The 63,139-nt window shown below is 43.1% G+C and overlaps 2 protein-coding genes across 2 annotated transcripts; one reads left to right on the top strand and one right to left on the bottom strand.

The window, feature by feature from the left end:
- Positions 1-2,543: 2,543 nt before the first annotated feature.
- Positions 2,544-38,585, bottom strand: LOC308300821 (uncharacterized protein; the record flags this gene model as incomplete). Its single annotated transcript, XM_080744720.1, has 5 exons — positions 38,141-38,585; positions 34,794-34,886; positions 23,550-23,693; positions 8,670-8,762; positions 2,544-4,369 (listed from the first exon to the last, which is right to left on the bottom strand). Exons 1-5 carry the CDS (start codon positions 38,259-38,261, stop codon positions 2,544-2,546), a joined length of 2,277 nt encoding a protein of 758 aa, XP_080600846.1. The 5' UTR covers positions 38,262-38,585.
- A 5,559-nt stretch (positions 38,586-44,144) lies between these two features.
- On the top strand, positions 44,145-45,671 carry LOC308300820 (nuclear factor 7, ovary-like; the record flags this gene model as incomplete). Its single annotated transcript, XM_080744719.1, has 1 exon — positions 44,145-45,671. The coding sequence occupies one exon, from the start codon at positions 44,145-44,147 to the stop codon at positions 45,669-45,671; it is 1,527 nt and encodes a 508-aa protein (XP_080600845.1).
- Between the last annotated feature and the right edge of the window lie 17,468 nt (positions 45,672-63,139).

Here is a 63,139-nt window from a genome sequence, read left to right as displayed (position 1 = left end):
AACTGTTATAATACTATATATGTTTTTCCCCCATGAAATCACTAGTCCACACCGTTTGTAAAAAACGTAAAGCATAAAATAAAACAATTAAAACAAGAGGGATGAGGGATGGCGTTTCATAGTCATAGAGAAGGGGTCTTCTTCTATATTTATGGACGGTTTAAGTGTTTAAATAATTATCTGGAAACACAAATTGACATGAACCCAAAATACACTGATTGTGCTGTCAAACAATGAAACTATATGGTATATGGGTTGTGGGGGCCCCTGCTTCATCTCTCTCTCGACATAAGGGGTCCTTGGCCTGAAAACGTTGAAGACCCCTGTCGTAGAGGGAATTAGGAAGGGAGACCATCCAAGATGATTCTCGGAGGGAGGGAGGGAGTAAAGAAACAGACATTTCAGACACTTATTAAAAGTCAAAAGTCAGAAAGTAATCTAGCAGTATAACGCTCCAAGATATTAGTTGTAGAAGGTTCTGTGCTCTCTGCGGGGGTCTTTGGGTTTTAAGTCTTTGGATCGGTGCGTCCTGTCGGCGAGGTGTCCTTCGGAGAGCTAAAGAATTGTCCAGAGATATTGGGTATGTAGCCTATATATCCCTGTGATCTGTCACAAAAAGGGGAAGTTTCGAATCCAACACCCCCTTGTGCAACGATTGTCCATTGTAAATGGTAAATGGTGCATTTATAAAGCGCTTTTATCCAAGCCGCTTAACACAGATTGTGCATTACATTCACCCATTCACACACACGCACACATTCATACACCGGTGGCAGAGGTCAAAACCATGCAAGGCACCAACCTGCTCACCGGGAACAACTACATACGGGTTCAGAGTCTTGCTCAAGGACTCTTCGACACTAACTCTGGGGGAGCCGGGGATCGAACTGGTTCTAATGACGGGTTATCTACCCCTGAGCCACTGCCGCCCATAGAAAGCCACAAGTGTATTTTCACAGGCCTCCCCCTTGTTATGAAAACAGGCTGTCAGCATGGGGTCGTTGATTAACTCCGGTGAGGGGGCCATGAAGATGCTTTCTGCCAGGGGTGTTGCACCAAATGCTGGGACCTGGGTACACTGCGGGCCCACCATGAATGTTCTTCATAGGGGAGGGGGGTTTAACCTATTTAGACTGGGAATGCATTATTACTAAGGCTGGGACTTTAACTGATTAATTGCGATTAATTAATTACAGAAAATTTACGTGATTAAAAAAATTAACGCATTTTAATCGTAGTTTTTGCACCACAGAACCTTCAGTTTCGGGCATACCGATGCACCAACCAAGAAGAGACAACAAACGCAAAGGGAGAAATAGCCGATCAGAGCGCTTTGCTTGGCCCAGTGGATGCGAAATTTAGATTTAAAAAACTCACTCGTTGATTCACTCGTACAACAAAATGAGTTTTATTTGAAAATAAATACTTCTCAGGTGAAATATCGATGTGCGATTAAAATGTGATTAATTGCGATTAATTAATCATAGAGCCTGTAATTAATTAGATTAAAATGTTTAATCGCATCCCAGCCCTAATTATTACGCATTATTTTGTACTTTAACTATTGAAAAATAGCAGATATAGATCAGCTCTTTTTGAAAAATCGTGAAAAAGCTTTGAATATTTAAAATCCTTCTAAGGTGCTTAAAAAAAACTTTTTTCACATGAAGGAACCCCAAAATGATATGTAGTTGGCCACGGATCCCCATCGCAAAACATTTAATTCCAGGGACCCCCCAGAAGCAAAATTTGAGAAATGTTTGCTTAAAAAATACATAATTAAAAGATTTGCACACATTCTCACGACTTTTCAAAAATAGCAGATCTACAAGCTTGCAGTGTGAGCTTGTATATCTGCTATTTGTAATAGCTAAAGTATAAAATAATTAAGTCCCCTCCACCGTGGGCCCTAGTAACTGGGTATCCCTCACGTATAGTTCACCCAGGGTGCTCAGTGCCTCCGCTGGCTGTGCTTTGATGTTGATTTAAAGCTTTTGAAGATAGTTTTTGGGGGCTTTTATTTATGCCTTTATTGATAGGACAGTAGACCGACAGGAAACGGGGGAGAGACGGGGAGTGACACGCGGCAAAGATCATCTGGATCGGGAATCGTAGCTGCGACCCCGACAGGCATCCATGCCTACGTGGCAATGCCTAAGTGGTATGCGCCTGGACCAGTAGGCCAGCAGGTTCCCCTTGATGTTGTTTTTAATCATATAATTACAATCAATGAAAAGCTGTCCAGTAACATTCTAAATTCTGATAAAAAAAAAAAAAAAAAAAAAGAAATGTCCAGGCCACACTATGCAATTTTGTTCCTATATTAAACAATAGTGCGATAAACAATTGAAGGGTTTCTGTTGTTAATTTTCTGTCTGTTCTTAGAGGTCTTTTGATGATGGAAGATTCACACGCAATGTTGACACGTTAAATCATCGTATCGGTTTGAACACTTCTTACGCTATTCAGAAATTAAAGCAAAAAGGCAAACATTTTTTAACGTGTCTATTTAAGACACTTTGATGTGTGAATCCTTTCCCATATTAGACGGAGTGGTGGGAATTCTCTCCTGTATGAGTTTTCTTGTGATGTGTTAGAGCACAGCTCTGCTTGAACCGTTTCCCACATCGCTCACAGTGGTAGGGTTTCTCTCCCGTATGGGTTCTTTGGTGAAGTTTCAGATAACCATGATCACTGAACCCTTTCCCACACTCTTCACAGTGGTATGGCTTCTCTCCCGTATGAGTTCTCTGGTGACGTTTGAGATGGCCGCTGTTGTTGAACCCTTTCCCACAGCGGTCACATCGGTGAGGCTTCTCCCCTGTATGTATCATTTGGTGACCTTTGAGAGCACTGCTTTGGCTGAACTGTTTCCCACACACGCCACAGCGGTAGGGCTTTTCTCCCGTATGAGTTCTTCGGTGACCTTTGAGATGACTGTTGAGGGCGAACCCTTTCCCACACTGGTCACAGTGGTATGGTTTCTCTCCCGTATGGATTCTCTTGTGACATTTGAGACTGCCGCTGTTGTTGAACCCTTTCCCACACTGATCACAATGGTAGGGTTTTTCTTCTGAATGAATATTCCGGTGAGAAGTGAAAGCACTGCATGAGCTGAATGTTGCCCCACACTGATCACAGTGGTAGGGTTTCTCTCCTGTATGAATTCTTCGATGGATTTTAAGAACATTACTCGAGCTGAACCCTTTCCCACATTTTTCACAGTTGTAGGGTTTTTCCCCTGTATGACTTCTCTGGTGAATTCTCTGGTGGGATGTGAGATAACTCTTTTGGCTGAACTTTTCCCCACACTGGTCACAATGGTATGGCTTCTCTTCTGTATGAATTATCTGGTGACGTTTGAGATTGCTGCTGTTGTTGAACCATTTCCCACACTGGTCACAGTGGTAGGGTTTCTCTCGCCTATGCGTTTTCTGGTGACTTTTGAGACTACTGCCATCGCTGAACCCTTTCCCACACTGTTCACAGCGGTACGGTCTCTCTCCTGTATGACTTCTCTGGTGAATTATGAGGTGGCTGCTCATGAGAAACCTTTTCCCACACTGGTCACAGTGGTAGGGCTTCTCTCCCGTGTGACTTCTCTTGTGAAGCGTGAGATGACTGTTCAGGGTGAACCGTTTCCCACACTGGTCACAGCCGTACGGTTTCTCTCCCGTATGAATTCTCTGGTGACATTTGAGATCACTGCTCCCCCGGAACCCTTTCCCACACTGGTCACAGCGGTAGGGTTTTTCCCCTGTATGACTTTTCCAATGCATTTGAAGAGCACCTCTGGTGCTGCACATTTTCCCACACAGGTGACAACCGTAGGGTTTTTCTCCCGTGTGAATTCTCCGGTGAGCTTTGAGAGTCTGACTCACAGTGAAACTTTTCCCACATTCTTCACAGTGGTACGGCCTCTCTCCCGTATGAGTTCTCTGGTGAATTTTCAGATCACCGTTGGCTCGGAAGCGCTTCCCACAATGATCACAGCCGTAACGCTTTTCTCCGGTATGAATTCTCTGGTGACGTTTGAGATTACCTTCCGTGCTGAAACTTTTACCACACTGGTCACAGCCGTAGGGTTTTTCTCCTGTATGACTTCTCTGGTGACATTTGAGAGTACCTTTTAGGGTGAACCTTTTCCCACACTGGTGACAGCCGTAGGGCTTTTCTCCCGTATGACTTCTCTGGTGATATTTGAGATCTGTGGGATCGCTGAACCTTTTCCCACACTGGTGACAGCCGTAGGGTTTTTCTCCTGTATGAGTTCTCTGGTGACGTATGAGATGACTGCGACTGCTGAACCTTTTCCCACACTGGTCACAGCTCCTACTGGTTTCTTTCTTCAGCTGGCCAGGAAAGACATCTGGATGGAGAATGAGTGGAGATAAAGAAGTGTTTAAATGACAAGCAAGCACATTTTTCAATCTTGTCACATTATTCTTTCTTCACATAGATCTAGGACTAGGGTATAATTCGTATAATCGGTCGAGCTATAAGATATTGAAAGATGAAACCCTAACCCAATGTTAGAGAGAGTGTAGAGAGTGTACAAATGGAACCGTTAGGGTCCATTGGGTTCCATATTTACATACCCATAAGGGTCCATTTGGTTCTCCTGACTATCTATAATTTAACTGGGGACCCCTTGGAACTCCCTGAAGGACCCCTGGGGGTCCCCGAAACCCCACTTTGAGAAACAATGCACTATATGACCACTATGGAAATACGTGTTTATTTCATTATTATGATTACTTGCATTAGTTCTCTGTGTCACGTCCGCGCCGTGGAACTTGGACATAGCTGTCCATATTCTGTTTGGACTTATTAAGATGTTTCTGTCTGTATTGTGCTTTGGACACATTATGTTCCAGCCATTTCAGTATGTTCAAACTTCAGTCTTTGACTATACTTACTTAGGTTTTGGACTTACTAATGTTCCTGCAATTCAGTATCTGACTTGTACTCATATCTGTATTTGTCTAGGTTTACACCTATGTTTGGTTTTGGTTTCTGTTACTGTTTTGCCTTAGTGCTCTGTATCTTATGTTGTAGTAATATGCTGTCTTCCTGTCAGCCCCTGTTGTTGTTTATGTCACTATTCTTCAAATTTGTTTTTCTTAGGCTATATTTCCGTTTCCTTGATCATAAACAGAGATGGGAAAAGTACTCAAATGTTGTACTTGTAAAAGTATTAATACTGCACCATACTTGTACTTGGTACACTGAACCCTTGGTTACAAGTAAAAGTAAAAGTCCAGAATTAAAAATGTACTTAACGTACTGTACAAAAGGGTCATGCTAGACAGACACAAACCTCCCCCTCCTGTCATGACAGCTCCACCCTTCACCTGCTCAACTCACTCACCTGCTCCCACTCACAAGTAATCTGTGACTGCCTATATAAACTGCCTTGTGCATCAGTCTTGAGGAGCAGGAGAAGTGCAAACACCTTACTAGAAGAGCCCAGGCCTGGAGTTTGATGCATGTTGTGCGTTACTGACGTGAGTCCACTATTTGTGATCTGCTAAATGATAATACTTACCAGTGATGTACTTAATAGTTATTGTGCTTAATGATCCTTATTTGTATGCTTACTTAAAGTATGACTTAGTTTGCGGTATTCACCAGTGTTAAATGTTCGTATTGTAGCCTAATTTCCTTGATCATAATGTTGTGATAATGTTGTGAGTATATTGCCTGTTATGCCTGTTAACTGTTATATATTATATGTAATTGAATTGATTGTATTTATATCTCTGTATTTTAGAATAAACCACATCATAAAATCATCTTCTGGAGCCCTTTGTCACATCCTGACCGATGTACCATGGCGATGTTCCATATCCTGACTAGCCCTGAACCTTAGATAGCTATCCTATTTAACATGGTCCTTCGACGCCGAGAATTCTAAACATTGCCATGGCTGAAGAGCAGGAGATCCTGTGGGCTCTCCTGGAGAACAACAAAAGAATGCAACACCTCAGCCAGGAGAACAGCAAAAGAATGCTGGAGAACAGCGAGAGAATGCTGGAGAACAGCAAAAGAATGCTGCAGAACTACAGCAAAATGCAGCACCTATTCTCCTCCCTCCAGTCCAGGCCTCCTAAGGCCTTACCACCCAAGGCTCCTGCTCCCAAGGCTCCTGCTCCTGCGCCAAAGCCTCCGCCTCCTCCTCAGGTTCCTGCGCCCAAGACTCAGGCTCCTCCTCAGGCTCCTGTGCCCAAGCCTCCTCCGGCCTCCTCGTCCCCGGCGCCCCGGGCTCCTCCTGCGGTCTCCTCGCCTCCAGCGCCCAGGGATCCTCCTGCCGTCTCCTTGCCTACAGCGCCCAGGGCCCCTCCAGTCTCCTCGCCTACGGCGCCCAGGGCCCCTCCAGTCTCCTCGCCTACAGCGCCCAGGGCCCCTCCAGTCTCCTCGCCTACAGCGCCCAGGGCTCCTCCAGTCTCCTCGCCTACAGCGCCCAGGGCTCCTCCAGTCTCCTCGCCTACAGCGCCCAGGGCCCCTCCAGTCTCATCGCCTACAGCGCCCAGGGCCCCTCCAGTCTCCTCGCCTACAGCGCCCAGGGCCCCTCCAGGCTCATCGCCTACAGCGCCCAGGGCCCCTCCAGTCTCATCGCCTACAGCGCCCAGGGCCCCTCCAGTCTCATCGCCTACAGCGCCCAGGGCCCCTCCAGTCTCATCGCCTACAGCGCCCAGGGCCCCTCCAGTCTCCTCGCCTACAGTGCCCAGGGCTCCTCCTGTCTCCTCGCCTCCGGTGCCCCGGGCTCCACATCCTGCTTCCTCGCCTCCTGTGCCCAGGGCCCTGGCTCTTCCTGTGCCCAGGTCCCCTCAGTCTCCGCCTCCAGCTCCTCCTTTTTCACCACCGTCACCTGAGCCTCCCCCTGCACCTGGGCCCCCACAGTTTCGGCCACCACCTGAGCCCCCCCCAGCACCCAGTTGGTTTTCATGGGGCGGCAAGACTACTCCCATCCCTAGCATGACCCTTTTTAGATTTAAAATACTGTCGTATTTGGGGCGGCTGTACAAAAGGGTCATGCTAGACAGACACAAACCTCCCCCTCCTGTCATGACAGCTCCACCCTTCACCTGCTCAACTCACTCACCTGCTCCCACTCACAAGTAATCTGTGACTGCCTATATAAACTGCCTTGTGCATCAGTCTTGAGGAGCAGGAGAAGTGCAAACACCTTACTAGAAGAGCCCAGGCCTGGAGTTTGATGCATGTTGTGCGTTACTGACGTGAGTCCACTATTTGTGATCTGCTAAATGATAATACTTACCAGTGATGTACTTAATAGTTATTGTGCTTAATGATCCTTATGTGTATGCTTACTTAAAGTATGACTTAGTTTGCGGTATTCACCAGTGTTAAATGTTCGTATTGTAGCCTAATTTCCTTGATCATAATGTTGTGATAATGTTGTGAGTATATTGCCTGTTATGCCTGTTAACTGTTATATATTATATGTAATTGAATTGATTGTATTTATATCTCTGTATTTTAGAATAAACCACATCATAAAATCATCTTCTGGAGCCCTTTGTCACATCCTGACCGATGTACCATGGCGATGTTCCATATCCTGACTAGCCCTGAACCTTAGATAGCTATCCTATTTAACACGTACCAAAAGTAAAAGTACTAAATGTTTGAAAATACAGATCTACAAGCTCGTAGATCGGCTATTTTCAAACAGCCTAAGTATGAAATAGGGCTAAACTGGTTTATGTATGTTTTATAATATTATGATGTATGTCTGCAAAGTAACTAGCAACTAAAGTTTTCAAATAATTGTAGTAGAGTGAAAGTACAATATTTGCATCCGAGATGTAGTGGAGTAGAAGTAAAAGTATTGGAAATTGGAAATACTCAAGTAAAGTACAAATACTTCAAAAGTGTACTTAACTCATACAGTGCCCCGGGCCACAAGTGGCCGCTAGAGTGCTAGAAATATAGGCCTTCGCTCTAGCTACCGTAGAAGAAGCCAGTACTGCCTTTTGTTTTCACTGCAGCCACTGCTATGGGGGACGAGAGGAGGAAGTTAGCTAACACTTAGCCATTCACTGTTTTATTTTTTAGAAGCCCGATCTAAAGCTATTTCAGTCGCAAAAAAACATTGTGTTTGGTCTGGGAAAACAATTCAGAGAAAATCCTCTCTAAAGATGTGACTTATTATTGGATTCGGCATCGCGATGCGGCGGCGTTGCCCGATTACGGGCCGTGGATGGCCGAGTCTCGGCCCGGGGCATGGATGGAAATTTAGACCGGGGCTTCGTTGAGGCCTCCGATTAATTAATTAATTGTATTAAATATCACAGACTAGATCGGGATAGGCACCCCGGATTACGTCGCGCCGCCGACAGTATAGATTGAGTATTTTTTAGGGAGGCTCTAAACTTTATTTTAAACCATTTTCAATGGAATAAATCGTCGGACCATCTAGCGTCTCTCGTTGGTAAGCGCTAGCTAGACGAGCCAGGACCACCCACGTTGGTCCAAGCAGCTCAGGGTAAGTAAAATAGCTAATAAAATATTGGATTGGATTGAAAATATCCCGGACTTGTTCTGGATAGGCACAATAAGGGTTAAGTACAGTACTCAAGTAAATGTACTTAGTTACTTTACACCACTGGTCATAAAACATAATGATCCTTCCTCCTCCACACCTGAGTCAGGGAACCCCAGGAACTCTTCTTCATCGCTGTCCTCCTCAAACAGCTGGAGCATCTGTTGAGCCAGTTCTTCCTCCATGTTTTCATCTGTAAAACATACAGAGTTCTATGAGTTATATTAGCAGGGGCGTCACAATTAAGGGGGGTGGGGTGGGACTGAGTGGCCCATGGTGGAGGGGCCTTAATTATTTTATACTTTAGCTATTGAAAAATAACAGATATACAAGCTCACATATTGCGACACTCAATTCGATTGAGTTGTGTGAGGTTATTTATTATTGTTATTTTCGTGGATTATGGTTGAGTTCTGTTTTTCACTCTGTCTGGTTAATACATCGTTTGAGTCAAACTTTCCTGCCTGCTAGTCTGCTAGTTTGGGTCCTGCCTGTTACAGAGCATGACACTGGATTTATTGTTACCACATGCATGACTTGCAGTCATTATTTATTTGTTTTACTTTACTGGAGTATTTTCTTTTAGCTCTACTCCACTACATCTCAGAGGAAAGCATTGCACCTTTTGTTACGTCAGAGTTCGTCAAATTTGTTTTGCTTTGGCTATATTTTCATTTCCTTGGTCATAAACAGAGCTGGGAAAAGTACTCACATTTTGTACTTGTAAAAGTATTAATACTGCACTGTAGATGTACTTGGTTACAAGTAAAAAAAATGTACTAAATGTTTGAAAATAGCAGATCTACAAGCTCGTAGATCGGCTATTTTCAAACAGTAAGTAAAAGTACCATGGCCCATGGTGGTAATTATTTTATACTTTAGGTATTGAAAAATTGCAGATATACAAGCTCACATTGCGGCACTTCAGTTCAATTTCTGCTTCTGGGGGGTCCCTGCAGTGGCGTCAGTTCAGCAAAAGCTAGGGTATGGCAAAGATGGGAGTCCTCATGGAAAAGAGGCATTACATTTTGTATAACACGGTTGGTTCTATTGTGAAAATAGCAGATCTACATGCTCACAACGCCTCGCGCTGCGAGGCGTTGTGAGCATGTAGATCGTCTATTTTCACAATGTTTGAAAAAAAAAACAAGGCTTCACAGGTTTCTACGGTGGTTTCAATAGCACCAAATAATGGGTAATAATGCATTCCCAGTCTAATGGGTTAAACCCCCTCCCCTATGAAGAACATTCATGGGGGGCCCGTAGTGAATCCTTGTACCCAGTGCCCAGAATGTGGTACGACACTCCTGATAAAACGTACAGAGTTCTATGAGTTCTATTAGTCAGGGAATATTATCAGAATAATGTAAAATCCGTGAATAAATTCTTCACCAGGACATTTCTTCACCAATGTGTTTGTAAAGGTTTTTAGAAACACATCTAACAAAGTTTGAAATTCAAAATTCCTTTAAGAGATTTTTTGACAGCTGCTGAAAGTTTGGGTCCCATTCACTTACTTACTTACACTTACACTTATTCACATAGTAGAAATACTCCCAAACATCTGCTTTAAAGGTTAGGGTTAGGTGGTGCTTAGTTTTGTACTTTTTATGTTTTGTATGTGTCTATGAAGTTAACAATATTCTAGCTAGTCCTTACTCGTTCGAAGATATGTGCTTTGAATTATGTGCTGAGTGTGGGTGATGGGGTGTGTTGTGTACAATATAATGAGGGATTGATATAACTTTGTAGTTTGTAGAAGTGGTGCTTGTGACTCGTGTATTGTGGGGGTTGGGGGGCTCTCTGTGATTGGTTGCCTCAAAATTTGCTCTGGTCTCTGAGCTACTTGAGTAAAAATACTCCCCCTGCATCTCTGTTCCCACAATCCATATTCTTTTGTGATCTTTACATCTGTTATGAAGTAATGTGTTATACATTATTATATGATAATACATTATATGATAGTACATCTGTACATTGAGACTTTATACAGGAACACAGTGCACATTCCACTAGAACAGTATGGGGTGACAGGCCGCTGGGGCCTCAATCAATGGACATATTGTGAGTAAGGACATCTGGATTTCATCCAGCTCGCATGCACTCACACACACACATATAGGCCTACACATGCACACTCCAGAGCAAGCACAGCACACACACTGGGCCCCTTATCCCGGGAGCACAGGAAACACACCCACACACACACACACACACACACACACACACACACACACACACACACACACACACACACACACACACACAAAAGAAATGTCATGACCATTTGCACACCATTTACCAATTACCATTCACCAATTCAGTTGTTCATTCTCAGTATAACAAGACAACAAGAATACAAATCTTTCCGGCAACTGTACCGGTTACCCTTTTTACACCACTGGTTGGTATAAAGTGACTTGAAAAACAGCACACAGCACATACCTGTTCTGTGAAACTTTATGACGGGTCTCAGCATGTCTCCCAGCAGCTTGTGTCCTCGGTGGAGCAGCGGTTCATCCTGCAGCTCCTCCCCGGCCTCAGAGCACATTCCGTGGGAGGACATGTGTCTCTGGAAAGCCTCAGACAGCCTGCGTTCGCTCCACCCGGACAACCCACACTCCAGCCGGGGTTTGACCCGCTGCCACACGGATTGACCCGCTGTCACTTTGACCTCTCAAAGATGCTCAAATATCCTCAACACAATCCTGATGTTCTCTACACTACTTCGTCTCTCAAGAACTAGCCTTGGTATGAAGAAGAACAGAAGAACAGTGCCCGGGCAATAGAAAGGAATTCAAGGAGGCGGTCCTAAAAAGGGGATATGGGGAGGATCCTATAAGCAGTGTCGGGCAATATTACCCAGGAGAGTAACAAGTTACAGGTCCTATTACATAAGACAAATAATGAGGTCAGAATTCGCCCGCTATACCCCCCTTCCTGTGGTCTGCATTCAGACCTGTCTCTCTCTCACACACACACACACACACACACACACACACACACACACACAGACACACACACACACACACACACACACACACACACACACACACACACACACACACCTTTTTTGCTTTCTTTCTTGTCAATATGTAGACACCCAGTGTCTTTCTTGGGAATATCAAATTTTTACTGTCCATTCAAAAACGTGTGAAGAACAGCAGCCGGCAAGCCCAGCGTAACATCACCAACAAAACTATTTCATCCTTCTGGTACATGGACGAGTTTGGCACTTTACTCTTTGGTATCAAAAGGAAGTGTTAAAGTATCAACAGTAAAAGTACTCATTAAAAATTGAAAAGAGTGAAAACATATTTGAGTAAAAGTACTCAAAATACCAAAGCGTAAAAGTACTGATTATGAGTTAAAAATGTATTCGAGTAAGGGTACCATGCTGTCAACAGGAGTTATGGCTGTTTAAAGGCCAGCCAATAGGAAGACAGCGGGGGCGTCGTCCTTATTGGCCGGAAAATGTCCAAAGCCGTCTGAGTGTTTTAAAGTTTAAATCACGTTGCTATTCAAAAGTATGGCAGAGTAATGTGGCGCCAACGTTTTTTTTTTTTTTTCTTTCATTGGAAGTCAATGGGGTTTTTGGGCGTAGTCTGTTTGCGAATATGTGGCCACGGTAACGGGGATTGGAAAGAAAAGTAATAACACACCATTCCTGACCGAGCCGCACATTTTGGTGTAAATCGTGCGGCAGTTATTACGTGCCGAAATTTGCAGGAACAATAATTACCCTAATACCCTAACTAATTAAGTATGGCAGATTACATTGTGTTTTGCATTTGCATGGCACACTTAATTATCTGCATTTGTACTGTATTTGTACAGTACAGACAATATTCCTCATTATGCCCATTTCATAGAATTATGAAAAATGCGTATGACAAATACTAATGATACAACTGGCGCCACTGTACACTAACGTGAGTTCTACACGGTGAGAATTAAATGTTGTGTAATAAACACATTGAATAGAATATCCAAACAATTGCTTAGTTATAACAAATGTATACTTTTATTATTACAAACGTTGGTTACAAGCAAATGCAAAATATCGCTCATTTGGTCACACACAGGAGATTGAATAATGAACACAATCTGTTTGTTTATCCCCCGTAGTACGAGGGGTAAAGAAACGGATGTGTTGAGGTGAGATCGCTGTGAGTAAAAGGACAGTCACCAACCGTTGGGTGCTGCGTGATATTAACAGTCGAAGGTTTGATCCTGTGTCGAAAGCCTAAATGAATATCTGATTTTTCCCTATATGAAATCACTATACACTGTTTAAAAAAAAAGAAAAAAAAAGAAACGTAGTAGTCATGTGACGGTTTGAATTTTTTTGAACCGGTTTGATATTTAATAAAAAATCGAACCGAACCGGTAATACCGGTTTTGGACACTTGGGGGCGCAGATAAAGAGGTGGACAGATTTATGGTCCCAAGTTAGCAAGTAGAACTCTTGTATAATAGATCAATGGATCTTCTCAGTGAGATATCTCCTGTTTGTACTGTAACTGCTTGCTTGTGTGGACTGTGGAATGGGGGAAATGCTCTCTGCCGTGTTTGTTTTTGCTCGCTCAGGTGCAATGCCTATGGATGCATGCATTGGGTCAAAACGAGTGCTTGTAGATCGGCTACTTTTGGTTAAATGGCCGTAGCGCAAGAACCGCTGGTCCTATAGGGACGTGGCGCCCCTCCACGGATCCGGGAGGGCAAGGCGCAGGCGGCGGTGGACCACCAAAGGAGCGACGCCGCCACGAAAACGCTATAATCAATCAAACAGCTGAGCAAAGCTAGGCTGCTACATACTGTATCTCATATAGCCTAGCCTAGCATACATGCTAGGCTAGCTTGCAACCTCAGTGTTTTGGCCAGTAAACACCCCAACGTTGGGGTAAACACCCCAACGTTAATCGTCGCTATTGTTGTAAAGACGCGATGAAGACCTGTGTGCATCTAAAACGTTGTCCAATGTCCACATATATAAACAATCAGCGTTTAATGTGAGTGTGTGTACAGTTGTGATTGAATGAAGAGAACGGAGGGAGTCTCAGGGAGGGAGAGGACAGTCAGTGGAGGCGGGTCGCTGCTCTGCCACAGCAGTGAGCTGTCAACAGTAGCAGCAGAACTGCGCTCTTCTTCTTCTTCTTCTTTTACATTTCCGGCAGTGTGCACGCCTCATGGCGTATTACTGCCCTCCACTGGTTTTTGGTATATCGCAGTTATTCCCACGTACTTTTGAATTAAAAACGTATCCACCTGAGTGTACCCCAGTCTTCCCATTCCCCACTTGGTCTCATATTGACTCTCATTCTGCCCCACTCGTCTGAGTGGGCGCAAATCCTTCCCTCAAGGTACTGTCCAGTTCTTCCCCTGTCACATCCACCACACTGAGGAACATTTTGGCTGCATCCAGCACCATTTTGATTCTTTCCGATTTTGTTTTAAGCTCCGCCGCACAATTAATTACCATAGCTATAAAAGCTAGAAACTTCCTCTTGTCCATGGAAATGTACTTGTCGTCTGTCCTTTCTTCTGCGCTCTCTATTGGCACTGTCTCCCTAGTTTTCGCCTCCACTCTTTCCACCGCTTCCGCATATGACAGTTGTCCCCTGGCTTCTTTGCGCATTCTGTGTACCTTCACCTCCTGCACTTTTCTCGGGCATTCTGCTGCCCCCGCATAATGGTCGCCATTACAGTGCACACAGTTAGCATTTTCTTTTCCTTTACACTTCTCCTCACAGCAATTGTCCTTCCCGCATCTTCCACATACCCTCCTTCCCCTGCATACAGCTGCGACATGCCCATACTCTTGACACCGATAACACCGTAGTGGTGCTCTTTCAAATGGTCGGACCCTGTAACATTCATAGTCCAAGTAAACTCTCTCCGGTAAATGATTCCCTTCGAATGTCAGTCGCACTGACTTTGTTTTCTCCCTCTCCCCATCTTTGAAACGAGTTAATCTTCTCACTTCGCACACTCCACTTACTTCAAGGAATAGTTCTTCCCTCATTGACAGAGGCACACCACTGACTACCCCCCTTTTCTTTTCCCCTCTTCCCCCAAGTTGGAAGCAGCTCACATGACAATCTCCAAATGACACTATCTGCATTGCTTTCTTTACTTGTTCTTCGTTCTTGCACTCGATGACGACCATTCCAGTCCTTGTGACTCTCACTAGGGCTACCTTCCCAATAGCTCCCTCCACAAACTGACCCACTTCCCGTGGGTTACTGAAGACCCCGTCCTTCTGTACGTTAGCCGTCATCCCAACCACATACTGCTCTTTAACAACATCTTCTACTGTTCTACTTAGCGCTCTCTTTCTCTTCTTTTCTCGACTGTGCTCCTCGTCCTCCTCATCGATACTTTGCTCCGAGACTACCGCTCTCACTCCACCTCCTCCTTTGGCTTTGAACTTTGCGGTCTCCGGCTCCATTTCCTCCTCCGAGTCCGACTCTGACACATCTGACACCGTCCGCCATCGCGCCGCCATCCAGCCCCTCTGTCCACGGAGTACGCCACCTTCCGGACCAGAACTGCGCTCCTCCACTCACTCAGTATATAAGCATAATAAATATAATACAGAATTAATTTAGTGCTGTCGGAAAATACACGTGACGACGCCAGCATACGTTTAAATTTGTAAGCTATATTTTAATTGTATACTTTTGTATTTTTTTCCCAACTCGTTTTTTTTTCTTCTTCAACTCGGTTTAGTCGGTATTCATAAATTGAACCGGTACCATCAAGTAAACCGGATCGAACCGGTAAAACCGGGAACCGTCACAAGCCTAACGTGAAGCATAGAATAAAACTTAAAACAAGAGGGATGAGGGATGGTCGTAGAGCAGGGGTCTTCAACAGGTGGTCCGGGACCCCTAGGGGTTTCAATGAGTTACTACAAGGGGTCCTCCAAATCTTTTGCCAAAAATAGCCAATCTACAAGCTCACAACGGCGTTGTGAGCTTGTAGATCGGCTATCTTTGGCAAGAGCAGACCAAGTACAGAGTGATAGGTCAAGTTTATTAATTATGGACGGTTCAAGTGGTTAAATATCTGGAAACACAAATTTACATGAACCCAAAATACACTGATTGTGCTATCAAACGATGAAACTATATGGAATCTATGGGTTAATTGTGGGGGTTCCCTGCTTCATCTCTCTGTCGACTAAGGGGTCCTTGGCCTTAAAACTTTGAAGATCCCTGTCGTAGAGGGAAATAGGAAGGGAGACCATTCAAGATGATTCTCGGTGGGAGGGAAGTCAAGTAAGTAAAGAAACAGACATTTAGACACTTATTAAAAGTCAAATAAAAGCTGATACCATAGCGAGGTGTACTTTTATCATTAACTTTAGCCACGTTTCCTCAGTTTGCCAAAACCTTCCAGTTCAACCAACCTGTTGCTGTGTTTGGGGAAAAGGCACAAAAAATGGTCTTGACAAGATATTAGTTGTAGCGTAAAATGGTAAATGTATATGCATTTGTATAGTGCTTTTGTCCAAGCTGCTTTACATGTATTGTGTATTACATTCACACACACACACACACACACACACACACACACACACACACACACATTCATACACCGATGGTGGAGGAAACCATGCAAGGCACCAACCTGCTCACCGGGAGCAACTAGGTTCCAGCGTCTTGCTCAAGGACTCTTCACTCTGGCCCGGACTCTGGTACTAATGACAGGTTCTCCACCCCTGCGTCAGTGGTGCTCAAACTCTTTTCACGTAAAGGACCCCCAAAATGATATATATTTGGCCTTGGATCCCAATCTTAAAGTATTTAGTTCCAGGGACCCCCCAGAAGCAATATTTGAGTTACAAATGTTCGCTTAAAAATTACATACATTCAAAGATTTGCACAAATTCTCACAACTTTTCAAAAATAGTAGATCTAAAAGCTTGCAGTGCACTTGGTGCCGCGCTGTGAGCTTGTATATCTAAGGCCCCTCGCCGCGTGCCCTAGTAACTCAGTGGGCACCCCTTGATGTTGTTTTTAATCATAATTGCAATCAATGAAAGGCTGTCCGGTAAAATTCTGAATTCTGATTTCTTCTAAAAAAAATCTGAAATGCCCAGGCCACACAATACACGACTGTATTTCTTCCCTATATTAAACTCTAGTGCAATAAACTGTGAGGTCTTTCGATGATTTACTTAAAGTAAAAAAGGCTCCAATCCTGTGTGAATTGTTTGAACGTGTCTATTTAAGACACTTTGATGCGTGAACCCTTTCCCACATTAGTCGGAGTGGTGAGAATTCTCTCCTGTATGCGTTTTCTTGTGGTGTTTTAGAGCATCGCTCTGTTTGAACTGTTTCCCACATTGCTCACAGTGGTAGGGTTTCTCTCCCGTATGGGTTCTCTGGTGACGTTTCAGGTGACCACCATCAGTGAAGCCTTTCCCACACTGTTCACAGTGGTATGGTTTCTCTCCTGTATGGGTTCTCTGGTGACGTTTGAGATGGCCACTGTTGTTGAACCCTTTCCCACAGCGGTCACATCGGTGAGGCTTCTCCCCTGTATGGATTCTCTGGTGACGTTTGAGAGCACTGCTTATGCTGAACTGTTTCCCACACACGCCACAGCGGTAGGGCTTCTCTCCCGTATGAGTTCTTTGGTGACCTTTGAGATGACCGTTGAGGGCGAACCTTTTTCCACACTGGTCACAGTGGTAGGGTTTCTCTCCCGTATGGATTCTCTGGTGACTTTTGAGACTGCTGCTGTTGTTGAACCTTTTCCCACACTGATCACAATGGTAGTTTTTTTCTTCAGAATGAATTTTCCGGTGAGAATTAAGAGCACCGCATGAGCTGAACGTTGCCCCACACTGATCACAGTGGTAGGGTTTCTCTCCTTTATGATTTCTTCGATGGATTTTAAAACCATTACTTGAGCGGAACCCTTTCCCGCTTTGATCACAGTGGTAGGGTTTCTCTCCTGTATGAATTCTCTGGTGAGATTTTAGATCACGGTTCATCCTGAACCCTTTCCCACACTCGTCACAGTTGTAGGGTTTTTCCCCTGTATGACTTCCCTGGTGGATTGTGAGAGAACTCTTTGTGCTGAATTTTTTCCCACACTGGTCACAGTTGTAGGGTTTTTCCCCTATATGACTTCCCCCTGTATGAATTCTCTGGTGGATTGTGAGATAACTCTTTTGGCTGAACTTTTTCCCACACTGGTCACAATGGTATGGCTTCTCTCCTGTATGAATTATCTGGTGACGTTTGAGATAGCCGCTGTTGTTGAACCGTGTTCCACACTGGTCACAGTGGTAGGGTTTCTCTTGCCTATGCGTTTTCTGGTGACTTTTGAGACTACTGCCATTGCTGAACCCTTTCCCACACTGTTCACAGCGGTACGGTCTCTCTCCTGTATGACTTCTCTGGTGAATTATGAGGTGGCTGCTCATGAGAAACCGTTTCCCACACTGGTCACAGTGGTAGGGTTTCTCTCCCGTGTGACTTCTCTTGTGAAGCGTGAGATGACTGTTCAGGGTGAACCGTTTCCCACACTGGTCACAGCCGTACGGTTTCTCTCCTGTATGAATTCTCTGGTGACATTTGAGATCACTGCTACTCCTGAACCCTTTCCCACACTGGTCACAGCGGTAGGGTTTTTCCCCTGTATGACTTCTCCAATGCATTAGAAGAGCACCTCTGGTGCTGCACCTTTTCCCACACGTGACAGCTGTAGGGTCTTTCTCCTGTGTGTATTCTCAGGTGAGCTTTGAGAGTCTTACTCACGGTGAAACTTTTCCCACATTCTTCACAGTGGTACGGCCTTTCTCCTGTATGAGTTCTCTGGTGAATTTTAAGATCACCATTGTCTCGGAAGCGCTTCCCACACTGATCACAGCCGTAGCGCTTTTCTCCTGTATGAATTTTCTGGTGATTTTCGAGGGTACTTTTCAGGCGGAACCTTTTCCCACACTGGTGACAGTCGTAGCGGGGCTTTTCTCCAGTATGAATTATCCGGTGTTGTTTGAGAGAACCTTTCAGGCTGAACCTTTTCCCACACTGGTCACAGCCGTAGGGCTTTTCTCCTGAATGTATTATCTGGTGACGTTTGAGGTCCATGGGATAGCTGAACCTTTTTCCACACTGGTCACAGCTCCAACTGGTATCTTTATTCAGTTGGCCAGGGAAGACATCTGGATGGAGAATGAGTGGAGATAAAGAAGTGTTTAAAAGGATCCCTGGCTAATACGACAAATATGCCTTATACATTATGTAAGCAATTTACCCCGAGTGAGAGGACATTATGCTCTCATAATGTCCGCAGTGAGGGTGTTATCGGACGAGGCGCAGCCGAGTCCGATAACACCCTCACTCAGGACATTATGAGAGCATAATGTCCGACCCCGAGTGGTAAATAGCTTTTCTACCACTTTTTCCCGTATACATGAAAGAAAACACATAGTTGTAACTTGCAAGGATCTTAAGTTACAATCATTATTGCCTATAAAACTTCCGCGAGACAGCAGATAGTTCCACAAACAACATCTTCTACTCACCAACAGATGGCGCCAACTCCATACTAATCCATGCGTCTAGCTTACAGCTAAGCTAACGTCAGTTAGAAGTACCGTTCCGGCCGTAAATAGAGGCTGTTCGCTTCCAGAAAGGCATAGGTTCAGAGAAAAGGGGCTTTAAAGTTGGCGGATTGCATTGGATCCAAATAAATCGGCGACTATAGCATGCACGTTAGTAAACATAGGACCGTTGCCACCGTCATTTGTTGGTTGGGGGAAAGGTGTTCCGACTACCTCCTGAAGTCCCCGGATGTACACTGAGGTGCATTGATCTCGGACAAATCCTCGTACAACTTTGCGGCAGTTGTTTTGTCATAACCTCCGGAATTTAGCCAATCAGAATCCAGTATTTGAACACGTGACTAGAAAAAGTGGTAGAAAATTGTCCTCTATAACTACAATGTAAAATTAAAAACACCTTAAATATTGTATTTCTTCTAGAAATAGCTAATCTTTCACTCAATAGGGAAAATGCCCGTCACAAGTTGATGATGTCATGAATCCATGTGTGTTCTATCCCAATGGAATTTATGGCATGCATGTGCACAAAACACACATTTGAAATATTGATTTGATGCTCATATTAACCATAGGAAGTATTAAGTTTGTTTTTATTTCACATGCATGCCATAAATTCCATAGGGATAGACCACACATGGTTTTATGACATCATCAACTTGCAACAGACATTTCCCCTATTGAGTGAAAGATTAGCTATTTCTAGAAGAAATAAAATATTTAGGGTGTTTTTAATTTTACATTGTAGTTATAGAGGACAATTATAATGTATTAAGGCAGGTTTGTCGTATTAGCCAGAGATCCCTTTTAAATGACATGCAGGCTAATTTTCCAATCTTGTCACATTACTCTTTCTTCAAATAGATCTAGGACTAGGGTATATTTTTTGTAATCGGTCGAGCTATAGGCTATTGAAAGATGAAACCCTAACCCAAATGATATTTGAAACAGTGTTTACATGGATGAAATCAATGTTAGTTAGAGTGTAGAGAGTGTACAAATGGAACCGTCAGGGTCCCTTGGGTCCCATATTTACATACCGATAAGGGTCAATTTGGTTCTCCTGACTATCTATAATTTAACTGTGGACCCCTTGGGACTCCCTCAAGGACCCCTGGTGGTCCCCGAAACCCCACTTTGAGAACCAATGCACTATATAGGACCTAGAAATAAGTTTTTATTGGACATAGACTGTCCATATTCTGTTTGGACTTATTAATGATTTTTCTGTCAACTGTCCGTATTGTGCTTTGGACACATTATGTTTCAGCCATTTCGGTGTGTTCTGGGTTTGTCAGTCTGCTCCTCAGCCTTCAGTCTTTGACTGCCCTTATTTAGGTTTTGGACTTACTAATATTTCTGCTATTCAGTATCCTGACTATTTAGTAGTAATAGTATTTTCTGTTATTCAGTTATGCTGTATTGTATCTGTATTTGTCTAGGTTTACTCTTCTGTTTGGTTTTGGTTTTGGTTTCTGTTTCTGTTGCCGTTGTGCTCTGTATCTTATTTTGTAGTATTGTCAGCCCCTGTAGTTCTGTTTACCTGCTTTACCCCACCTCCCTTTGATTAGTTATGTTCTCCACCTGTATCATGTTAGTCCCTCAGCCAATCCCTGTGATGTATCTTTGAGTTCACCTGTGTGTTGTTAACCCCTGTCTATTTAAGATCTGTGTCTGCATTGTTTCCCTGTTAGTCTGTAGACCTATGTTGCACAAGGTTATGTGTGTGGATTATGCTTGACTTCTGTTTTTCACTCTGTCTGGTTAATAAATCGTTTGAGTCAAACTTTCCTGTCTGCTAGTCTACTAGTTTGGTTCCTGCCCGTTACCGAGCGTGACACTCTGTATGTATTGTTGCCACATGCATTCATCACCATCAGGTCAGTGACTTGCAGTCATTATTTATTAGTTTTACTTTGCTGGAGTATCTTCTTTTACCTCTACTCCACTACATCTCAGAGGAAAACATTGTACTTTTTTACTTCACTAAGGTCACAGTCACACCGCATTTTTATCCTACCTACGAGGGCGGCTCCTGAAGATGCTTTTCAATGGGAATAGGGTGGTTTCTTGCCATTCACGGATTTCTGAAAAAATCTCTGTTCCCATTGAAAAGCATTGTCAGAGTACACCCTCATACTCTAGGTAGAATTAAACTTCGGCGTGACTGTGACCTAACATTGTTATTTGTCTCCCTTCTATTCTTCTGATTATCGCTATCTTTCTGTTTCCTTGGTCATAAAACATGATGATCCTTCCACACCTGAGTCAGAGAAGCCCAGGAAGTCTTCTTCATCGCTGTCTTCCTCAAACAGCTGGAGTATCTGTTGAGCCAGTTCTCCGCCCATGTTTTCACCTTAGTAAGGGGAACACAAGAAAATCTGCAATGTAAATCGTTACCAAGAAATGTCTCCACCAATGTGTTTATAAAGGTGTGTAATAATATGCACTAAAAGGTTGAAATTCAACTCCCGGGGGAAACCTCATAAAAAATATATATATTTGTGTTTGTGTCCCATTAACTTTACTATACAGGAAAAAAATACAAAAAATAATATGCTTTAAGTAGCATGTGAGGGGTCAAACTAGGGTTTTTTGATGCTGAATCCATTGCAAGTATTTGTTTTGCACGAAAAACATCCGTGGGCTAGAAATGGCCCCTACAAAACGGTGAAAAGTGATGATTCATCACTAAACCATCGTTTTGTGGGTCTGTTTCAGCCCAAGTGTGGGACGGAGTTACTAGGGCCAAGGTGGAGGGGCCTTAATTATCTTATACTTTAGCTATCAGATATACAAGCTCACAGCGCGGTACCAAGTGCCTCTTTGCAAGCTTGTAGATCTGCTTTTTTTAAGATATGAAAATGTGTGCAAATCTTTGAATATGTTTTTTTAAAGCAAACATTTGTAACTAAAATGTTGCTTCTATGACGTACTGTATATATGTGTTTGGCAGGCAACAGCTAGGTAGAGGAATGCTAAGGAAATTATTCCCAGAATGTATTAATAGCCTCTGACTATATTACATAACCTATAGCCTTTAGCTGGGAAGAAGATGGAATCCAGGTCGAGTCATCATCCAAGACAATTCAATGGTAGAAAGTAGAAACATCAATTTATCTGACAATTTATTATAGACATCAATTTTAAAATAAATGGGACCATAATCTAACAAGACGCATGTCATGGTGATTGAAAGAAAACTTTAAAGTAGCGACTGGAAGCAAAACTTTGTATGACCATGTTTATTAAAGGAGTAGTTCACCCCCAAAATGACTTTTTTTTCTTCTTTTGATTACTCACGCCATGGAGACGTGAGTTCAATTATATATATATATATATATATATATATATATATATATATATATATATATATATATATATAGTATTTTGTAGGCCTATTTGTCGCATTCCAAAGACATAAATTTGATTATAGTAAAGTTACCCCCATTGATTCCGGATGGGGATCCAATCTGGAATCAACGGGGGGACATTAATTGTAATCAAATTGTTGAACTCAAGTCTCCATGGCGTGAGTAATCAATAGCTACATTCAGGTACAATGCTACATTAAGGTAATACAATCAAAGTGTTAAATTTGGCAAACACCCATCCACTTTTTTATGTTCTGAGTTCTGACATATTTCTATGAAGAAAGTGGGTTGGCCATCTTGCAGTTCGTAGAGAGCAACATTGTATTTTATTTATTTATAAGGCCTTGTGTGGTAAGTTTCCTTTTTATGGTAAATGTATTTAGCGCCTTTATCAAGGCGCTTTACATAGATTGTGCATTGCTTTCACCCATTCACACACAGAAGGGGAGGAAACCATGCCACAAACTTGCTCATGGGAGCAGATAGTGGTTCAGCATCGAGAGGCAATTAATTCTGTGTGCGTCACAGGACAAGGACGCATTGACAGTTTACAATATAGCGGAACTAGCGCGACTCGCCAGCACATTATGCTCCATGCATATGCTCAATTGTCATAAGAATTAAGGGTAAACGGAACGCTCAACCCAAAACACTCTGCCCCATTTTTTCGACGGAAGGAATAGGTTTCCGAAGTTTAGGAATACGATTACTGTAGTTTTAAGCATAGTTTAGCTTTAGTTACGTTTAGGAATAAGGTTTGGTTTGGACCTAGTTCTACTAAGGTTAAGTTTAGGAATAGGTTTAGGAATAGGTTTAGGCATAGACATAGAGGTTGCTTTTAGGAATACCTGGTGGCGCCCGTTGCGATATCGCCGGCATTTGACACGGGGCAAGCGTGTTTTGGACTTGAATTATTGTATTCAATAAAACACCACAAGTCTATCCTGTACAACTAATGTTGTACAGGATATGTTTGTAGTGTTTTATTACAGGTTTAAACCACATTAAATAAAACAGTAAATACCTATCCTGTACAACTTTACTACAGGCTGCATCATTGCATCAAACAGTCCACGTCCCTTGTCCGTCTCTCGCTGTTCCTCTGACAACGTTGAATATGGTTGGGAGGCCGTCTCTCTAGAATCTGTAGACCTCTCCCTGTGGTGCTCTGTGGAAAACACCAGTAGAGAGAACGTTTGGTTATCATTCAGCAACCGTATATTATACCATGACGTAATCTAATCAAACTATTAGACGTTTACCATGTTTTGTTCAGTTGAAAGGATCAGTCACTACTTCTAAGAGCTAAACTAATTGTCCTCATCCTGATGTAAACACTAGGTAAAATAAAATACAAATTGAATCCCTAAAAAAAGAGAGAAGACGAAACAATTTACAAGCTCAACATGTGGGACATTGTGAGCTTGTAGATTTTTGCTACTATAGGTCAAGATTTTGGGCCAATACGGGGTGCTCACACCTGTCGCACCACCAATCCAGCTGATATGCCCATACATATCTGTCGCTGTCAGTCCTTGTCCGTTCCATGCCCATATATGGAGCTGACTTTTTTTACCCCCTGATGCCATGCCCATGACGACACAACATTGGGATTAGACAACAAACTCCGTATAGGTTTATGGCTGAGTCATGGTGAGGTGAGAGCTTGTAGATCTGCTCCTTCAAAAAATTGCTTTTTCAAAGCCATGCGATCAGTGTTGCCAGATTTCACAAGGGAAATAAGCAACTAGGTATATAAAAACAAGCCCAAGAGAAGCGACTATAAGCCACATGAGCACTTCAAGCATGAACCCGGGACTCCCACTCGCCAGTCCAACGCACAACCAGTCGTGCTAATAGCGCTGAGCCCGATTAGCAGGGCTCTTGTCGCTGGTTCATGGCTGGTACTAACTGTGGGGCTACACATAGTTTTGCTTTAGTTGCGTTTAGGAATAAGGTTTGGTTTAGACCTAGTTTTACTAAGGTTACACTCTTAGAACAAAAACTAGGCTCTACTCAATTTTATTGGTGAAACATTTTTACACTCAAAAATATTGAGTAAATATTACTGATATGAAATCAGGTAAATGAAACTCAATTAATTTGAGTAAAAGTAACCAAAACCTTTACGTACTTATTAACAACTAAAATTGAGTACAATGACCTAAAGAAATTGAGTAGATATAATTAAATTATTCAGTCAATGCCACAAAAGACTACAAGTAAATACATTGAAATATTAAGTAGATCTAATTGAATATTATAGTATGATTTAACAAAACAAATATGTCACATTTACTCTATTCATTTATTTTTATTGATTTAATTCATATAGTACTATTTTACCCCTTTCATTTACTTTACCTTTTACTCCAGGAGTACATGATGTCAAATGAATACACATGAAATAATTATGCAGATAATTATGTTTTTAATCAACTAATTTTGACCAGTGTAACACCACATCAGGTATGAACATTCAACATACTTTAGTATGTAAATGACATGCAACAATGCCTGCAAAAACAATATATTTAAAGATAATGATCAGGAAAGGGGTATCCCTGACACTTTTAAAATGTTCTGTTTACTAAAGAGCAGTGTGTGTTCACAATACTGTATATAAGTACCTCTAATTGAACTGTACATACTGTAAGTAAGCAGTCTGTCAAACATTATGCACCATAAGAACAATGAGCCCATCAAATAAACAGTAAGTCATAACCACAAAATACATTAAAGAAGACAATCAGAGGCCATTTGGCATGAAAGGAAATCACAACTTGGAATATGAAATAATAAATAAGCATTTACAGTAGCTCAACATTTAAACATATTGACTATGCACACGTGTAATGTCTATATTGTGGAGACTGAACCCAAACCAAGGCACAAGAGAGCAAAGACAGTGTTGCCAACTCGGGCATTTATTGAACAGTTCTTATTTTACAACAGCATTGTAATGCAACGTAGCATGAATGAACAACATAAATGTGAATAACTGAAATTGTCTTTTAATAAATCAACACAAGGTTTTCCCCGGACGGGGCTGTCGTTTCTCCTCTTCGTGGGGGGGCCAGGGGGGTAGGTAAGAGTTACTTTAAAGGGGTTTCCCTCCACAGGAAACAGGCCAGTATAATTCCATTGTATACTCTCTCTTCCCCACAGGCGCTAGGCGAGTATAGTTCCTCTCTACAGGTGACAGGTAAAGTATTTCTTTCCCATAGGTAATAGGCGAGACTGGTTCCTTCTGTATAGGTGCCAGGTACAGTATTTCTTTCCCACAGGTAATAGGTGAGTATAGCTCTCCTTTACAGGTGACAGGTAAAGTATCTCTTCCCCATAGGTAATAGGTGAGTATAGTTCTTTTCCACAGGTGACAGGTAATAGGTGAGTAGGTGCCCGCTCTTACACAAATCCGTCTAATTCTCTATCTTCTAAATAACATGAACACGGGGTATAATGGGCCTGGGGCCAGAGAATTTCCGGATACTAGTATGGTTTTAAGGGAAGTGAGATATACTCAACAAAATAGGAATAGGGGTGGCTCGCTGGGGGTCCGGAAGGTAAGGCTGTGGTCTCCTTTTCCAGGTCCTTCTCCTCAGCTCGCCGAGTACACACTCTCCAGTGATAGGTACACACTCCACAGTGAGTCAGGTTTGCGCTCCTCATTGATCCAGGTACACACTCCTCAGTGTCAGTCCGCTCCCAGTCCATGCCTAGAAGTAATGAGTAGAAGGAACATTACTATAATGCACTTTACACAGTAACATGCGGTGGAGAGGGAAATATGGTGGCTCTTACCGCCTGTCTGCCCATGATCAGCTTGTCAGAGACTCCCAGCACAGACTGAAGGGGAGAGCGAGCTCAGTACTTATGCACCCCTGTGTTGGGTGGGGCCCACAGGTGCATACGCTTGTGCCTGATGAAGCGTGTGGGCCGGCAGGTAACGCCCGTCAATCACTTGGCCCACACAGTGTGTTGGTCTGCTAGGGCTCGCTCTCCCATCCAGGGTGCGCTTCTTTGACATGCAGGGCCTACCTGGCGGGCGGTGTCCGAACGAACCACCACACATCCCCCCCCTTAAGTTTGCTACTGGTTCGCAAGCTTGCCGCTCTTCCTCATAGAGCCTGGACAGGGCATCGGCATGGGGAATATCCGTCCCTGGTTTATGCTCCACCTCAAAGTTGTAATCCTGCAACTCCAGAAACCAACGTGTTATTCTCTTATTAGTGTCCTTACTTTTAGCCATCCATTTCAATGGTGCGTGGTCCGTTATGAGAGTGAAACGCCTTCCCCACAAATAATAGCGTAGGTGGTGTATGGCCCACTTAATAGCAAGAGCCTCTTTCTCTATCGTTGCATAATTAAGTTCATGCTTTAAGAGCTTTCTGCTAATGAAGACTATTGGGTGCTCTTCGTCATCAATGACTTGCGAGAGCACGGCCCCGAGGCCTGTGTTCGAGGCGTCGGTGTGGAGTAGAAAATTCTTACCGAAGTCCGGGGTTTTTAGGACCGGCTCATCGCAGAGCTTCAGTTTGAGGCCTCGGAACACGGCCTCGGTCTCCTCTGTCCAGCGCAGCATATTGGGCCGACTTTGTCGGGTCATCTCGTACAAGGGAGCTGCAAGGGTAGCATAGTTATTTATGAACTTGTTATAGTAGGACATGATTCCCAAGAATGACTTTAACTGCTTCTTGCTGACGGGTTTGGGCCATTCGCGTATACGCTCCACTTTGCGTAATTGGGGTTTTACGCACCCGCGCCCAATAGTGAAACCCAAATATTCGGCCTCATACAGACCTATTCGGCACTTCTTGGCGTTGGCGGTCAGACCCGCTCGTCGGAGAGCTCCCAGGACTGCTTCGATGTGATGGAGGTGATTATCCCAGGTGCTGCTGTGGATCACAATGTCATCTAAATATGCGGCGGCATAGAGATGATGGGGCCTTAATACTCGGTCCATGAGTCTCTGAAATGTTGCGGGGGCACCGTGTACCCCGAACGGTAAGACAGTATATTGGAACAGCCCTTCAGGGGTAGAGAAGGCTGTTTTCTCTTTGGTTTCTTTTGTAAGGGGCACTTGCCAATAGCCTTTTGTCAAATCGAGGGTGCTTACAAATCGAGCGGGGCCCAGCCGCTCGATTAATTCATCTACCCGGGGCATGGGGTAAGCATCAAAATTTGAAATCTCATTTAATTTACGGAAATCATTGCAGAACCGGATTGTGCCGTCCGGCTTGGGGACCAGCACAATGGGACTCGACCAGGCACTGTGTGACTCCTCTATAACTCCCAGTTGTAGCATATTTGTTACCTCCTCTTTTACGGCTCCTCGCCGGGCCTCTGGGATACGGTACGGACGTTGTCTCACTATTTTCCCCGGGGTTGTTTGGATGTCGTGCGCAATAGCGTGGGTACGGCCCGGCAGTTCTGAGAACCGGTCCGCATTCCTGCTCAGAAGCTCACGTATATCTTGCGCCTGAGCTGGGGACAGTTCCTCTCCAATAGGGACTGGAGGCGGGTTCTGAGAGGAGAGAGTGGTTAGTAGGGCCGGGAGAGCGACAGGAGGCACAACGTGCCACTTTTTCAGCAGATTAATATGGTAAATTTGCATAGTTTTCCGCCGCCCTATTTGGCGCACGCGGTAGTTGACCGGGCCCAGTTTCTCCATAATTTCGTATGGCCCTTGCCATTTTGCGAGAAATTTACATTCGCTCGTGGGAATGAGCACCAGCACTTTTTCGCCCACCTCAAAGCTCCGCAGCGTGGCGCCTCGGTTGTACACCCTGCACTGGGCGCGCTGCGCTTGTTCCATGTGTTCACGAACGAGCGGCCAGATCTTCTTGGCTCTCTCCTGTAATTGTTCAACATGGTCAATGACAGAACGATGTGGGGAAGGTTGGCTTTCCCATGTTTCCTTTGCTATATCCAACAGCCCCCGTGGCTGCCGTCCATATAGCAATTCAAACGGGGAGTACCCCGTAGACGCTTGAGGCACCTCCCGTATGGCGAACAACACCAGCGGAATCAAGCGATCCCAATCTTTGCCATCTATATCTATCAACTTTTTTAACATCTGCTTTAAACTTTTATTAAAGCGTTCCACTAATCCGTCCGATTGCGGGTGAAAGATAGAGGTCTTTATTTTATCTATTTTAAGCCATTTATAGAGTTCGGTGATGACGCGAGACATGAAACATGTGCCTTGATCCGATAAAATGGCATCGGCTATTCCGACCCGGCTGAATAGCATGAAGAGCTCGTGCGCCACTGCTCTGGCTGTAGCGGCTCTCAGGGGTATTGCCTCGGGGTACCGAGTTGCATAGTCTAGTATTACCAATATATATTTGTGTCCCCGAGCCGATTTGGGGAGGGGGCCGACTATATCCATACCAATGCGGCTGAATGGGGTGGAAATGATAGGCATAGGTATGAGAGGGTTACGTTGGAAAGGACGGGGTGCGGTGAGCTGGCATACACCGCAGCCTTTGCAAAAGTCCTCTACTGCTCGTTTTATGCCTGGCCAATAAAACCGTGCATTGATGCGATCGGTGGTTTTCTTCACGCCCAGGTGCGCCCCCAGCTGGTGCGTGTGGGCCAAATACAATACTCTGGTGACATATTCTTTTGGCACGAGCAGCTGTTCTATCACGTCCCCAGTGTTGTTCCGCCACCCTCTATACAGTAAATCCCTCCGCACAAAGAAATAGGGGGAAATTAATTCACTCACCCCTTCACATAGTTTCCCATCAATCGCGCTGACGTTCCTCCGAGCATTTTCCAGGTTCGGATCGTTCCACTGTTGTGTGGCGAAGTCCCCTCTGAGCGGAGAGCTCTCATCCTCCTCTTCGGGGAAGTCAGGCCACGCCACCGGCTCTGGCTCTTCTGACGAGGTGCCCCGCGGCGCTTCCTCCGCCTCGGGTGCATCTCCCTGCAGCTCCTCGTCTGGAGAGGGTTCGCTCTCTGGTCCCTCTGATTCGGCGCGGAAGACCGGGCACGCGGGCAATGAGTTCCTCCAACGGGGGCCCGGCCGGATCTTTCTTCTTCGCCGCGGCCGCGGCGGTCCTCTGCCCCCCGGGTTCCAATGTCTCTCAAACAGCACACAGTCCGTGCCGATGAGCAGGGGGACCGGTAGGTTAGGTACAATTCCAGCTTCCACTTCGACATCTCCTTTGGTGGATTGGACGCGTATCAGCGTCGTTGGGTAGGAGCGCACATCCCCATGCACACAGCTGACCGGCATACGGCTGGAGGTGGGACGCCCGGCATGCTCAGCGTGTACCAGCGTGACGACGCTCCCCGAGTCGAGAAGAGCCTGGGTGTCCACTCCGTCAATTCTCACCGGCAGGTTGGAGTGGCGCCGCCGCTGGCTCCCGGAGTGAAGGCAGGGGCGTCGGCCGTCGGAGGCGGCGGTGGCGGATGGCATGGATACGTCCCGGTCCCGGTCCCGGTCCGGGCAGGACCATGCGATATGATCCGCTTTCCCGCAGACGTAGCACCGGCGTGATGTCTGCGGTTGGCTTCGGGCAGTCCGCTCTGTGGCGGCTCGTCTCGTAGTAGTAGGCGACAGGGAAGTAGCCGGAGGCCGCGAGCGGTCCCGGTTGTAACGTGCCTCCCCCGTCCCTCTGGGAATCTCTGACTTTGTGCTTCTCATCATCTCTGTACTCACTTGGTGATTTTCCAGGAGCGCAACCAGGGCCTCCACGGAATTTGGGCTCACCTGTGAGGCATAGCGGCGGGCATCAGGCGGCAGGGAACGTATACATTTGTCTATGACAATTCTCTCAATCAGTGGCGGGTCACCGGCCGTAGTCAGCCACCCATGAGTTAGGCGGAGGAGAGCGGCTATTTGGGGCCGAGGCGGCAGCGCCGCTTGCATGTTCCACCCATGGAAGCGCTGGGCTCGGGCCGGCATACTATAACCTTGACTAGCCAAGATAGCTGCTTTCAGGCGCCTATATTCACGGGCCTCTGCCAGGGGTAGGTCGCGGCACACACGTTGGGCTTCTCCTGAGAGGAAAGGAGCGATGATGCTGCCCCAGTCGGGGACGGGCCATCGTTCCCGGGCAGCGGTGCGCTCGAACACCTCCAGGAAGGCTTCAATATCATCATCGGGGGACAGTTTCGTTAACACTTCTCCAGGCGGACGTGTGGGATTAACGTTTTGGTCAATTTGGATTTTCTCTATTAATTTAGTCACCGCTTGCTGTAATTCGGCCTGGCTCTGTAACAGAGCGTTTAGGGCCGGTGTGGTTGTCATATTGCGTCTAGGTGAGGTTCAGTACCCGTATTCTGCACACCATGTGTGGAGACTGAACCCAAACCAAGGCACAAGAGAGCAAAGACAGTGTTGCCAACTCGGGCATTTATTGAACAGTTCTTATTTTACAACAGCATTGTAATGCAACGTAGCATGAATGAACAACATAAATGTGAATAACTGAAATTGTCTTTTAATAAATCAACACAAGGTTTTCCCCGGACGGGGCTGTCGTTTCTCCTCTTCGTGGGGGGGCCAGGGGGGTAGGTAAGAGTTACTTTAAAGGGGTTTCCCTCCACAGGAAACAGGCCAGTATAATTCCATTGTATACTCTCTCTTCCCCACAGGCGCTAGGCGAGTATAGTTCCTCTCTACAGGTGACAGGTAAAGTATTTCTTTCCCATAGGTAATAGGCGAGACTGGTTCCTTCTGTATAGGTGCCAGGTACAGTATTTCTTTCCCACAGGTAATAGGTGAGTATAGCTCTCCTTTACAGGTGACAGGTAAAGTATCTCTTCCCCATAGGTAATAGGTGAGTATAGTTCTTTTCCACAGGTGACAGGTAATAGGTGAGTAGGTGCCCGCTCTTACACAAATCCGTCTAATTCTCTATCTTCTAAATAACATGAACACGGGGTATAATGGGCCTGGGGCCAGAGAATTTCCGGATACTAGTATGGTTTTAAGGGAAGTGAGATATACTCAACAAAATAGGAATAGGGGTGGCTCGCTGGGGGTCCGGAAGGTAAGGCTGTGGTCTCCTTTTCCAGGTCCTTCTCCTCAGCTCGCCGAGTACACACTCTCCAGTGATAGGTACACACTCCACAGTGAGTCAGGTTTGCGCTCCTCATTGATCCAGGTACACACTCCTCAGTGTCAGTCCGCTCCCAGTCCATGCCTAGAAGTAATGAGTAGAAGGAACATTACTATAATGCACTTTACACAGTAACATGCGGTGGAGAGGGAAATATGGTGGCTCTTACCGCCTGTCTGCCCATGATCAGCTTGTCAGAGACTCCCAGCACAGACTGAAGGGGAGAGCGAGCTCAGTACTTATGCACCCCTGTGTTGGGTGGGGCCCACAGGTGCATACGCTTGTGCCTGATGAAGCGTGTGGGCCGGCAGGTAACGCCCGTCAATCACTTGGCCCACACAGTGTGTTGGTCTGCTAGGGCTCGCTCTCCCATCCAGGGTGCGCTTCTTTGACATGCAGGGCCTACCTGGCGGGCGGTGTCCGAACGAACCACCACAATATGCTAAACTGACCTGTTTGCATTATGACTCGAATGCACCAGAAACAAACACTTTACATTAACTAATTACTATCAGCAACAAATACCATTGCAAAAATGCTGTTTTGACAATAAATCCACTTTCAGTAGGTTATACCCACGTTCTGAGAGCATCTTGCTGAACAGTAGTCGGCAAGCAGACATTTTTTCAGTCTCTGAACTTTGGCTGAAAGGTGTCCGGGATCCAACTCAACTACTACTTTTTGGAACATCTCAAGACCATATCTGAGGTTCTTGGGGTATCTCAGATTAAAGGCATAGAACAGTCCCAACAGATAGCAGCAGATCCCCAAGATTGTTGAGGGCAGTGATCACAATAATCACAATACCTACATCAGTAGGTTCATTCATTGAGTCCTCTTGGTTCTGCAGCAGGTAGATCTTCATCTTCTTCATCATCACCTCCTCTGTCAACTTCTCTTCTACTCTGACAGGTGCACCAGCAGCTTCCTTCCTGCACACATTGTGAAGATAATTGTTTAGAGCTCACTTTCAGGCTAAATGTTACAAGACACACAGACACACATTGAGCAATCCTAGCTGTCTCCACACATGCAGCCCTGGGCATAATCTTGAATCAGTTGGACCAGACATGCAACGGATGCAACAGCCATTCAGCCAATGTCACAACCTTCTCTGGACATCACTATGCTGTTCCTTTGCATGTGATGGTCTCATCCACGATGACATTAAAACGTCAAAACATTTATTTTACTAACTTGAAAGTCCTTGATCTTGACACTATCTTCTTCCAGATGGTCGACGAGACATCGGATGATGACCTCTCGTGTTCGTTGATTGGGGATTCCTCTCTGCAGAATAGAAACATAATTATTTGAACAATAAAGAAAAAGTATGACTGCACTTTCATAAACTAACATAAACATTGGCAATACAATTGTTTCCACAACCCAGTTTTAGCAACGGAAGCTGGGAGACTGTCCTTTGTAGCTATTAAGACATACATTTAGAAATGAATAATCAAGAGAGAGAGTTGCAGGGGATAAAGATGAGTTTAGCATAAATTAATGTAGTAATTATTGTCATTAGCCAGGTGAAATATAATTAAAGCAGTTAGAGTAAATGAAAGTTTCATACCTGAAGTAGAATACTCATTTGTGCCCAAACTGCCCTTCTTGGACTGGAACATGGACAGTAGTTTGGGGGTATAGAAGTCCAACATTGCCATACATTTTGGCTCAAGATTCAGTGTGGTGAGTGATCATCCTGAACTTTGCACTAACCTGGAAGACAGAGATGAGGGGAAGAGAGTAAAAAAGAAGACGTGAGATTATAGATCTGGTATTTTCCCCCAGGATAGGGATGCTAGGGTATACAAGTGGTTAACTGTCTGTCACATTCAGGTCTAATTTCTGTAACCATTTCTGTAAACATCTAACAAGGCAGGCCAACTCTCCTTGATGTCTGCTGGCTGACAACATCATGTCATCTAATGCTTAATATCTGCAACCCAATTTTACAGGGATATAGTTAATAATAATAATTGTATACTTCAAAATATTCAAAAATAGTGGATATAGCTGATCTACAGCTCACAAGCTTGAGCTTGTAAATTGGTCATTTGAGCATTTCTGAAGAAAAAAAAAGATAATAATTCAAATAACTGACACCATGTGAGGCTTAGTCAATTTATGATTCCAATAATTACTTGGCCAAACCAAAATCAAGGAATACTGTATAATCATGTTGCTTATTTACTTCATACTTTTTCCAAGTTTTTTTTTTACACATGTAATCCTCATTGAACACCATAATAGATACATGTAGATAATATGTAGGCCTACCTGTGTATTTTATCTTCATTGTACACACCATTGTATGCAGCTGTGCATAGCTTGTAATAAATGCAAAAAGTCATGACTAGGGCTTGCACATTACCCTCACTGTGACCTTAACTAGCTGCAAACCTTTGTAAAGAACACAAGTTATACCCAATACATTTGTGTAGCCTATATGCACAAAGATACAGTAAATCTACTTACCAATATTTGCAAACACTCTCCAGGTCTCTTGTTGAAAAAGATGTGTGCTGCTGCTGCTGCTGTTTGTTGACAGAATGTTCCAGTAGAATTTTCCCATGAACCCTTTTTTTCCCATGAACCCTTGTGTACAATTTTGAATCTTAGTCATATCTACTCAATTGTTTAGGTTGTTGTGAGAGATGAAATATTATTTAGTTGGAATGAATAATAATTAAGGGTCTTTTTAAATTGATCCATATAAGTACTCCATACTCAAATATTATGAAGGAAAATTACCAAAACAAATTGAGTATAATTCATGAATAAAATCAATTGGTCAAATACTAATTTATTCTCACGAAATTAACTCAAATAATTATGTACATCTAACTCAAAACAAACTGTTGGATTTTTACTCATTTCGTTTGGTGTGACCTACTCAAACAATCACATACATGATATTCAGTGATTTTATTGAGTAAATATAACTTTTTCTAATAGTGCCATATACTCGGCCGCAGAATCATTTCTCAGAGTGTAAGTTTAGGAATAAGTTTAGGCATAGACATAGAGGTTGCTTTTAGGAATACCTGGTGGCGCCCAACACAGGGCAAGCGTGTTTTGGGCTTGAATTCTTGTATTCAATAAAACACTACAAACCTATCCTCTACAACATTAGTTTGTAGTGTTTTATTGCAGGTTTATATCAAATTAAATGAAACAGTAAATACCTATCCTGTACAACTTTACAACAGGTTGCATCGTTGTGTCAAACAGTCCACAGTCCATCTCTCTAGACTCTGTAGACCTCTCCCTGTGGTGCTCTGTGGAAATCACCAGTAGAAAGAACTTTTGGTTATCATTCAGCAACCGTATATTAAACCATGACGTAATCAAATCAAACTACGTTTACCATGTTTTGTTCAGTTGAAAGGATCAGTCACTACTTATTCTAAGAACTAAAATAATTGTCCTCATCCTAACCCTAACCCTAAACACCAGGTAAAATGAAATACAAATGTAATCCCTAAATAAAAATAAAAAGACAGACGACAATTTACAAACTCAACATGTGAGACATTGTGAGCTTGTAGATTGGCTATCTTCGCTACTATAGGTCGGGCCACTACGGGGTGCTCACACCTCTGTCGCACCACCAATCCAACTGATATATCAGCTAGTCCTTGTCCCAATCATGCCCATATCTGGACAGCCCATATGGGCATGCCCCCCTTTTTTGCCCTTATATGGAGCTGACCTTTTTCTCCTTTCCTTTACCCCTGATGCCATGCCCATGATGACACAACATTGAGATTAGACAACAAACTCCTTATAGGTTTATGGCTGAGTCATGGTGACGTGAGAGCTTGTAGATCTGCTCCTCTTCAAAGCCATGCGTTCATTGTTGCCAGATTTCACAAGGGAAATAAGCCCTATGAAAACATTAAACAAGCCCAAGGGAAGCGACTACAGGCCGAATGAGCACTTTTGAGCTCGTAGATTGGCTATTTTTGCAATTCTTTAATTGGAATCCTGAAAAGTATCATTTTTATTTAGTAATTGCAGATGCATAAAAAAGACTAGCGCTAAGTCATATACTAATACTAATAATATAGACTGAGGTAATTAAAGCGGGTTATGTTTGCATGTCTGGAATAGTGGCGACTGAAATCAATAATATATCGTTCTGATATTAACCTGTGGGCCGCATTAAGTGAAGGTGGAGGTGCCAGTTGCCCATGTATGCACTAGGCCAGTGGTTCTCAAACGTTGGGTCCCGACCCCAAGTGGGGTCGCGAGAAGGTGCCTTTGTGGTCGCGAGTTGGAGACCAAAAAAATAAGAAATATATTTATATTTATTTTTATAAGAAACGGTAATAAAAAAGAAAAAAAAGGCTTGCAACATGAAGACAAGGTATCTCTCTATCTCTATCTAACACACACACGCACGCACGCACGTACGCACACACCCACACACACACACACACAGGTCCGCCTCCAACACTCACGCAGCAACAACACAAGACTCACAGGACACAAGCAGCTGCTCGGCCGAGGCACAGAAGAGCTGATTTATTCTCTCTATACTGTTTCTTTGGTTAGCAAGTAGCAACAAGTTAGTGTCAGGCTAGGGTTGTGGTATAAAAAAAAGATTTGAGAACGCCTGCACTAGGCCCTTCTTGAGGCCCCTTTCCCTGCTCACCTCGTATCTCGCGCTCTCTGAAGGAGCATAAATGGTAAATGTATATAGCGCTTTTATCCAAAGCGCTTTACATAGATTGTGCATTACATTGACCCATTCACGCACACATTCATACACCGGTGGCGGAGGAAACCATGCAAGGCACCAACCTACTCGCCCAAGGACTCTTCAACATTAACTCAGGGGGAGCCCGGATTCGATCTGGGAACCCTTCGTGCTCTAATAACGGTTTCTCTACCCCTGAGCTATGCTGCCCCTATCTCCCACGCAGAGCACTGAGACTATACGTACAACTCCAGGTTGAATAAACTGCTCAGTTCTCCATTTGTCCCCCTGACCTGGCCGTGACGCTAGGAGTGATAGCGCTGCTGCCTGCTGCCCTAATCTGCATGTGTTGCACGACACGCACCCTGGCGTCTGATAAACTCTTGCACCGCAGTCCAGACATGTGGTAGCTGTTTGTTTCCTCTTTCCATGACAGCTGCATAGCGACTGAGAGCGCTGCTAAAGCCCCCACATCCTGTTTGGAACGTTCACTCTAGTCATGATTAGATCTTATTCAAACTGTTTTGAGTCTCTTTATTGTTTGAAGGTATAAAGTTTTGTCTTTTGTGAGTTTTTCACCACAGCACGCTCTCTCTCTCTCTTCTCTTTCTCTCGCTCTCTCCCTCTCTCTGTCCCTCACCCTCTCTCCCTCCCTCTCCCAGGCACACTTCTAAAGTATTCAATCAATCAAACTCTCTCACATTCTCTCTCTCTCACACACACACACACACACACACACACACACACACACACACACACACACACACACACTCGTGCACACTCACGCACGCACGCACGCACACACTCACACACACACGCACGCACGCACGCACGCACGCACACACACACTACTACTCCCTTTGTTCGTTTTGTGGTATGCCGTTTATTTATATCCTGCAGTTGGACTTTCCCAGAAGGAAGCATGCAGTGTATCAATAAGAGACAGTTCGGAGTATTCAGTCGGATTACTTTATTATCAACAAGTCCCATGCTGGGAGCTCAGAGAGAGAGAGAGTGAATGGGACTTGTTGATAATAAAGTAACCCGACTCAGGGGTTGACAATAAGGTCTCAGAGGTACTTGCCCGTCGGGCAAGTTCAGGTCATGTTCCACTTGCCCAAAGGCCATGGCCACTAGCCCCAGAAAAGAATTTGTCCCTCATAAAATGATGAAGATTTTAATTAAGGCTCAATTTAATTCGTATTTCTTTTCTTACTGGGGGTATGTGATGATAAATGTCATACTCAATACTTAGAAATCCAAATACCTACATAGCTATGATTGAACATGTCTATGGTTTCACATATTTGTAAGTGTAGCAACAGTAAAAACATTACATTATAGGTAATCAGTACTCTTATTTTACATTCCACAGACCAGAAGACAGAGCGCGCTTTCCACATACGCGCTTTTTTACTTCTACTCTCTCCACTATTATCTGGGATCCAAATAGTGTACTTTTACTCCACTGCATTTATTTGAAAACTTTGGTTACTAGTTACTTTGCAGATATAAATTATAACTTTATAAAACATACATAAACCACTCCTATTTTATACCGAAACTGTTTGAAAATAGCTGTACTACAAGCTCACATGAAACGTGAGCTTGTAGATCTACTATTTTCAAACATTTTGTACTCTTACTTACATGTTGATGCTAACTCTTTCATACCTTTACTCAAGTACATTTTGAATTATGTGCTTCTAGGCTATTTGTATATTGCTGTAGGCCATAAATACTTTTACTTAAGTAAGAAACGTGAGTACCGTAGCCTACTTTTTACACCACTGCTATTAAGTAACATGAAAAACAGCACACAGCACATACCCGTTCTGTGTAACTTTACGACAGGTCTCAGCATTTCTTCCAGCTGCGTGTGTGCTCGGTGGAGCAGCGGTACATCCTGCAGCTCCTCCCCAGCCTCAGAGCACAGTCTGCGGGAGGACATGTGTCTCTGGAAAGCCTCAGACAGCCTGCGTTCGCTCCACTCTGACAGCCCACACTCCAGCCGGGGTTTGACCCGCTAGCCACACTGATTGACCCGCTGACATGTTGACCCCTCTAAAAGCTCAAATATCCTCGACACAATCCTGATGTTCTCTGCTTCCACTTCTGTCTCTCAAGAACCAATCTCCCGAGACAGAGTCAATGATGGCCCAAAGGAAGAGAGATAGACCGAGTGTCGCCCTTTCTTTGATGATGGTTTCCCAGATATCTCAAGAACTAGCCTTGGAATCCTTCGAAGAAAACAACAGATTGCGTGCTGCATGGAGGTGGTCCTAAAGGGGATAGGGGGTGGATCCTATAAGTAGTGTTGGGCAATTTTACTCAGGAGAGTAATAAGTTACTTATTACATAAGACAAATAATGAGGTCAGAATCCACCCACTATACCCCCCTTCCTGTGGTCTGCGTTCAGACCACACACACACACATCCTACCATAACAAAAGAAAAGGATGGGCTGGCCAGAAACTAAAAAGGGGGAGTCTGGTGAGCCAATCACTATGTGACCGTAGTCCCACGAGACTCCCATAAACTATACCAAAACAAAACAATAAGACTAAACTAACCAAAAAAGAAAACACGCCAAAGAATACTTACGGCCAAGCCCATCGTAACTGAAATACACAAAATCTACAAAATGACACTAAGGGATCATATGGTTGGTGTTCACTGCTGGGGAGAATCTGACTGAGCTGGCAACAGCTCCTCTTATATATCCTAGCCCTAATCAAGCAATGGAACACAGCTGAGGCAGGGAGGGGCAGCCGGCAATCTCAGGTGAGTGACAGGTGTGTGTCTAGACCAGCACAGGCAGCAGCAAGGCAGTGTAGACACTAGACCAGAGGACACAATCATGCATATTAGTGAACACATAAGACCAGTAAGACTCCCTAATCAGGAGATAAGCGACCGTTGGTCGCTTATCTCCTGTCACACTGCTGACATCAGTATGACATCACACCGTACACAAATGACCCTTATATAAGACCGCATGGCGCCGCCCACATGTGTACACAAACCTTTGTGTACGTTGCTGTGGCAACAGTCTGTTGTTGCTGGTCTGTTAGTGTACGTTAGCAACCACCTTAGCAACCATGGTTTTACCCTAGCAACCAACTGTTTACCATAGCAACCATGTTTTTTTTACCCTAGCAACCAACTGTTTACCATAGCAACCATTTTTACCCTAGCAACCAAATGTTTACCATAGCAACCATGTTTTTTTTACCTTAGCAACCAACTGTTTACCATAGCAACCATGTTTTTTACCCTAGCAACCAACTGTTTAACATATGGAGTTATATGTTGTTCGTGTCCAAATATGGGGCTTGTGAGGTCAGACTTAGTGAGATGTCATACTGATGTCAGCAGTGTGATGTCATACTGATGCGGAGATATGAGCAGGGCAAAGGTGTGACGTGTGACGTGTGACGTGTGACCGACCGACCGACCGACGGACGGCCGGTGGAGGTTTTGATACCAGTGATGTATATCGGACCATTTAACCATATATGGAGACATCTGGTACCCATAGATATTCACAGATATGGGCTTAATATTGATGACATAAGGGATCTCCATATATGGGCGTAAAAGGGATTTGGTTCCCCTGGCATCACAGGGATCTCCATATATGGGCATAAAATGGATTTGGTTACCCTGGCAACACGGGGATCTCCATATCTCCATATATGGGCATAAAAGGGATTTGGTTCCCCTGGCATCACAGGGATCTCCATATATGGGCATAAAAGGGATTTGGTTCCCCTGACATTACAGTGATGTCAGTGGCTGGTTCTACAGAGGGGATCTCCATTTATGGGCATAAAAGGGAATGTATGTATGATGATGTCAGATATCATAGACGTCATACTTTCACATAACGAATAACTAAGTAAGCATGTAAACCCGTAAAATCTATATTTGGGCATGGCTGATTTATGACCTCATCATGATGACACGAGCAAACACAGCTGAATTGTATAAATGATCAGTGCAGAAACCAACAGAATTATTTGACCAAGACTCTTGATCTTCAAGAACCCTGAGAACCTGTATTGTTTGGTATTTTACCATTTTTGGTGTTTGAAATGTTGAACTGGACTTTACATCGTGAAAGTGGATTCAATATATTGAGACTAGGGTAAACAGTTGGTTGCTAGGGTAAAACCATGGTTGCTAAGGTGGTTGCTAACGTACACTAACAGACCAGCAACAACAGACTGTTGCCACAGCAACGTACACAAAGGTTTGTGTACACATGTGGTGTGATGTCATACTGATGCGGAGATATGAGCAGGGCAAAGGTGTGACGTGTGACGTGTGACCGACCGACCGACCGACCGACCGACCGACCGACGGACGGCCGGTGGAGGTTTGATACTAAACTGCGACCTACGGTCGCAAAAAGTCTTGCTGTAGAGTGAATGTGAATATGTGCAGGCACAACACACACACACACACACACACACACACACACACACACACACACACACACACACACACCATCTTAGCTGTCCATCGTAGACGATGATGACGCTTGCTTCACAATGGGGAAGGGGGGGTTCAGCGTTGTTGCCGCTGATGCCACTTGGTGTGGTTATCGAGGCCGATGCGCGAGCCGCACATCCGTCCACAGGTAGGGCAGGGAAGCCCCGTCGTTGGGAGAATTCCGGCTTCCCTCTGGTGTCGCTGGGCACATCTCTCATAACGCAACGGTAGCATAACGCTACCGTTGCGTTATGCATCCAACAGATGGAGCTGTGCTAAAGGGAATGTCAATGTCAATGAATGATCCATATATAAGGCGCACTGGACTATAAGGCGCACTGTAGTTTTTTGAGAAAATTAAAGGCTTTTAAGTGCGCCATATAGTCCGGAAAATACGGTACTTAAACATATATGTAACCATGACTGGCGACTCAACTCAAGACACCTGTTCAACTTTCACACATAGAGATACCAGTAAGACTCCCCACAAATATCACAACCTCCACCTCTCACGTCATACGGGTAGCCATAGTTACACCTGGAATGTTGAATCTCCATATATGGAGATAACCTACGCATCACACAAAGTCTGACCTCACCAGCCCATACTTGGGCATGGACGACTTATATCTCCATATACGGAGATGGCCATATATGGAGATACGATGACATCACAGAGTCCACAGCTGATGATGTGGCGTGATGTCATACAATACACAAACAAGCCCTATATAAAGGGGCAATTCTCACCAGGGAAGAGAGTATTGCCTGGAATGTTGAATCTCCATATATGGAGATAACCTACGCATCACACAAAGTCTGACCTCACCAGCCCATACTTGGGCATGGACGACTTATATCTCCATATACGGAGATGGCCATATATGGAGATACGATGACATCACAGAGTCCACAGCTGATGATGTGGCGTGATGTCATAAATAAACAAACAAGCCCTATATACTGAGCTGATGATGTGGCGTGATGTCATACAATAAACAAACAAGCCCTATATACTGATGCGGAGATATGAGCAGGGCAAAGGTGTGACGTGTGACGTGTGACCGACCGACCGACCGACCGACGGACGGACGGACGGACGGCCGGTGGAGGTTTTCATAGTAAACTGCTCCCTGACGGTCGCAACTAAAGATACCTGGATAATTAATGGTCAGTAAGATATCATTGCATAATGGTCAGACATCAGTACATGTAGGTGCTAGGCCACGTATCAAATCTACCCTGACCATTGGTCTCATGCACTCTCATGCACAGCCACCGAAGCCGCACACATAAGATGTGCACACGACTATGACCACCTTATCTCTGATATGTGCATGTAAACACACATTGTTGGTAGAACATGGTATAAAAGCGGCGCACGGCCAAAGAAGTGTGGCTTATTTCCATTTCTAAACGATAGCAACACCTTTATTGCATCTTACAACTTGTACGACCAGTAAGACACCCTAAGGGCGAGAAGTGACGAGGTCGCTCACAATGTGTGTGTGTACATGGGCGCTTGCACATGGGTGCTTTGGCATACCTTTTGCTGAGCTGGTCGAGTCATCACTGTGATGTCAGAACAGGTCCATAAATGGAGTCTGTGAGGTCAGATGTAGAGGTATTGACCAGCTCCATATATGGAGATCTAGGTGATGATCCAGTTGTATCCATGTATTGATATCCAGGGATTGATGGGGTCATATATGGAGATCCAGGTGATGCTAGTCAGCCGTCTTGATTCACACATTAATTCTATCTTTGGCCATATATGGAGCGTCCATATATGGGCATTGCCAAATATGGGCATTGCCAAATATGGGCATTCCCATATATGCATTTAAAATTGATAACATCATGACAGGGATCTCCATATCGGCATAAAAGGGACAAGGACATAATTAATCTGCATGTGTGACTCGTCACGGCAACCACACTGGTTATATTAGACTGACACAATATGTCCATATATGGGCATTCCCAGATATGAGCTATATTGATGGGCATAAAAGGGATTCTATTGTATGGGAATTCCCACATATGGGCTAATATTGATTGGCATAAAAGGGATTCTATTAATGTGGTTCAGGGAATCAGATGTAGAGGTTAGCTCCAAATATGGAGATCTAGGTGATGATCCAGTCGTCTCCATGAATGGATATCCAGGGTTTGATGAGGTCAGTGTCGTGATCTTCATATATGGATATCCAGGTGATGATAGTCAGCATCTTGGATTGCAAATGAATTCTGTCTTGGAGCGTCCATATATGGGCATTGCCAAATATGGGTTTAATATTGATGACATACATCATGGATCATCAGGGATGCAGTTTCTGTGTTTGTATTTCTTTATTGCACAGCTACTCCCCTTGTTGTATTATTGTATTGTTCTTATTGAACTTTTAAATCTGTTAATGAACTTTTCCAATAAGGGAAGGATTCCAAATAAGCCTGACGGCTTCTTCTTTTCCTCGCACTGTATTTTCTTTCAATGATATGTATACATTTTTTATACGATGTGCTAATAAACTAATACACTAATAAACTAATGATCTCCATATATGATTGACAGAACAGGCTGTCTTGGCCATTCATTCAACAGTATGATGTCAGAACAGGTCATCTATAGACATCGAGGTGTTACACAATAACTCACTGACTCACTGACAGGATGTGCCGGTTTCCATAGTAAACTGTGACCTACGGTCACTACTACTACTACTACTACTACTACTACTACTACTACTACTACTACTACAACAAGGCTACTACAAATAAATAGTTTTACTCCCACAAATAATGCAACTAATTGTCCTATACTGCTGTTGGTAGCATACTGTTTTTAATTTGACCAAAGTCCCACAAATACTATTATTACCTCTGCTAATACAGGAGTAACAGTATCATGTACACATAAATAAAGAAATATGAATTATAACGACAACAACAACAACAGTAAGAAGAATAAGATTCATAGTGAACACATACAATAGGGAAATTAAAAAGAAAATATTATTCAAGAAGGAGACGGTTTAGTGCAGGGTAGTCAGTGCACAAGGTTCTCACTCCTAGGTTATAAACATCTAATAAACAGCTCATGAGTAAAGCTGTAAAGTGCAAGTGTACTTGATATTGTTCAATGCACAAGGTGTCTCTGACACCAGACAGGCAGTCGGGTGGTGGGCAAGTTGTCTAACACATACGGTAACTAGCTATAGTTAAGTGTAACGCCTGGGATTCCCGTGTGGAAGTCTAACATCTTAACCACTATTCTCTTCCAGCTTTAACAGCCTCAGGGAACATTCCGGACCAGGGAGTGCGACAGCAGACAAAATGGCTTCCCGTTTGACTCGTCTGGAAGAAGAGCTCACCTGTCCTGTGTGTTGTGACATCTTCAAACACCCTGTTCTGCTGTCGTGCAGCCACAGCTTCTGCCAAGCATGTATGCAGAAGTGGTGGAGAGGAAGACCAGCATATGATTGTCCTGTTTGTAAAAAGAAATCCTTCAGTAACCATTCTCCTCCTACAAACTTGGCATTGAAGAACCTGTGTGAGAACCTCTTGGAGGAGAAGCGCCAAAGCGCCTCATCTGTGAGTTCGGAGGTCTTCTGTGCTGCACACGGGGAGAAGCTCAGGCTCTTCTGTCTGGACGATGAACAGCCGGCGTGTCTCGTCTGTCGGGATTCAGAAAAACACACCCAACACAAGTTCTTACCTGTAGACGAAGCATCAGGGCGTTGCAAGCAGAAAGTCATGGACTTACTGAAGCCTTTAAAGGACAAACTAAAGGTATTTGATAAAGTGAAACAAGGTTATGACCTAACAGAAAAACACATCAAGGTTCAGGCCCAGAACACAGAGATGCAGATTAAAGAACAGTTCAGGAAACTTCATGAGTTCCTACAAGAGGAAGAGGATGCCAGGATTGACATTCTGAGGGTTGAAGAGTCACAGAAGAGTCAGGAGATAAAGGAGAAGATCGAGGAGCTGAACAGAGACATGGCGACCCTCTCCAACGCAATCCGATCCACAGAGGACCAGCTGAGAGCCGATGACCACGTCTCGTTCCTGAAGAACTACAAGACCATGATGGAAAGAGTCCAGCTTACCCTGCAGGACCCACAGCCGCCAGTCTCAGGAGCACTAATAGATGAGGCCAAACACCTGGACAACCTGGCCTTCAGAGTCTGGTACAAGATGAAGGACATTGTGTCCTACACACCTGTGATCCTGGACCCCAATACTGCCGATTCAAGACTCATCCTGTCTGGTGATCTGACCAGTGTGAGATGTGGAGAGAATAAGCAGCTTCCCGACAACCCAGAGAGGTTTGCATTCATGAACAGTGTTCTGGGTTCTGAGGGCTTTAACTCAGGGACTCACAGCTGGGATGTTGAGGTTGGAGACAATTGCGGGTGGATGCTGGGTGTTTTGGCAGAATCTTGCCAGAGGAAAAAGCACCTCTGTGACACAGAGGGTAGGACCTGGGGCTTACGCTGCCATTTTAGTGATTACAAGGCAGTCTGCCCAGAAGACTGCCAAGTATTCACTGACGAGGAGGAAGACCTTGTCAAATTTTCAGAGTGTGATGAGGAGTGCCTCGACGGTACAAATGCTGTCTATGTCCTCCCGGTGAAGCAGAAACCCCGGAGGATCAGAGTCCAGCTGGACTGGAACGGAGGAAAGCTGTCCTTCTCTGACCTGGATTCTAACACACACCTGACCACATTCACACACACTTTCACTGAGACACTCTTTCCTCTCTTTATTAAGGATTCTTATGTTGGTGGTATTCTGAAGGTGTTGCCAGGGAACATTAGTGTCACTAACAACATGATTGTTCGGATGTCGTCCAATTAGCCCTATTCACGCCCATTCAGTAGTTAATTACTATGGTATTATATACTGTAGTGTAGATAGACGGACGGATGGACGGACAGACAGACAGATACCAATTAATGTTCATTAATCACTCGGTTTGTAATTATTCTTTACAAGGAATCATCAATATAGGAGGAGTAAAAGCATGTTTACAGAAAAACAGTGGCTGGTAACTTCTTTTGGCAAGCTAGAAGTCTTGTTGCAAATTGCATATAGCTGATGATGATTATTGATAACATGCTTTGGTGTATCACATGGTGTGTATGTTTTTTTAGTGGCCAAGGCCACAAAGTGGCAAATGGCCACTTATTGATATTGGACTTCAGCACTATTATTATTCTTCCGCCACTTTTTCTCTAGCGGCTAGACCGTGCAGTCGCTTTTTACGAAACTCGGCAGTATGGCAGAGGACTATGCCAAACGGCTAAAACGCGAAGCTCGCAACAATCGGCCAAAGGGTGGCGCTGTAGGAAGCCTTTGAAAAATGCCAACTTTGAACTGGTGTAGCTCATGCCCTGTTTCAGGTACAGCAATGAAACCTGTATACACTTATGCGTCTCCTCATGCCGAACAACTTTTATGCTCTGACTTTTGACCTCTGACCTTTACTTCTCCCACAATTTTGAATTATATGAAAAACAGTCAAAATGTATCTCCTCCTGGGATTTTCGCGTAACGTGCGCAAAACTTTTTTTACATGAACTTTGGACCAATACGGTCTGAGAAGTTAGGCGGATTTTCTTTAAAGCGAAACATTATTTTTCAATAATTCACTCAATGTTGCAGTTTTATGCAAATTATTCTTCTGCCTCTAAATCATACATGCAAAGTGACACGTTCATGGCATTTGGCAAATATGTAGAGGGTTAGTCCAAATATCACTGAAAGCAATCTTACTCCAATTGGCCAAAGGGGGGGCGCTATACGAAGCGTTTGAAAACTCAAACTTTAAAGGGGCATAAGTCATGCCTCGTTTCGTTTGAAGACATGCAACTTGCTTACACGCGTGCCTTGACTCAAGCGGAAGACATCTGTGTCTTTGTTAAGTAAGCTCCGCCCTTAGATTTTCCGCCATTTTGAGCAGTTTGTAAAACACTTAAACCCGCTTTTATTCCGGAACTTTCGCGTCACGTGCACGGAACTTTTTTTACATGAACTTTGGACCAATATCTAAAGATCTGTCAGATCGGATTTTTTTAAAATTGAAACATGCTTTTTTAATAATTCAATGAATATTGCAAGTATTATGCAAATTATTCTTCTGCCTCTTATTTGCCTCTGCAAAGTAAAATTTTCATGATGAACTACTGTAGAGGGTTAGTCAAAATATCACTGAAACCAATCTTACCCCAATTGGCCAATGGGGGGCGCTATATCATTTTGAAAGAAGGCGTCAAGTACATTACATGCAACTTTTTCTTTTTTCTTTTCTTTAAAAAAAAAATGACAGATCCATTATGTTTGGCTGCAGTAGTGTAGTGGTCAGTGCCTGTGCCTGGTATACGGATGGTTGTCAGTTCAAACCCAACATCGGGTTGAGTTGATGTTAACATCCTGGATGCCCATGGCATGTGCATATGTCAAACTCTTTAATGTTGACATGTCTGATCTAACTCCAGATCACATTCATGTTTAAAATGAGCCCCACAACTACTGTAGATTTACATGAAACTTTTTCTTTTTTCTTTTCTTTAAAAAAAAAAATGACAGGTCAAGTATGTGTGACTGCCGTAGTGTAGTGGTCAGTGCCTGCGCCTGGTATACAGATGGTTGTCAGTTCAAATCCCACCTCGGGTTGAGTTGATATTAACATCCTGGATGCCCATGGCATGTGCGTATGTCAAACTCTTTAATGTTGACATGTCTGATCTAACTCCAGATCACGTTCATGTTTAAAATGAGCCCCACAACTACTGTAGATTTACATGTAACTTTTTCTTTTTTCTTTTTTTTTTTTTTAAATGACAGGTCTATAATGTGTGACTGCCGTAGTGTAGTGGTCAGTGCCTGTGCCTGGTATACGGATGGTTGGCAGCTCAAACCCCACGTCGGGTTGAGTTGATGTTAATATCCTGGATGCCCATGGCATGTGCATATGTCAAACTCTTTAATGTTGACACGTCTGATCTAACTCCAGATCACGTTCATGTTTAAAATGAGCCCTTCTCTACCGGCAGTTTTTTTCTGTTTTGAGTAAAAGAAAATATGATCACTCGAAAATGTCAGAAATACTCAGATTACATTTACTCAGATTGATTTCACCCCAAGCCTCCAAAATATAAAAAATAAATCAATAAAATCAAGGCACTAGCCTACATAGAACTTTTTTTTTTAAACAAACATGGTTAACAGATGCTGTGGCTGCCTAGTGTAGTGGTCAGGGCATATGCCTTTCATGCAGAAGGTCGTTGGATCGAATTCCGCTTGGGGTTTATATAAGCATAATACCATGACATTTGGTAGACTTTACAGTTTGGTTCCTTGAACAATGTCTGATATATAATAATGACATTCCTATAAATGTCCCCCAACCCCCCTTGATGCGTATTTTAATATCTGCCATTACTAAATAATGTATTTTGCATCATAAATCCTGAAACAAGCATTATAATACAAACTGTCATGTCTACACCTATGTTGTGATTTTCAAGGATTGCAATGATATCATGTACCAGCTCCAGTGGCCTAGTGGTTTGAGTGTCTTCCCTGAGACTAGGAGATACGGGTTCAAACCCAGGTCGCGTCATACCAAAGATTCTAAAAAATGGGACCCAGTGCCTCCCTGCTTGAAACTCAGCATCAAGGGTTGGATTGGGAGTAACTCCCTGTGACATACTAGCGTCATGTCCAGGGGGTGTACTTGTACATCAAGCTGCCTTATGCTACAGAAACAGGAGATAGGCTCCTGCCCTATGAGATTCATAGCCTGGCCGATTCATATGGTCTTCATAGCTCAGCAAGGCTTACTATGTACATCATCAAACTGTCCAGGTGCATAGTATCACAGTTTTTTTATGTCTGTTGCATATGGGCCTACAGTCTTTTGCATACATGTTGTGTAGAGGCCAATTTGTGCTTTTACCTATAACCACCGATTAGTGTAAAACTTTGTATGCACACTTTCCAGAGGCCAAGGAAAAACCTGTGCCCTGCATTTTTCACATCTGCCATTTATAGCGCCACCAGAAGGCCGACTTACAGTATGTAAAACACATTCTTCGATATTACTCCTTCAGATTTTATCCGAAAATCACACAAATCAGTACACAGTATCTCTACAGTGATGTAATCATGACAGATGTGTCAGATATCATATTTCTATCTAATTGGCTAACATTGAATTCCAAGGTTTGCAGGATTGCTCCTTTTTGAACAAAATGTCTCAAATCATGAACGTAGCCTGCTATGTGTGTGAGATTTTGCACACACATTCCCACTAGGCCAAGGAACAGATGCCACCCCTCTCACATTGGCCTGTTATAGCGCCACCAGCGGGTCAACTTTAGCAAAACCCATTTTTGGAACAAAATGCCTCAAATCCCGCATGCAGCTTACGATTGCCGTGAAAGGCCCAAGAACGCGTGGCACCCTTTTCACTTTGGCCTATTATAGAGTCACCACTAGGCCAAAAAAAACCTACCTGACCTGCCGGAGTCCTGTTCGGAAGAACACTGCTTCTAGTTTTTCTTTGACGTCTTCTTTGCTTTCCCTTGATGCCTTTTTGCTTTCCTGCTTTTTATGCCTTGGCCACTTTATCGCTGCTTGCAGCTATATTTTAACAGTGAAATAGTCAGCCATCATCGATCTATATTTATAAAATAGGTCTAATTCATAAGCCTTAAAGACACCAATATGTTTGTCTGTCGTGTCTATCAAATTCATGCCGTTTTAACCTAATTCAGCACTATGTGTTTCAAATGTCCAATGTGTGGCCCTTCACTCACTTTATCAAAGTCAGTATGGGCCCCTGGAAAGAGATGTTGCCCACCCCTGGTTTAGATTATGGGTTGTAATGTTATTCGTTTTAAATTGTATTTCCATACTCTACCTTGCACATGTATTTTCATGTGTCCTGTCCCCTTAATTTTGAAGCAGTGAAAGCCGCTTCCAAGGAGTGGCTTTGTCTGTCCCGTACGGTCTGTCCCATAGGCTTCCAAGGTTCCGTGTCCGTGTCATGTCCCGTGCATGCAGTATTGAGGATTGGTCAAGCTTCACATGACAATTTGGCCCCCCAGACAAAATCATTCCTTCATTAAGAATTCATACAAATATAGAACTAAAGCACATAGAAAGTATAGATCTAGAACACAGAATGTATAGATCTAGAACACAGATTTCATAGCTCTAGAACACATAGAATAAAAATTCACTGCTTCACTTCGAACCGAGGTTTGATTTTTTTTTACAAAATCACTGACTTACTGATTTCAATCAGAACAACCCTCAAGCCCTCAATGTGAACGAACACTTTGGCTTTAATATAGGCTCAGTCAGTCAGTCGTTGGAATTTGGCCTCTGAACCCCTAGTTGATCCTGATGAGCAGGTTGGTGCCTTGCATGGTTTCCTCTGCCATCTGCATATTAATGGGTGAATGACTGTAATGAATGTGTGTGTGAATGGGTGAATGACTGTAATGAATGTGTGTGTGAATGGGTGAATGACTGTAATGAATGTGTGTGTGTGTGTGTGTGTGAATGGGTGAATGACTGTAATGAATGTGTGTGTGAAAGGGTGAATGACTGTAATGAATGTGTGTGTGTGTGTGTGTGTGTGTGTGTGTGTGTGTGTGTGTGTGTGTGTGTGTGTGTGTGTGTGTGTGTGTGTGTGTGTGTGTGTGTGTGTGTGTGTGTGAATTAATGGGTGAATGACTGTAATGAATGTAATGGGTGAATGACTGTAATGAATGTGTGCGTGAATGGGTGAATGACTGTAATGAATGTGTGTGTGAATGGGTGAATGACTGTAATGAATGTGTGTGTGAATGGGTGAATGTAAGGCACTGTCTCTGTAAAGCACCTTGGATAAAGGGACCATACAAATGCACCATTTACCTTTTATATATTTGCGTATAAGGTGTATGACTTACTGATTTCAATCAGAACAACCCTCAAGCCCTCAATGTGAACGAACACTTTGGCTTTAATATAGGCTCAGTCAGTCAGTCGTTGGAATTTGGCCTCTGAACCCCTAGTTGATCCTGATGAGCAGGTTGGTGCCTTGCATGGTTTCCTCTGCCATCTGCATATTAATGGGTGAATGACTGTAATGAATGTGTGTGTGAATGGGTGAATGACTGTAATGAATGTGTGTGTGAATGGGTGAATGACTGTAATGAATGTGTGTGTGAATGGGTGAATGACTGTAATGAATGTGTGTGTGTGTGTGTGTGTGTGTGTGTGTGTGTGTGTGTGTGTGTGTGTGTGAATGGGTGAATGACTGTAATGAATGTGTGTGTGTGTGTGTGTGTGTGTGTGTGTGTGTGTGTGTGTGTGTGTGTGTGTGTGTGTGTGTGTGTGTGTGTGTGTGTGTGTGTGTGAATGGGTGAATGACTGTAATGAATGTGTGTGTGAATGGGTGAATGACTGTAATGAATGTGTGTGTGAATGGGTGAATGACTGTAATGAATGTGTGCGTGAATGGGTGAATGACTGTAATGAATGTGTGTGTGAATGGGTGAATGACTGTAATGAATGTGTGTGTGTGAATGGGTGAATGTAAGGCACTGTCTCTGTAAAGCACCTTGGATAAAGGGACCATACAAATGCACCATTTACCTTTTATATATTTGCGTATAAGGTGTATAACAGGTGTAAGATGAACCCTACTGGAAACCAAACATCTAAAAATAGAATGTTGACAGAAATGTCCTCCACAATCAAACAAGGAGATGAGCCCTGAGGGCAAGACTCCAACTGTCCATCACAGACAGCTTGTCAATCAGAGAGGAGGAGAGGAGAGGAGAGGAGAGGAGAGGAGAGGAGAGGAGAGGAGAGGAGAGGAGAGGAGAGGAGAGGAGAGGAGAACTAATGATTTTACTGTAGGAACTGGGGGGCTCTGGGGTGTAGAGTACAACTAATAACAACTATTAATAATAATAATAATGCTTTTAGGGCCTGGGGGCCTCTGGAATAGAGTACAACTAACAGATATAAATAATAATTAATAATAACTAGAAATACTGTTCCTTCGAAACAGTGTGGGCTCGCTTCCAACCCAACAAATAGGATACTTTAAGGTACTGTAAGGTACAGTACCTTACAGTATTGTACTGTACGTTTCTATACTGTACTGCACCTTACTGTACTGTACTGTACTGTACTGTACTGTACTGTACTGTACTGTAACTTACTGTACTTTACTGTACTCTACTGTACCTTACTGTACTGTACTGTACTGTACTGTACTTTACTGTACTCTACTGTACCTTACTGTACTGTACTGTACCTTACTGTACTATACTATACTGTACTCTACTGTACCGTACTGTACCTATACTGTACTGCACCTTACTGTACTGTACTGTACTGTACTGTACTGTACTGTACTGTACTGTACTGTAACTTACTGTACTTTACTGTACTCTACTGTACCTTACTGTACTGTACCTTACTGTACTGTACTTTACTGTACTCTACTGTACCTTACTGTACTGTACTGTACCTTACTGTACTATACTATACTGTACTCTAGTGTACCGTACTGTACCTTACTGTACTGTACTCTACTGTACCTTACTATACTGTACTTTACTGTACTCTACTGTACTTTACTGTACTCTACTGTACTTTACTGTACTCCACTGTACCTTACTGTACTTTATTCTACTTTACTGTACTTTATTGTACTTTACTGTACTCTACTGTACTTTACTGTACTCTACAGTACCTTACTGTATTGTTTTGTACTTTACTGTACCTTACTGTACTTTACTGTACTCTACTGTAACTTACTGTACTTTACTGTACTCTACTGTACTGTACCTTACTGTACTGTACTCTACTGTACCTTACTGTACTGTACCTTACTGTACTGTACTTTACTGTACTCTACTGTACCTTACTGTACTGTACCTTACTGTACTATACTATACTGTACTCTACTGTACCTTACTGTACTGTACCTTACTGTACTATACTATACTGTACTCTACTGTACCGTACTGTACCTTACTGTACTGTACTCTACTGTACCTTACTATACTGTACTTTACTGTACTCTACTGTACTTTACTGTCCTCCACTGTACCTTACTGTACTTTATTGTGCTTTACTGTACTTTATTGTACTTTACTGTACCTTACTGTACTTTACTTTACTCTACTGAACCTTACTGTACTTTTACTGTACTCTACTGAACCTTACTGTACATATTCTATGTGTTCTAGAGGTGTATATTGAGTGCATATACTGTAGGTTAACAATCCCAGATCACATCTGTCCTCCACTATGTCTATAACCAAGGCGTTCTTCTATGTGGCCACTCCAGACTGAGGAGTAAAGCATGACTTTTATTGTGTTTGTGGATCTGATTTGAAAATGCATTGGTTGTGATATCTCCCTGAAAACCAACAACAACCACTAATACGGCTGATTGTCCCTGCGGGTTCTAGGATATATACTGTAAATCCCATTGCCCGGGATCCTAAAACCTTATTCTTTTTAAGTAAAATTTCTAAAACACTACAAAACATGTCTCAAAGACAAATACAAGCAAACGTCTCCACAGTAACACAGTAACAGTTGTTTGTGTGTGTGTGTGTGTGTGTGTGTGTGTGTGTGTGTGTGTGTGTGTGTGTGTGTGTGTGTGTGTGTGTGTGTGTGCGTGCGTGCGTGCGTGCGTGTGCGCATTGTAGATCAACTTCATAGCAGTATTAAGTGGTCCATCTATGTTTTTTATTAATAATAAAATCTGCAAAGTAACAAGTAACTGAGGCTGTCAAATGCTGTATTTATAGTAGAGTATATGTAACAAAAATGGAAAGTAGAGTAAAAGTACCTCAAAATTGTACTGTAGGTACAAGTACTTGTATATACTTGAGTAAATGTACTTGGTTACTTTGCAGCACCACAGAACAGCCAATGACAGACAGGCCTTTAATCACAGCTGTCTCAATCAGTAGAGTGGAGAGGGACATTTATAGATATTTGTAGTTTTAACTCAGAATATATACATCACAAAGCTTAGATATTTGGATCAAATCAGAGAGCAGACCTGTGTGAACGCAATGATATAGATAGCATATCTGAAGTGTGAACACTGCAGCCACAGCGCCTTAACATAAACATGGGTCTATTATCCTTCTCTCCACTCTGTCCCCACTCACTAAACCCATTGGAAATGCATTGGGTGCTTAAAGTTAAACATTTTTATTTTTTTATATTTATACTACAAAACATTTCAAAACCAAGAATACAAGCACACGTGTCCTCAGTAAGCTGAACACATAAAAATTTGAATGGTGTTGAAAGGTGTAAGCGTTTAAGAGATGAATCGCGCCAAAGTTTTGAGGAGATACTGACTAGTATAGTATAGTATATAAACTAGAAATACTGTTCCTTCGAAACAGTGTGGGCTCGCTTCCAACCCAACAAATAGGATACTTTAAGGTACTGTAAGGTACAGTACCTTACAGTATTGTACTGTACCTTACTATACTGTACTGCACCTTACTGTACTGTACTGTACTGTACTGTACTGTACTGTACTGTACTGTACTGTAACTTACTGTACTCTACTGTACCTTACTGTACTGTACCTTACTGTACTGTACTTTACTGTACTCTACTGTACCTTACTGTACTGTACTGTACCTTACTATACTGTACTATACTATACTGTACTCTACTGTACCGTACTGTACCTTACTGTACTGTACTCTACTGTACCTTACTATACTGTACTTTACTGTACTCTACTGTACTTTACTGTACTCTACTGTACTTTACTATACTCCACTGTACCTTACTGTACTTTATTCTACTTTACTGTACTTTATTGTACTTTACTGTACTCTACTGTACTTTACTGTACTCTACTGTACCTTACTGTATTGTTTTGTACTTTACTGTACCTTACTGTACTTTACTGTACTCTACTGTAAATTACTGTACTTTACTGTACTCTACTGTACTCTACCTTACTGTACTTTACTGTACTCTACTGTACCTTACTGTACTGTACCTTACTGTACTGTACTTTACTGTACTCTACTGTACCTTACTGTACTGTACCTTACTGTACTATACTATACTGTACTCTACTGTACCGTACTGTACCTTACTGTACTGTACTCTACTGTACCTTACTATACTGTACTTTACTGTACTCTACTGTACTTTACTGTACTCTACTGTACTTTACTGTCCTCCACTGTACCTTACTGTACTTTATTGTACTTTACTGTACCTTACTGTACTTTACTGTACTCTACTGAACCTTACTGTACTTTTACTATACTCTACTGAACCTTACTGTACATATTCTATGTGTTCTAGAGGTGTATATTGAGTGCATATACTGTAGGTTAACAATCCCAGATCACATCTTTCCTCCACTATGTCTATAACCAAGGCGTTCTTCTATGTGGCCACTTCAGACTGAGGAGTGGAGCATGACTTTTATTGTGTTTGTGGATCTGATTTGAAAATGCATTGGTTGTGATATCTCCCTGAAAACCAACAACAACCACTAATACGGCTGATTGTCCCTGCGGGTTCTAGGATATATACTGTAAATCCCATTGCCCGGGATCCTAAAACCTTATTCTTTTTAAGTAAAATTTCTAAAACACTACAAAACATGTCTCAAAGACAAATACAAGCAAACGTTTTGGGTGGAAGAATGGAAAGGTCAACTTGAGATGATAAAGGAAGAAACTGTTGTTAGTTTTTTTGTGCTAATCAGTCTAAAAGCGCCAGATCTTGCACAGAGGTAGCCCAGGGCTTGTTCTAATGATTTAGCAAGGGCGCCCGAGTCGGTGACCTTTGGGGTCGCCACAGAGGCCAAATCAAGTTGGGCTCCCATCGACTTTCTATACAGGAGGAAAATATATTTTTGGGGTTTTATGGGTTTGTCATGATGCTGAATCCATTGCAAGCATTTGTTTCATTCATTATTTCCAATCATTAGAGCATGCCCTGGGCTACATCTGTTCAAAGATTGGTGCTTTTAGACTGATTAGCACGAAATTACCATTCTATTTCCCTAACGCTAACAAAGACAGGACAAAACTGAATGAGACAAATAAATCAATGAAAGGACATCAATGAGTCTTTTTTTTCTTCTATTGGGCACCTTGAGACAATTTTTTTATACGTGCCTTTTGTGTCCTTATAGTCACAGTATAGAGGACAGATAGTTAAATGCATTTTGATCGACAACAAGACAATTCCATGTCCTATGTACGAGAAATGTGACACTAAAAACCATACAAGCTTCAATAAACAACTGATAACTGCCTTGTTAACCAACAGTTCATGAGCCATAAGGCCATAAGACATAGTAGCTGACACCTATCTTCTGTTTCTGTACTGTGACGTGGATTATGGGCAAAGCCCCACATGTACAACCCTTGGACATGATGTTATGACTCATACCCCCAATCCAACCTTTTATTGAATTGTCCATACCGTTCACTTCATGCAATAACACTTCTTGTCTGCATTGCAGTTCCATTACCGTTTTACATCAATCAGTAGATGGCAGTATGTCTCAAAGAAGTTGTGTTTTGTTCTTAAAGGACAACTTCACCACTTTTCAACCTATCTTCATATAAACTGGTCCTCACCAACGTTCACAATAAAATTGCAATCTACTTGTCTGCGTCTCTTAGGAGGGCTGTGGGCAGTTCAGAAACCATCTGCCAGTGACATTTTTGAAAAATATATTTTATTATGGCGAGAACAAATGGCTTGCTTTATAACCTTGCAACTTTTCAGGAATAGAAAGCCTGCAGTTTCTATTAGCTTGGATTTCCCATCGATGATGACACTGGCAGACAGTTTTCTGAACTCCCCAGAGCCCTCCTATGAGACACAAACAGAGTAGAAAAATTAAAGTGCTATTTTATCATGACATGAATCAATGAGGACCATTTATATGAAAAGTGGTGAAGTCGTCCTTTAAGCTCACCTCCCAAGACAAAAAGGGTTAGTTTCCTGCAACCCACTCAGTGCATAACTCTAAACTACCACCCAAGACAAGGGTTAGTATCCTGCAACCCACTCAGTGCATAACTCTAAACTACCACCCAAGACAAGGGTTAGTAGCCTGCAACCCACTCAGTGCATAACTCTAAACTACCACCCAAGATGGAAATAGCAAGACTTGCCATGTCCGGTTTACCTCCCGTATGTGTGGGTGGACGGCCTTTTTAGGAGATTGGAAGCAGGTTGAAGTCTATTCATTCCAATGGGGGAGTGAACGTGAACACAGATTCCAAACCATTCTTTAACCCCATGGTCACTGAAATAAATATTGAATCGACACAAGCCACATAATATTCACAACATTTTCAAAATTACTTTTTTCATTGACACACATCAATAGAAACTTTACTTTATGATGGACTTTTCTTTTTCCCAGCACCACACACTAGTACCAGTAAATATAGGACATTCACATGATTTACCATCAGACACCGGCTCCCACTTAGGAGACCATTTGTAGGATATGTGTGTCATGTGGCCTCTAGTGGCTTCAATAGCAAAAGTAGAATGGAAACAGCTGATCAACCAGAGCCAAGCATAAAATCTACACACGCATACAACACAGTCAAGGAGAGATCTACCTGGGATCTTTATTTGGCCTGAAGTGAGTAGTGAGTCTGAAGTTTCGTAGGAACAGTATTTCTAGTTTTGGTTATGCTTCGCAATGTTTTTAGATCAACAGTTCCCATGTTTTTTCATGTCAAGTACCCCCAAGTTAATATTTGTGGACCTTCATCAGAGAATATGTTGTGTCAGGGAGCCCATAAAAGATTTTTGTTGTTTCTATTACTTTTTTCTCTCAATATATATTTTTTATAAAATAGCAAATCTAAGCTGATAACATGTTGTGATGTGACATGTTGTGAGCATGTAGATTTGTTATTTTCAAATAGCAGTAAAGGTAAGCCTAGTTGCTTCTTTTGGGCTTGTTTTCATAAACTTGGCAGCTTGTTTTTTTTGCTAAATCTGGCAACACACTGATTACCTGTATTACACCTGCCGTCTGTTAGGGAGGAAGTGACACGATATTGAATCAAGCTGTCACCCTGGAGAATACAAGTATACCTGATTGCAGACCGGAGCACGGGGCGGAGTGAACGCGGCAAGGGGAGTGAACGCGGCAAGGGGCGGAGTGAACGCGGCAAGGGGCGGAGTGAACGCTACCGTAAGTGAACGCGGCGGTGGGCGGAGGCGTTTGATTATTGTCCACGACATTGCAAGCGGCGCGAAGGCCAGCGGACCTTGGTCCTGCTCTTCGCCCCCGAGCGCCGCATCAATGCTGATAAACATCAGCATTGATGGCTGAATGGATAGCGTCGCCGACTTGAGTGCCAGAGATCACTAGTTCGAATCTCACCGTCGCCCCACTGCACACGTCACCGAAGCCCACGATAACCGCCGCGTTCAATCCGCCCCTTGCCGCGGTCTCTCCGCCCCGTGCCGCGGCCTGCAATCAGGTAAGGCTCGGAGAATAAGGTGAATTACTGACAGTATAAAAGTAAAAGTACTCCATGTATTTTTCCAAGTACCTGATTCACATGCAAAAGCTCAACAGACAGCTCTTATTTTGAAAATCAGCTAATATCCTGGAAGATGTGCAGCTTGACTTCATTCTTTCTACATTATCTCTGAAGGTAAGATGTCTGTTTCACCTAACAATACAAACATTTTGGACATGACCCAATTATATCTTTGATACATTTGCCAGTTTGACCAACACAATTATGAAGCTTAGTTAGTTAGTTTTCCAAATTTACTAATAGCCTACAGTTGTTTATTTTTAATATGTAATGTTAGATAACCCCTGTGCAGGATAAAGTGTAGTAGCACAACAGACATTTCACAGTTGAACACAGGTGAGGCCATAATGCTGATTACAGTCACTTAATGGTACAAGGAGTGCTCTCTATGCTGGCACAGACACAGGCATTGCACATGAAATACTGTAACCACATTTTTAGCTTTCAGTTGTGCTGTCAATGGTTGTCACACTTAGGGCCACAATAATCCTAATACATTTTAAGTGTTGCAGCTGTGTAATATTTTATTAACTATTATTCTATCAATTATGTTTTTGATTAATCTATATTCTAATTGTAATCCTTGCTATGCTATTGCTGTATTCTCAGTAGGGGATCCAGGACCCCTATAGTGGGACCTCAAGATTAGTACAGTGGGGCCACACAATATTTGTGTAGTCCCGTATAAATAGCCGATCTACAAGCTCACAACATGTTGCGGTGTGATACATTGTGAATTTATAGATTATTTTTGGCAAAGACATTTGGTGTAGAGAGAAAAAACGGCATTTGTCAAAGACATTTGGTGTAGAGAGAAAAAAGCGCAAATCAAAGGTCAAGTTTTGAGGGTTTAAGTCAGGGGTCTTCAATAGGAGGTCCGGGACCCCTAGGGGGTCCTCAGAGTTACTACAGGGGGTCCTCCAAATCGTTGCAAGCTCACAACGCCTCGCGCTGCGAGGCGTTGTGAGCTTGTAGATCGGCTATTTTCGGCTAAGACGTTTGGTGTAGAGGGGGAAAAAGAGCAGACTGACTACAGAGTGAAATGTCACATTATGTTTTATGGTTTAAGTCAGGGGTCTTCAACAGGGGGTCCGGGACCCCTAGGGGGTCCTCAGAGTTACTACAGGGGGTCCTCCAAATCGTTGTGTGATAGAAACCTTTTTCCCCTTTTTATATTAACTGCTTGAATCATATTCTGAGAACTTAAGCCAAAAATAGCAGATCTACAAGCTCACAACGCCTCGCAGCGGTGAGCTTGTAGATCGGCTATTTTCGGCAAAGACGTTTGGTGTAGAGGGGGAAAAAGAGCAGACTGACTACAGAGTGAAATGTCACTGAAGTGGTAAAATACGTATCTGAAAACACAATTTGACATGAATCCAAAATACACTGATGATTGTGCTGTAAAACAATGAAACTATATGGAATCTATGAAAAGGTTGTGGGGGTCCCTGCTTCATCTCTCTCTCAACTAAGGGGTCCTTGGCCTGAAAACATTGAAGACCCCTGGTTTAAGTGATTAAATGTCTAAAAATACATGAATCATGTATAAGCAACAGTGATGATGGTGTTGTCAAACAAGTCTGAAGCTATCTCTGGAAAAGGTTTAATCTGCAGCACAATTTCATGCAATATCTATTGGGGGTCTCTGCTGCGTTTCTCTCATCCAGGTCCTTGGCCTGAAAAAACAACCAAGATCAACAGTGTTTGACTGTTTGTTCAGTAAAAGGGGTCTCCCCATCTCTCCAAGTCTTTAGCAACAGAAAATATATTTACATGTCAGAATACCAATTTTATCCAATCACTAGAGAGAACTCCACAGAGAGGTGTTTCTTATTATTGCATTAATTTGTTTAGTCTATTCAGACTCTGCTGCGAATGAGTGTTTATGTGATTATGAATGCATAGCAGTTCTTTTTTTCTCACCTGAATGTGCACTAAAGGAGCATATCACCTTTTTTCAACATTACTTTTGTATAATTGGTCATCACTCAGGCTCATAAGACAATTTTCATTTACTCACTCTGTCTCATCCATGGACTATGGACAGTTCAGAAACCTGCCCAATGACATCAGCGATTTGAATTAAGCAAATTAAGGCATGTTTTCACTACAGTTCCGGAATTTTTCCTGCAAAATAATTAGCATAATCATTTTCAACTTGCCAGGAGTTTTGTTTTTGGGTGTTTTCACATGAGCAAAAATGCTGGCATCGCCATAAAATACATCGTTTTCACTACTAAACCGTCGTGGAATGAAAGTCCGTGTTGCCAGACTTTGCGAGAGAAATAAGCAACCAGGTGTACGAAAATAAGCCCCAAAAAGTGATATTATCTAGGCCACAAAAGCAATTTAAAACTATAAGCATCGCCACATCAGCTACTTGACAATTACCGATCTAAAAGATCACAACAAATAAAAAGCAGCCAGAAACGATCAATACATACAAGCAACTTTACGGAAATCAAGACCATAGTCGCTTATAATTAGCAGACATAGCAACGGAACCACTGTCTGGACGCTTGGTCACTTGCTAAAGCAGCAGCGAGTGACTTGCGTCTGTTCGTCTCTCCTTTTCTCTCTCACCAATCATGGATTTAACAAGTTACAAGAAATATTCTTCATGAAACAACACATGTGAACCTTATGTGACACATAAGGTTCAGAAAGGATCGCTTATGCAACGTGTTACACATGTGGGATTGTGGGCTTGTTTTTTTTTCTTCATGCGTCACCGATGGATGCTGGTCCATGAGCGCATTGCGTCCCGTCCCAATCAGACAAAAAATAGGCTATAGCACCGTAAAAAGAGTTGGTAAAGATTCCAGCTTTCATCACATTACGAGCGCATCGCGTTCTGTACTCCTGTCTCCAGAGCGGACTTGTATCAAAACCCACACAGCTTAATTACAAATAGGCTATAGTCAGAATATAATTTTGAACCATGAATTGATCTAGCATTAAGCTTGCATTTCTCGACGTCTGTCTTCTGTGTTTGGCTGGCTTACATAACATTCGAATGCAATATGGATTCTGAAGCTTTCAATCCCATTTACAATGCTTTAACTGTTAATATTGGCTCCTTGCGTGCACCTGCTTGTCCGAAAAAAGTAAAAATCACGGTATGTCGTTTTCACTGTGGGGATATTTCTATTCTGCCGGGACTTTAGGCAAAAAATACTAGGTATTTTCCCGTCACGTTTGGGACACCAAAACTCACGGAAGACAAAATGAGTGGCCGTTTTCACATGGCGTGAATTTCAAAATTGCCGTCATTTTGGAAAAAACATCCAGAAGTTTGACTCAGTGAAAATGGGGCTTTACAGTCTGTCTCTTACTGAGAGAAAATATAAAGGCTGCCTCCTGATGATGTCACTAGTTGGCAGGTTTCTGAACTGTTCACAGTTCACCAATGACACACAGAGTGACAGAAATAGTGATCTTACCAGTAAGACGTCTGGGTGACAGCAGACTGCTGGGCGAGCACTGGTGCTGTTGATCCCATGGCACTGGCATGGAATCAACTTTCCCTCTGCGTCTTAAAATAAATATTGCCACTTTGGCTATAGTGTGTGCTGCTGCTTCTTTGTCTATTTATGGGATCAAATTTCACCAAAATTCACAAACCAGGTTGATTGTTTAAGTTGACAAAGTGTGGCCATATTTCCCCAAACATGGAGATGACTGATGTCTGACATCATAGATGTTTGATGTCATGGACCACACAATATGTCCATATATGGGCATTCCCAGATATGGACTTAATATTAATGACATCAGGGATTTCTAACAAGGATGGAATTAATTTGCAATTGTGACTTGCGTTGCAGTTGGTTGATTAAGTTGGCCAAAATGTGGCCCTATATGGATGAACTGGGATGAGGTGTCACACACATTGGGATGAGGTGTGACGCACATAGGATTAATATTGATGACACATATGGGCATAAAAGGGACAAGGATGGAATTAATTTGCAACATCATTGTGATGTCAGAACGGGTCAGCTATATCCCTCTGCTGAGCTGGGATGATATTGATGACATCAGGGATCTCCATATATGGGTATAAAAGGGACAAGGAGAACATTAATTTTCAATATCATTGTGATGGGGCTTTTTAAGCCGTGACATCATTTCGTAGTCAGACCCCCAAGCAGATTTATTGTCAATATGGGCAGTGTTGTGTCCCTCGCTATTTCAACAGATCCGAGACAAAAATAACGACTAAAGTATAATTCTATCACTTTCCTCTCAACAAGAAAGAGGAGAAAAATTAGCTTATAGTAAAAAGATTCACGGCACCAGACGTTCTCATCCGCCTACACAATGATGTCAGACTTAAGAGCCCCATATCATTCTGCTTAGCTGGGATGAGGTGATGTCAGAACAGGTTAGCTATATCAGTGTTTCTCAAACTTTCAAATTTCAAGGTCTCCCCTTAAAGGAGTAGTTCACCCCCAAAATGACTTTTTTTTCTATTGATTAGTCACGCCATGGAGACTAGAGTTCAATAATATTTTTAGTTTTTTGTCGCATTCCTAAGACAAAAATGTGATAACAATAAATGTACCCCCATTCGTTCATCCGGAATCAATGGGGATACATTTACTCAAATAACATTTTTGTCTTAGGAATGTGACAAAAACCAAAAAATATTATTGAACTCTAGTCTCCATGGCGTGACTAATCAATAGAAAAAATGTCATTTTGGGGGTGAAC

This window comes from Nannobrachium achirus (genome assembly GCF_963921795.1).
Source record: "Nannobrachium achirus genome assembly, chromosome: 16".
Classification (NCBI taxonomy): Eukaryota; Metazoa; Chordata; class Actinopteri; order Myctophiformes; family Myctophidae; genus Nannobrachium; species Nannobrachium achirus.
The sequence above is the reverse complement of the archived record's forward strand: the minus strand, read 5'-3'. Positions and strand labels throughout refer to the sequence as shown.